The 72,089-nt window shown below is 38.6% G+C and overlaps 4 protein-coding genes across 7 annotated transcripts in view; 3 read left to right on the top strand and 1 right to left on the bottom strand.

Moving 5' to 3' along the window:
- The first annotated feature begins 15,737 nt into the window (after positions 1-15,737).
- Positions 15,738-24,388, top strand: LOC132151792 (zinc finger Ran-binding domain-containing protein 2-like). Of its 4 annotated transcripts, none has more exons than XM_059560158.1 (10): positions 15,738-15,915; positions 16,448-16,500; positions 16,635-16,743; positions 18,621-18,703; positions 18,797-18,873; positions 18,978-19,130; positions 19,325-19,455; positions 19,829-19,888; positions 20,430-20,582; positions 23,497-24,388. In XM_059560158.1, exons 1-10 carry the CDS (start codon positions 15,860-15,862, stop codon positions 23,549-23,551), a joined length of 930 nt encoding a protein of 309 aa, XP_059416141.1. In that variant the 5' UTR covers positions 15,738-15,859; the 3' UTR covers positions 23,552-24,388. The 4 variants fall into 4 exon arrangements, with proteins under 4 accessions (XP_059416141.1, XP_059416140.1, XP_059416143.1 ...); XM_059560157.1 differs by having other exon boundaries at positions 19,826-19,888; XM_059560160.1 differs by lacking the exon at positions 23,497-24,388 and adding an exon at positions 23,332-23,350 and having other exon boundaries at positions 20,430-20,623.
- On the top strand, positions 21,315-22,615 carry LOC132151287 (piggyBac transposable element-derived protein 4-like). The gene is made up of 2 exons (XM_059559392.1): positions 21,315-22,430; positions 22,478-22,615. The coding sequence occupies exons 1-2, from the start codon at positions 21,693-21,695 to the stop codon at positions 22,544-22,546; spliced, it is 807 nt and encodes a 268-aa protein (XP_059415375.1). The 5' UTR covers positions 21,315-21,692; the 3' UTR covers positions 22,547-22,615.
- A 2,198-nt stretch (positions 24,389-26,586) lies between the features above and the next one.
- Positions 26,587-31,087, top strand: LOC132151791 (prostaglandin E2 receptor EP3 subtype-like). The gene is made up of 2 exons (XM_059560155.1): positions 26,587-27,682; positions 28,719-31,087. Exons 1-2 carry the CDS (start codon positions 26,834-26,836, stop codon positions 29,073-29,075), a joined length of 1,206 nt encoding a protein of 401 aa, XP_059416138.1. The 5' UTR covers positions 26,587-26,833; the 3' UTR covers positions 29,076-31,087.
- Positions 31,088-70,782: 39,695 nt separating this feature from the next.
- The window catches only part of LOC132151790 (cystathionine gamma-lyase-like), a 7,523-nt gene continuing 6,216 nt past the window's right edge, over positions 70,783-72,089 (bottom strand). The window contains exon 12 of the mRNA XM_059560154.1: positions 70,783-71,118. Within this exon, the coding sequence (XP_059416137.1) occupies positions 71,104-71,118 (15 nt within the window). The 3' untranslated portion in view covers positions 70,783-71,103. The remainder of the gene's footprint in view (positions 71,119-72,089) is intronic.

Here is a 72,089-nt window from a genome sequence, read left to right as displayed (position 1 = left end):
TCAGACACACTCTCTCTGTTTAAATCTAGATTAAAAACGCATCTCTTTCGCCAAGCATTCGAATAATGTATCTCTTAAATTGTGAGTGTAGTTGCATTTGCATTTTTATTCTTTAGCTTGGGTTAAACTAATTTTACTTTGTTGGATCAGCAGCTATGCTAATGATGTCTCTATTTTGTTTCTATGTTTTGCCACGGGATTTACATCCCGTGGTAACTAGGATTTACACAAGCTCCAGTCTGGATCCAGAACACCTGAGAAGAGATGATGCTGACCCTCAGAGGACTTCAGATGATGCTAACCTTGAATCAACAAACAGAACTAACAATTATTGCTACATGTGTGACTGCATCCTATAAATTACTATTAATTAATAATATTGATAGTTCATCATCTAGCTGACTACGTCTTGTATTATTATTATTATTATTATTTTTATTTTTCTAAAATCCTGTCAAACGTGCACAAACTACTAGCTACTACTAAATATTGTAGAAACATAATTTTCTGTAAAGTTGCTTTGTAACGATTTGTATTGTAAAAAGCGCTATACAAATAAACTTGAATTGAATTGAATTGAAAGTATCTTTTGGTATCCCTTATCCACTTCTGGTATTGTTCAGCTGTAATGCCTTGGCATGCAGCATCCATTGTATCCTGTCATCTCCCTCAGTGAGGTTGAGGAAAAGGGAGTAAGGGCCAAGGAAAAGAGACATCATTGACTGACTGCTCTGGGAATGGTGGAATGCACATTGTTCCATGTGATCACATATATTGGCAAGTGGTCTCCCACCTGTCCTCTTTCTCTGGAAGCAGTCTACAGATCTTCTAAAATCTCACATTTACACAGGAGTGCACTTTTCCACACAAGACCAGGCCAAATAGGTCCTCTTTTACTGTATACAGAATGATTATGCGATTGAAAAAAACTCAACACCTGAGTGTGGTTCCTAGATGGGAATCAGCTGTGATTTATATATTTGCATAACTGCAATAAGCTGTTTCTCAGTAGCATTGGAATAAAATACAGGGAATATATTTGTTTCAATTCACAATATGAACAGCTGTTCACTTTGACTTTAGCCTATATAAGTTATGTTTAGATCATGATGTTATCTGTTCTGACATACAGTGTGGAAGCATTTGTAAATTTGACTGTAAAATTACATAGTTTTGGTCTTGGTTGAGCTTGTGTGTAAAAGAAGTTCAAGCATTTTAAATTGGTGTTAACTGTATGCATTTTGTATACAAGCAACAAGAAATGTGTTCATTGTATAGCCTACAAAGACGGATCTTGTGCTAACCGTGTTTAGAGTTTAGGAAACTTGTTAAAGGTATTGAAAAAACTGTCATAGCGATTGTAAAAAACGGTAAAGGACAGAAACTCTGATGGCACATCTCAGCACCAATTTAAATTTGAAGCTGGTCCTCTTAAAATGGTTTTTTTTTTTGGTGTTAACCTGTTACTGAGAATTAAAATGACGTGCATTTGCGATTATTTGCATTTGATCGCAAGCACCATGTGGATGAGCTGGCTCTGTCAGGGCTTAATTGCATTGATTGGCCTGGCCAGCTCTTCCTAATCTAGGATTATTATGATACATTAACAGCTGTGACTTGCTGTTTACAAGGCATTTATCAAGTATTGTCAGTATAATGGGACAAATTCCCACCCATCACGTTTATCACTGACTGAATTAGCCATGTTGGATCTAGATGATGATCCAATCTGTGAAAAAGGCTTAACTGGGAGCCTTCAGACGATGCTACTTCACCCTAAAATGGTCTGTTCTAAATTAGGAAAATAATCAATTGTTTTTCATTTTTGATTGAATAGAGACAAATATTCTATGCATGGTTTACATAATTGATGAAGGCGCATGCACTGAAAGGACTGTTCAATATATAATGTGTAGTACAGAATCTAATTCAGGTTAATGTGCTCTCTGAACGTTTCATGCTATAATGGACTATAGATTTGTATGTGCAGAGTTCAGGAAAGACACATTATGATGGATGTTATGCAAAATTACAGTAAATTAATTTTTTGAGATTACTACTGCTGCTAAATAACATTAGACTTTAAGTGTCAGTTTAATATTCCTCAGTGTAAATCAGTGAATCATTCAAATTAACACTCATTAAAACAGAACTAAGGATTTGACAAATATATGTTGTACCAGACAGAGAGATGGATGAAGAGAGAAGGAGGTTGCTATGCGTCAGTGTGTTCCACTAGTCTGAGTGAGGATGCTTCATATTCCACCGTATCGATTTTCATTTCTTTTTGAAGTGGTTCCCGAAAGTGAATCATTCCAATTACACAAGAACGTGTGTGACAGCTCTGACAGAAACATTTGAATTATGACTGCAGTCAATGCATCGGCCTTGTTTGGGAACGAGGGATTTAGATATTGCATTTTGCTCAGTCTAACAGGAAAGACACATTATGATGGATGTTGGGCACATGTTGTCATAGCAGATTGCCTTTCATTCTATAAAATGCTTTATCTGTGTGACACTAGATCTGATTGTAGAACAATAGCTATATACAGGTGGGAGCATTCACTTTGCATTATATTTTTCTAGCCATCAAATGGATATGGATTTTACAAGTGGGTGTCATGAAAAAAACTGACACACAATCAAAAAATATTATAACAGAAATTTGTAGTTTTGGTTTCAGACATTTTCAAATTTGTCTATGTGATGTGATTGGCTCCTTTTTTTTTTTTTTTTCTAAAAGTGAAATATGTAATATAAATTAAATATATAAATGCATATATATAGTCAAACCAAAATATATTCAGACACCTTCAACATTTCATACATTGTCACAGCTTATTCGCCATAGTTTAGAACAGTGGTTTTCAACCTGTGGGCCGCGGCCCCCTAGTGGGTCGTGATGGTATTGCAGGTGGGCCGCCAATTACTATTAAAATAAATAATAATATTGTTAATATATGTAAAAATGTCTAAGTCATAACATAATAACATAATTTCACATAATTAAATAACAAAAAATAAATATTAAACTGTAACTATGCTCCACTATTCGAGCTCGCTGATTGGTTTAAGAATAAACCGCCAATTTATCTTAGATATTTTTGCAGCATATGCTACAGAACAACAGCAGCCCGAGTGACTTTCTGTTCATTGCCAGTTCATTCAATAAAGACAGTTAACTATCTAGCTTCTGAGTACTAAGTTGCAACAATACCGGGGTCAGTTAATTTTTTTGCAGTGGGCCGTGGAAACATATGTGTTTGGTTGTGTGGGCTGGGAGTTGAAAAAGGTTGGGAACCACTGGTTTAGAACATGGTTATAAAATATGACAAGAATGTCTCGGTTACGTACGTAACCCTCGTTCCCTGATGGAGGGAACGGAGACGTTATGTCGAACGACATATGGGGTCTCACTTGGGAGGCCAATCATCTCTGAATTTAAGAGAAAATGCCAATGAAAATTGGCTAGTGGATTTAACATACCTGAGCCACTCCCAATGCCAACGGGTATAAATAGAGCGACAGGTGCATCCACTCATTAGGTTTTACGCTGAGGAGCCGAGAACGTGTCCCGGCAACAACGACCGGTTCAAGGTTGTGGCATGGGGACATAACGTCTCCGTTCCCTCCATCAGGGAACGAGGGTTACGTACGTAACCGAGACGTTCCCTATCTGTCGGTCACTACGAGTTATGTCGAACGACATATGGGGTCCTATGGAAAACGCCACAACCTGAACACCGTCACAACCCTGTGGCGCTGCAATTGTTGACAAGCCGTGGCGTGCCACAAAAGCTACGCTTAAGGTCGTAACCTTCGCAAAGCCCCAGCGCAAATTCACTGACCTTGGTACCGAGGGGCCAAAGGGAGAGTACATCGCTGCTGGAGAAGGCCATGCAGCTGTTCCGCCCACATAAAGTTAATGGAAGGGATTTCAACCTTCAGAGAAAGATTGCTTCAAATCTTCCCTATTTGTTCTTTCAGCTTGGCAAGACAATGGGGAAGCGAGCCTTAGGAAAAGGTCGCTACGGAGACCACATCCTGCCCTTAGGGAGGTGATATGTGGAGATACTGATATGGACTGACCCAGGGGGCAGTACTACATATGGAAGGGGTCTCTGAGGCAGGTCCTACCTTAGAGTAGGGATGGAACAGCTGCCAGAAGAGACTGACAGAACGGGTCTGTCAAGGGAAGACACGGGTTTGCCAAGAGGGAAACCTTACCATGGAAAAATACACATATGGGTAACCTGTAGGGAATCAAGCCATATGGACACCTAGCCCGGTACAGGGGCTGACCGGAGCTCCGGGCATGCTAACACCAGTACTGGGCCTGGCGACAGACTGCTCCGCCAAGTCTGACTGCCGAGGGTGCTGGAGGATGCTCGACCAAGGTACGTCAACCGGGGAACTCACTGGGAGAGGAAAGGCGCTCACATCCCCATGTTAGGGTGAATGGCGCAGCAAGCGTGACACCTTGCCAGCCCTTCCCACCAATTACCTGTTACCCAACACACGGGAAGAAATTGGCTCTACACGGAGGTTGTAAAACCTCGCAAAGGTGTTGGGTGTTGCCCAGCCAGCAGCTCGACAGATGTCTGCCAGAGAGGCGCCGTGCGCCAGCGCATAGGTGGAGGCCACACTCTGTGTGGAGTGGGCCCTCACCCCCAGGGGGCACGGCTCGCCTTGGGAATGGTAAGCCAAGGCGATGGCCTCCACTATCCAGTGGGCCAACCTCTGCTTAGAGACAGCCTTCCCCTTCTGCTGACCTCCAAAGCAGACCAGGAGCTGCTCAGAGCTTCTAAAGCTCTGGGTGCGGTCCACGTATATGCGAAGCGCTCTTACGGGACACAGCGACGCCAAGGCTGGGTCTGCCTCCTCCAGGGGCAGCGCTTGCAGGTTCACCACCTGGTCTCGGAAGGGAGTGGTGGGAACCTTGGGCATGTATCCAGGCCGGGGTCTCAGGACAACGTGAGAGAAGGGCGGCCCGAACACAAGGCACTCTTCACTTACCGAAAATGCTTGGAGGTCCCCGACCCTCTTGATGGAGGTGAGCGCGACAAGGAGCACTGTCTTGAGAGACAGGAACTTAAGCTCGACTGAATCCAGCAGCTCAAAGGGACCCCTCTGAAGTCCGGCCAGGACGATAGCGAGGTCCCAGGAGGGAATCAGGGGTGACCTAGGAGGATTTAACCTTCTGGCACCCCTCAGGAACCTAACAATCAGGTCATGCCTCCCCAGGGACCGGCCGTCCACTGCATCGTGATGGGCTGCAATGGCAGCCACATACACTTTCAAGGTGGAGGGTGACAGCCTACGCTCCAACCTTTCTTGCAGGAAAGAAAGCACGACTCTGACCAAGCATCTCCGGGGGTCTTCTCGGTGAGAAGAACACCAATTCGTGAACAGACTCCACTTCAGAGCATAGGCCTGCCTCGTAGAGGGGGCTCTAGCCTGAGTGATAGTGTCCACCACCGCCGGTGGCAGATCACTTAGGTCCAAATGGTGCCCAGCCCCTGAGAGAGGAGGTCCCTCCTCAGGGGGATGCGCCAGGGAGGGGCTGTCACGAGGATCATGAGTTCTGAAAACCAGGTCCGGGTGGGCCAGTAAGGCGCAACCAACAGGACCTGTTCCTCGTCCTCCCTGACCTTGCACAGTGTCTGTGCGAGCAGGCTCACTGAGGGAAACGCATACTTGAGTAAAGCCCGAGGCCAGCTGTGTGCCAGTGCATCTGTGCCCAGGGGGGCCTGGGACAGGGAATAGTACAGCTGGCAGTGGGAGGACTCGTGGGAAGCAAACAGGTCTACCTGGGCTTCCCCAAATCGACTCCAGATCAGCTGGACCGTCTGGGGATGGAGTCGCCATTCCCCGGGGAAAGTGAGATTCCCCGGGCTTTGGCAGCGAGAGCGGCCGACAGCTTACAGGCCTTGGACGGGAGACGCGGACAATTCCTCCAAGTGGCGGCGTTTTGCTGGCACAGGTGCACCGCAACCGCTCTCTCCACCTGGGGAATATCCACGTACCCCCTGGCTGCCCCGCCATCGAGGGTGGTGAGGATGGAAGAGGGAGACGAGCGGCTTCTGGCCGTGAAAGGGGCTGTCCAAGACTTCGTCACCTCTTCATGCACCTCCGGGAAGAAAGGCAACGGAGCAGAACGAGGTTGCAAGCCGCGTTTCTGCGCCAAGAAACCAATCATCCAGCCGCGACGGCTCGGGACTGGGCGGTGTAGTCACCTCCAGCCCGATACTCACGGCTGCCCGGGCAAGCATGGCCGACAACTCCAAGTCAGATTCGGCAGCAGCGACAACACCCAAGGGGGGCAGCCCCGCCGAATCCTCATCCTCAGAGGTCGATAACCCATCCCCCGATGCAGCAATCGACATCTGATCCTCGGGCGGCCCACCGAAAGACACGCTGGGGCCGCCGTGAGACGGCCCAGCAGAATCAATCGGCAGCTGCGCTGGACATGCGCTGCGGGAGGAGTGAGAGGTCCGTGGGGCGTGGCCCGGCGGAGCAGCTCTCACTGTAACCCTCAGATCTCCCAGAGCGCCAGCCGGCGGTCCTTTGCTCGAGCCAGAGAAACCGGGATGGGTGGCGACAGAGGGGTCTGCTGCACTCCCCTTGAGGAGTGAGAGACGTGATCGCAGCGATGCCATGTTAATACGCCCACAGTGGACGCATGAATCATCCACGAGCGCAGCCTCAGCGTGTGGGACGCCCAGACACTGCAGACAACGCTCGTGACCGTCAACCGAAGACAGGAAACGACCGCATCGAGAAGGACACGGACGAAACGGCATCTTGAAAAAGACGCGAATCGTCCGTGATTTGCTCTTTTAGAAACTGCTCTTTTAGCCGAAGTGCCCAGGGGAATCGCCGTCACAGGGACACCGCTGTACCGCGCCGTCACACCGACCAGGAACAGCTTCTCAAAACAAAGATGAATTGGCTTTGTAGTGACTGCTCTTATCAACTACTCGGCTCCGAAGCAAAAATCTAATGAGTGGATGCACCTGTCGCCCTATTTATATGTTTCAAGGCACTTCAGGGGACCTTTAAGGAAAACATGGTCAGGTCAAAGTGTCTGAATAATTTTTGGTCCCAAATTTGTATAAATTTTACTGGTAATCCACTGTATGAAGAATTTGAGGGTATAATATGCCACGATTTACTTTATTTTGCTATCCTCACTTATATAAATTAACTATAGTGTCCTGCACCCACTTGAAGAAAAAATGTCAAAAAATACATTTGGTGTCTGCATAATTTTTGATTTGACTGTATATTAAAGCTGCAGTAGCCTACATGACTTTTGCCTCGTCATCTCTGAGTGAAACATGAAAACGAAGTTACTTGCAGAGTTATTTTTTACATTGGCTGTGCTTTGGCACTAGGCCTATGTACGAATGAATCTGTGATCACCACATCAGAGCGAATCTGTCATTGTACATTCACACATATCCTACAGTACCAAAAAATTTCATCAGAACAAGTAACAGATCTGCCAGTGTATATATATATATATATAATAAATCATGTTACTGGCGTTTAGTTCTAACGATTGCTCAGTCAGTTCAGATCACACAGATCATAGAGCAGAAATGCTCTCTCACACACACAGCTAGCAGAAAATAAGTTTAATTTACTTCACTGGCCATAGCAAAATGAGGAGGGAAAAATAAACAACCAAGGAAGCTCAATACCCATCTGAATCAAACAAACAAGTGTGTTAATGATAGCTAGCTACCTATTGAGTCACCGATATGTCTTACCTGTTAGCTGAAAAAAAGCCATCTCTGCATCAGTCTTCAATTCAAATAAACAAACAAGTGTGTTAATGATAGCTAGCTACCTATTGAGTCACCGATATGTCTTACCTGTTAGCTGAAAAAAAGCCATCTCTGCATCAGTCTTCAATTCCTCCAGCTATCGGAGCTGTCCCCACCTTTTTAAAGGTGCCATCTGTCATATCTGGCAAAAAAATAAAGTCATATTCCACATTCCATACCAGATGGGGGCAGTATGCCTCAATAAAGTGAATTGGTCTACCCTAGAGTAACAAACGAGAAACAGCATAGTCTCTATGCTCCGCCCCTACCTTCACAACAACACTAGAGCATATCCGAAGCCTATAAGACAGCGGTTCTCAATTGCAGACCTCGCGCCCCACTGCTCTGCACATTTTGAACGTTTCTCTTAGAGCTTCAGAAATTTGTTCTATTCGAACATAAGTGCCCTGCGAAGTGGTCATCACAGGATATTCAGCCATGATTCCAGTTCGAAGTGAACGTAGCTATATGTTTCAATCAAAGTGCATTGAAGTGTGCAAGATGTGAATTTAAATTGTATTGATTTACAGAGGTATATGATGTCACAGTTGTCCATGTTTAAAGACGCTGCACAGCACAAATCAGTGAATGAATGTTTCGATGTGAGGTAAACTTCAACAGATTTCCCCTGCTCAGAGAGTAGGGAGCAATGAACATTTGAAAAACAGTTCATGCACGGAGTTCATTTCTAACGAGCTGATTATCTGAATCAGGTGTGTTAACAAAGAGAAACATGCAAAATATGCAGAGCAGTGGGGCGCGAGGACTGGAATTGAGAACCGCTGCTATAAGAGGACGTTTTGCCTCCAGAGGAACGTTGGGTGATGTCAAGTGATTTTGAAACATGACATTTTCAAGCTACTCCCCTTCAACTTTACCAGTGAATATGTTCATATTCGTTTTGTTCATATTACATTGAGTTGTATATACACATTATTGGAATTAAATTAATTTGACAGACAGCATTCTGTCAACATCATTGGTCAACATCAGACAGCTGATGTTGACCAAGCTAGTGCCAACCAACGCAACAAGAGCTGCCAATTCTCAAGTATTCACCGTGAGACACACGCAATTGACTCTTTTCACACGCTTTCACGCCACACATCAATTTTCTCACGTACAGAAAAACCACGAAGCAAAGAGGACACGGAGACCAACAGACTAGACAGAGCAGGTTACTTATGATATAAAAATATGGGTAAGTTATAGCTAGCTAATTATCAAACGCAGCTACGGTTAGCCATCGCTAACATTAGCACGTTTATAGAACAGCCTTCGATACATTTCTATGTTATAACTTCCCGAAAAAAATACACAAACATATAAAACAAACTTCTAGCGAAATACTAACAGCATCTAACTTACCAATCCAAAAGAAATGTTGCAAGTTTGGTGTCGAACCTCATTTCTTTCAGGTCCATCAGTTGTCTCCAGCGATTGAAAGCAGTGCCGATGTTTACTCTGGTTCGACTCCTTTTCTTATCGGATTTGATTTGTGTTTCCGAGCGCGGTTGTTTCCCTGTAGCGGGTGGTGTTCTCTTGCCAAGGGCTTCAACCATCCTTCCGCTTGATTGACATCAGGTTAGATTACGCCCACAAGCCGTGCGAGTTATTCGTGTATTGCAGGTTGGCTGGTGGTTATGTTGCCCGCATACCGCCTCCCATGGCCGAAACTGGTATTACGACACCTGTCGGGCCGGGGCTAGTAATGCTACTGCTAATTAAGGTTGATATCTCTGCAGCACTATAACTTGACATTTTTTTAATGACATCATCGCCCTTATTTCTTCTCATACTTTTGATGCGTGTAGGTAATTTTTTAAATATTTGTAGCTCAATTTTTGCACATGGCACCTTTAAAGTCATATCAATATTTACTCTCATTTTAGCACAGGCTTCTCTCGCTTTCACTTTATTTGACTGGCGACTCCAGTTTGAGGTTTCATACTTTTCACAACAGTTTTCCTAGATGTTAACGAGGACTATCATTGACTACCAATGACAACTAGTAACTGTTGTAAGAACAAGTTTCAAACCCCCACAAAGTAACATTGCCTTCTTCTTTCTGTTTACAGATATGATGTAACCACGCAAAAACCAATGGCATTAAAAAGATGAATGACGTCAATTCCCAGAGAAATCATACCCGACACCTCAAATTATATATAATTTTTATAAGCTTTCCATTGTGAATAGGTAAGGAGACAGTTTTGAACACTGATGCCTAATGTACAGCACTTGCTCAATAACCATTTTTGGTCATTTTTAAAAGATTAATTACCGGTCATTATTTTCACTAAAATAAATGTCAATAAGGACAGTATAATACTACCATTTTCCCACTGTTCTAAGTTTTCAGATGCCATATGATCAGTTAGTGTGATGTACAGAAAAATAAAATAAAATAAATATTGTAAGCATTGTATGGACTGCTGCAATTCATTGCAATTAGATGGAAAAAAAAAAACAGCCAGACATCTAGTTTAAAAGAAAGTCATGCGGATTTATAAACACATAAGGTAAGTAAATTATAACAACAGGTTCATTTTTGGGTAAACTATATATTTTAGTTACCTCTAGGCATGACATCCTGATATGATATCTTAATAAACGGTAGCTCACCTGTTTTTTCCACCTTCCTGTATAATGTACTGTTTTCACATAGGGCATGCAATTTTCTCACTTTACAAGCATTATGTTAAAACAGGATGGCTTATGTTATGCAATGTCACTTTACGTTACACTGCACATTACATTATTATCCGTTCAGCTTTTGAGCATGAGGTCACCTCTGAGAAGAGAAATGAAGACATGATAGCACTCATCTAGATGAGAATATTTATCCTCCTCCTGACTTATTCAGCGCACAAAAATCCATTGCAATGGAGCCCCACTGTGGATGACCTTCTGATATATATATATATATATATATATATATATATATATATATATATATATATATATATATATATATATATATATATATATATATACAGTACAGACCAAAAGTTTGGACACACCTTCTCATTCAAAGAGTTTTCTTTATTTTCATGACTATGAAAATTGTAGAGTCACACTGGAGAGGAGAGTGATGGGGTGCTGCGCCAGATGACCTGGCCTCCACAGTCACCTGACCTGAACCCAATCGAGATGGTTTAGGGGTGAGCTGGACCGCAGACAGAAGGCAAAAGGGCCAACAAGTGCTAAGCATCTCTCGGGGAACTCCTTCAAGACAGTTGGAAGTTGGAAGACCATTTCAGGTGACTACCTCTTGAAGCTCATCAAGAGAATGCCAAGAGTGTGCAAAGCAGTAATCAAAGCAAAAGGTGGCTACTTTGAAGAACCTAGAATATGACATCTTTTCAGTTGTTTCACACTTTTTTGTTATGTATATAATTCCATATATAATTCCACATGTGTTAATTCATAGTTTTGATGCCTTCAGTGTGAATCTACAATTTTCATAGTCATGAAAATAAAGAAAACTCTTTGAATGAGAAGGTGTGTCCAAACTTTTGGTCTGTACTATATATATATATATATATATATATATATATATATATATATATATATATACATATATATATATATATACATATACATATATATATATATATACATATATATATATATATATATATATATATATATATATATATATATATATATATGCATCCATTGCTATGGCGCAAAGAGCGCTCATAATCACTAAAAAGCTGTACTCATCTTTGTTCATCATGATCTCAAAAAGATACGTATTGTCAATAAAGTTCTTTACACACAACGCATCAACACTTTTGTTATAATGAGATAATTTGTGCTAAACACAATACCAGTACAAAAACACTAGCAATTTCAGCGGTGAGTGGATTCTAACTAAAAATGCCTCTGATTTAAGAAATCAGCAGATATGTCCGTGATTGGCTACATTGCTCAATGCTGCAAAAACACATTGACATCGAAATCAATCTCCAGAATGCAAACTATAACGCACTGGATAGTTTGCCATTCAATGTCATTAATACATCTTTAACTGAGGGTGCTTTTGATTTCGTTAGAGGGTGCTTAGCACCCCCTTAGAACCGGGCCTGATGAGAAGTGCTCCCCTGCATTGACAATGAATATGGATTTGAAAGATTACAATGAGGTGACAATGCAGGAGATCTCATCCAAATACCAGCACAGCTGACAGCCAGCTTTCCTGAGCTACTCCTTACCTCTTACATAAGAGCACAGCTGACAGCACTTCACTGTCCACTCATCCAAGATAATTTCTGTTGCTGCTTTCAACTGTTTCAGCTTTGATTCAACAAGAGCAGTTGCACGTAAAACTTCCTTGAAATTGCACGAGGAAAAATATTTTCTTGTATTGCTGCATATGGGAATACTAGCTTCCGGTATTAACTTATTATTATAATGTTAAACCAAAGAGTCAAAGTAACACAAACCCCTCTCCATCAGGAAAAGCTTCCACCATCTGTCAGACCCAGAAATCCCAGGTGGCTTCATATAGGGATTCAAACCTCCGTTGGTTACCCTTCGCTGTCAAAAAAGGACCAGAGTGGAACATCCCAAGGATGACAAAGCACTAGACTGGACAGTGACATTTGCAGGCCCGAAGACTCATTTGCACCCATGAGTGATTATGGCTTTTAGTACATAATCACTCATGGCTGTTGACAACATATTTTCATTGATTGTTTAAAAGTACTACGTGAGGGGAGGCATGAGGAGGCCGAAAAATGTTGTTAATACGCTCTTTCACACTCTGTATAACGTTAGTGTTGTTTTTGCCGTATGTTTAGGTTCAAACGCTTGAGTTGGTGTAATAAATATATATCAGTGCTCATAAGGAGTTCTTCCTTTCTCTGACGGATTTGTGGCGGGGGCACCTAAAGAGGACGAACATGTCGGGAAAGAGTTTTCGCGTTAGCGACGGAGACTGGGTTTGTCACGATAAAAAGTAAGACTTGCTGTATAATGGTTTATTTTAACTCGCAATATGCATAAAAGGGTATATTCGCATTACTTAGCAGTTAAACCTTCTGGGGAACTTAATGTTGGCTGATAGAAGATCACACGCTTCTGTTAGCATAGCATTTGTTAGCGTTAGCACGCGGCTGTAACGGGACATTAAACGCGGCCTTTTCATTTTTCTTAACATAATTAAACGGTATATTCATTTCTATTCACTGAAACACTGAATTTCAAATAATTTTTAATTACATTTTCATAATTTTTAGGTTAAGCTATAATCTCAGCAGCTATGTGCACGAGTCTGCTAACGTACTTCATTAGTAAGTTAGTTACAATGCCTTGGGCTATAGGACTTTTTTTTTTTTCAATTTGTGCTCCACTGGAACGTCTCACTGTTTTTTTTAAAATGTCAGGCCTGTTCTTTGTGTGCATGGATGTTGTTCATGTTGTTGTTATAATGTTCAGAGACCTAACCAGTTTTGCGTTTATAATATTTTAGGTGTGGAAATGTCAACTTTGCTAGAAGAATGAGTTGTAACAGATGTGGCAGGGGTAAGTGGATTATAAATGTTTGTATAATCATTAGGTTTTGTATATTAGGGGTGTGTTATACAAAAGAAGCATCAATACATGCTTACAGTACTTTATCATGATTAGTCTAAACTAATTAGCCAATTTTCCTTAAACAGAAAAAACAACTGAAGCAAAAATGATGAAAGCAGGGGGAACAGAGATTGGAAAGACTCTGGCTGAGAAGAGCAGAGGTCTCTTCAGTGCCAACGATTGGCAGTGCAAAACGTGGGTATTGCTAAAATGTCTTTATTACACTTTCACTATGCATTATAAACACATTCATAATTATTAATATCTCCAGTATCTGTTGAATTCAGTGGGAGAAAGTGGAATGTTTCAGCCATTCTTGCCTTTCTACACTGACAACACTTCTTTTAAATTTCTTTTAAAAATGAGGAGGCTGAAAAATGTTGCAGGACTATTTTGAGCTTTTAAATAGTAAAAATAATAATAATAATAATATTTTTTTTAAAAACTCTCTCAGAAGAGTGTGTTCTTTCTCATGATTCTACTGATAGAGAGATGTATTATTCATAATCCAAGTTCTTGTTTTCCTTTCAGTGAGCTCCTGCAGAAATGTCTATTTGTCCTTTTATGCACTCATACACAAACATGGTAGAAAGGAAAGCTAATCTTAATACATTTACATATCTTTTCTTGGCTGGTGCTGTTTTACCAAAGTCAATTTGATGTAAGGGTGCAGGCAAAAAAAACGAGTAAATACTAGATAAAGTCTGCCATTAAGGCTTTGTCATTAACATAATTTTTGCATTCAATTACTTAACATTTATGTGTAGCATTCCTCAACAAAACTGTCCATCCAAAAACGTGTTTATGTAAATGGCCATGGTAAAATGTGGGCATCAGATATTTTTAAACACATCCACTTGAAAAACAATGTGGGCATTCTGACTCATAAGCAATGCACCAGCTGTGCGAGAGACCTCTGAAACAGCGTGAGTTGGCAGAGAATGGAGGACAGGCTTAGCTTGGTGAGCACCAGCGAGGATGGGTCCTATCTAATTCCTGCAGGACTGAGAACTCGCCATGGGAGGGATGTCTCAACTCCATCTGGCCCAGCAACGTGTGTGCCTTCAAGCCTAACTGGACCAAGGTCTGCAAAATGTTGGCATGTGTGAGGCATTGCATAGCATTTGAATGGAAAGATTCAGAGATGTGTCACCATATGTCTGTGGATATCTGCATGTTCTTCACATATGGCAATGGCATGTAGGTCTGTGATATTGACTCTTTTATGTGATGCATGTGTAAATGTTAACATGGGAACAAGCCTTTAGTGAGTACAGACAGTTGATGCTGCCAAAGGTACGAATTCTCCAGACTGTTGTGTGGTGAACACGATCTGCCATCTAGTGGACACATTTAAATCCCAATTGAGAAAATGAAAACGATTAAATAATGTCTATATTTATACAGCATTTTTTGGAAAGATTTAAGCTTAACATTTCATAGCTGTGAATTTTGTGCACAGGAAATATAAACTTTTTTGTTTGTTTGTTTTATCATTATATTTACTCAAGATTATTTGGGATGAATTTTAGAAATTAACAGAACACTGTGTGCATAATAGACATTTGTGTCTTTGATGTGTTTTGTTTATTTTCAGAATGACATTTTAGACGGTATAATATTTATGCAATTATAAAATACGACATACATGAAAACTAAACAAATTTCGTACGTTATTATGCCGAAACGTAATGTTTTAAAAGCACCGAAATTTATGTAACTTTTTGGCAGCTAATAAAAATATGTAGGCTACTACTATTAGGTTAGGCTATACCTTCTTATGGCATTGAATTCAAAAAGTTATATGAACTAACTGAAAATAATATCTTACATTATTTATTTATGGTTTGTTTCATAGTAGTGTTTTTTCAAGTCTTTAGTTTTATTTAGCATGTGCATATACAGAACAATATATCATTACTACTGTGTTGATACTGCATTTGGGCAAAATATTTTGTCTTATTTGTTATTATATTGACTTATTTTATTATTATTCGACGCCACAATAATAGCTCATATTGAAATGATCAGCAGGGTCTGTTTTCGTCATCTGTTTGAACTGTCACACATGTAGGTCAGACAAACTCAATCCTTTAAGAAATAATTCTAAAAAGACTTCAATGCGCGTATGTAATTATAACGAAGCTTGTACTAGTGGCTGAGGCTCAAAAACCTAGCGAGCCGCCTGTCTAGACAGCATCACTCATGTGCGAAACTGACTAGAGAGCCAATTAGATTATGAGACGCAACCCGTTTGGCTTTCGGTGTAGCAAACGTATTCCTGCATACGCTCTTTCGCACTCTGTATAACGTTAGTGTTGTTTTTGCCGTATGTTTAGGTTCAAACGCTTGAGTTGGTGTAATAAATATATATCAGTGCTCATAAGGAGTTCTTCCTTTCTCTGACGGATTTGTGGCGGGGGCACCTAAAGAGGACGAACATGTCGGGAAAGAGTTTTCGCGTTAGCGACGGAGACTGGGTTTGTCCCGATAAAAAGTAAGACTTGCTGTATAATGGTTTATTTTAACTCGCAATAATGCATAAAAGGGTATATTCGCATTACTTAGCAGTTAAACCTTCTGGGGAAATTAATGTTGGCTGATAGAAGATCACACGCTTCTGTTAGCATAGCATTTGTTAGCGTTAGCACGCGGCTGTAACGGGACATTAAACGCGGCCTTTTCATTTTTCTTAACATAATTAAACGGTATATTCATTTCTATCCACTGAAACACTGAATTTCAAATAATTTTTAATTACATTTTCATAATTTTTAGGTTAAGCTATAATCTCAGCAGCTATGTGCACGAGTCTGCTAACTTAACGTACTTCATTAGTAAGTTAGTTACAATGCCTTGGGCTATAGGACTTTTTTTTTTTATCTTTCAAATTTGTGCTCCATTGGAACGTCTCACTTTTTTTTTTTTTTTTGAAAATGTCAGGCCTGTTCTTTGTGTGCATGGATGTTGTTCATGTTGTTGTTATAATGTTCAGAGACCTAACCAGTTTTGCGTTTATAATATTTTAGGTGTGGAAATGTCAACTTTGCTAGAAGAACGAGTTGTAACAGATGTGGCAGGGGTAAGTGGATTATAAATGTTTGTATAATCATTAGGTTTTGTATATTAGGGGTGTGTTATACAAAAGCATCAATACATGCTTGCAGTACTTTATCATGATTAGTCTAAACTAATTAGCCGATTTTCCTTAAACAGAAAAAACAACTGAAGCAAAAATGATGAAAGCAGGGGGAACAGAGATTGGAAAGACTCTGGCTGAGAAGAGCAGAGGTCTCTTCAGTGCCAACGATTGGCAGTGCAAAACGTGGGTATTGCTAAAATGTCTTTATTACACTTTCACTATGCATTATAAACACATTCATAATTATTAATATCTCCAGTATCTGTTGAATTCAGTGTGAGAAAGTGGAATGTTTCAGCCATTCTTGCCTTTCTACACTGACAACATTTCTTTTAAATTTGTTTCAATGATGTTTAAGGAAACCATTCCTTCTGACTTCTTCATATTTTACTTCTCATTTGAACTCCACGCTGCTCAGCCTGCTTAATGGTGCAGAATAAATGCACACAGCATATCCTGCCATGAACAGCAATGATTGGGGTCGGTTCACTTAAAAATGTTGATGTAAAAAATAAGACGTCACAGATCTTTCTGTGTAATGCTGCTTCTAATTCAACCACTTTTTCCTGTGTAGCATTGAATGTGTGGATGACAAGTTGTTGTTTTGACAAGCCCTGTCCTACAGAGTTTAGCTCCATCCCTAATCCACACACACACTAGAGAAATCGAACCAAATGCCCTCTTCAAGTGCATCTGGGGAACTCGTACCTCTGAAGGTTCAGTCACGTTACTTTTTGTTCCATTGACTTCGATTCGTAGACGTGAATGCTGGACTCAGGAAACAAGCTCATGCAAAATTCACTGTGTTCCAAAGTTTAAGTTTGGTGAACTCTGCCCCTTGATCTTTTATGCCCCTTTTTTTACATCTTCTGAGGTAATTTAAGTCTAAGGTGAATAAAATGAATCCACTGCATCCTCAGAGGCCGGGAGTTTATGGAGGACTCTTATGTTTATTATTACAGCCAACAAAAGAACCGTTATAATGTGTATCACTAGCTGCTCTATTGATGATATAAACATGGCTGACTGTGTGCGGCTCACTCAGATCATCACCAATCATGGGCTGGGCTCCCCCTACTCTTAGACTAGTCTAAATATGTAACCACTCGTTTATGGGGATTATAAAAAAGGATTGGGTGTGTTTTTACCATTAATAGGTTGTTTACATAATGTGGATACACATCTGTGGTCAAACCTCATAAAATTGAGATTTGGTCCCCTTTAAATATGCAGGATTGCAGTAAAGTGGAGAAGATTGTATTTTTTTTTTTTTACATTTTGGATGCAGTATATATTAAATTGTCTTTTTAAAAAGATACAGTTAAGTGTGGCATCATATTACAACCATTGCAGCATCTGTAGAAATTTTGCGTGCTCGGTCTAGTGTGACTACAGCTTGAGTCAAGTGTTCCTTGTAACAAACTCTCACATTAAATTTGTTACTTAAAGCAAACTTACACCATTCTCTACAGGCTCACTCTATGTTTGGATTACAGCTAGATTCTGTATTTTAGATGAGTGTTTTCAGCATGTTTAAAATCGACACAACCTTTCCGACTTGACAACTTGCATATCATCTAGAATTCCAAGTTTCCCACTTGTAAAAACAACTTCACTTTGCCATTCGTTTGCTTGGAACTCATAATTATGATATTTCTAGCTTTACTTGAAGGGTCTTCAGGATTACTAGAAAATTGCAACCATACGTGCAGCCAAACCCTGCAAGACAATGACCATCAAGAACTGGAATTGCATTTTACGGGCTTACATTCTCCAATCCATCCAACCCATATTGGACTATAAGCTAGTTAAGACAAGAATATATAAAGTTTTTCTCATTTTCCTGAGGTGGATCACCCCATTTTTGTTTAGTTCTGAAAGGACATCCAAACTAAAGGCCAATTTTTGTGTGATGCTCAATAATTCAACCACTATTACAAGTTGATCAGGTCTTGTAAATACCTTGAAAAGGGCCTTTTCATTCTCTTGCTTATGAGTTTGAGACCCTTGTAATATACCAATGTTATTCATATCTGAACTTGTTCTTGCTTTTAATCTAGATGTGGCAATGTAAATTGGGCCAGAAGATCAGAGTGCAACATGTGTAACACTCCTAAATATGCCAAACTGGAGGAAAGGACAGGTATATTTTTATTATTATTTCCTTTATTGCATATTGACTGCAATGTAATTAATTTTTGGTTAATGTCATATTCTGGATGAATGTCTCTAACAGGATATGGTGGAGGCTTCAATGAGAGAGAGAATTTAGTCTACAATGAGCAAGAGGAGTCCGATGGCGAGTATGATGAAGTCAGTGGGGGTTTTTATCTATTTATTTTTTTCAATTTGTATATCACTTCTCACAATACATACTAACAGAAACCTGCATTTGTACAATTTTGTTTTATGGACAGTTTGGGCGCATAAAAAAGAAGTATCGTGGGAAAAGCACGAAGGACACTGAAAAGAAGGAGGAACCAAAAAAGAATAATAATAATAATAATGATGAGGAGGAGGAGGAGGATGAAGATGATGAAGATGGAGATCTTTCAAAATACAAACTTGATGTAAGGGATTGTTTTCTTGTTTTGTGTTGCTGGTTCTACGATTTGTTGCTGTTTTAAATGGATTTTATTAGTCATAAATATCAGATATGAAAAATGAATTATAATAGGGTGCAGTGTGAACAAATCCTTCAAGCTTCTGCAGATGATTGAACTTATCTCAGTTTTTGGTGTCTTTTTGTTCTTTATGCTATTAGGATGATGATGAGGATAATGCAGATTTGTCCAAGTATGAATTGGATGATAGTGAGGAGAAGAAAGGGACTCGCTCCAGCTCCTCACGGTCATCATCTCACTCGTCCAGTTCAAGTTCCCGGTCTAGGTCCAGGTAAAAGGGTACAGGTCAAGGGTAACTCCAGGCAAATGTCAGTATCAGCTCAAATCGTTTTAATTTTGAATTTTTTTATCTTTGCCTCCTTTAGTGTTTTTAAAAATATTTGGTCTTTTTTCAAATGCCTTTTGATTGACATTATAAAACTTGATGTTCGTTTAATGAAAGTGATCATGTCAATTCGTTGTTATTCAATTCAGAATTCATGCCATCAATACAATTTGAAAGTATTTTAAAGCCTTTTAAAAGGCTACTTTTCTTGGGTTTTCATCAGCACGTCTTTAACACTATTGGAAAAATCTGTGGTGTTTTTCTTCTTCTTTTTTCTTTTTTTTTTTTTCTTTTTTTTTTTCATGTCGGTGTTTAGCAGATCCCGGTCCAGGAGCTCATCCAGTTCCAGATCTCGCTCTCGCTCCAGGTCCAACTCCAGGTGAATGAGGTGACATGCACTCTCCAGGAAAGAGTGTGTGTGAACAGCCAGTGCTTGTAGTGAACTCTTTGTCCTAAGTCTGAACACAAATCAACTTTTGATCAGCGTAGAACAAATGAGGGTGATGTGGGGAGCAGTGTGATGTCACTTTATCTCTTTGGCAATGTCTGAACAGGATTATTTTTTACTATTTGATCTCAGCATAGATGTCAAGAGCTTTCTTGTGCTTTTAGAAAATGTGTCTCCTTTTGGAGCTGTTGTTCATTATTCAGTGTCCCAGATCTCCATTTATCTGGTAACACCTAACAGGCAATTAGAGCTGTAAGTTGTACTGACAGTTTCAGCTTTGTTCTGCTGAAGGTTCAGTTGGTCAGACTTGCAGTTTTGGTCTTTTCAGAAGTTGTAATATACACTCTAGTATTTCGCAGGATGTGGGTGGATGCTTTCCTCTCATTTCAGTCCCTTTGATCATGTTATTATAGTAATCTGTGTAATGATATTTGTTTACCTTATGTAAATGCTTATTTATCCCCTTTGAAAGATCCAGCTCCAGATCAGGAAAGGGCTCTGCTTCTGCAAAGAAGAGGTCTCGCTCCCCTTCATCATCGCCAGAGGGAGGCCAGAAGAGGAGTCGCTCCAGGTCCTCCTCTGTTGGCCGCAAAAAAAGACGCACACGATCGCACTCGTCTGAAAGGTTTGGTGTAACACATGGTGGCCTGGATGCCAGGCGTCCTTCTGCATTAACCCTTGTGTTATGTTGCGGGTCAATTTGAGATTTAGATTTTCTAGTTGTTGGAAATACTGGTTAACCTATGTTTTTTCTCTTGATATTTTGTGACTTTTTCTCATTTTTCATCATGAAAATGCATGCAAAGTTTCAACATGCTGGTGTTTTTTGAAATATACAAATAAAATTACTATTACGTTCGTGATGTTCGCGGGTCAATTTGACCCTCATAGGCAGCTATTCAAAAGCAACTGTACAGACACATAATAAAAACATTTATTTTATGTATGTCAGGCCATCAACTACAGTTCTAAAGTAAGTGCATCTAAAAGTGCTCTAACCCTAACCAAACACACTTCAAAAAGCTAAATCATGGTGTTCAGAATTAATGGCAAATTACAAATGAAAATCTTTGACAAGACACAGATAGTAAAATAAGCTCTCATTTATATATTCAAGATATCTGAAATACCTAGCTTTTAACCAAACCTTTTATGTAGGATTTTCAAAGGCAGCTTCACAGAGCCAAAACATAAATAAAAAACATTTATTTGATGTATGTTTTTGTTATGTCCTGTTTCTCACTCCCTTGTGAGTGAATAATGAGCTTTCCCACACTTTTGCTCATTGTCTTACAAGACTTCGACATAGACAGCAGGAAAAATGAGCTCCCAAAGATTTACAGTAAAAGAAGTAATTTCACAGGTTTTGGAGTATGATACTGATACAGATGAAGATGTTTCAGAGTTAGAGGATGCTTCAGAGATTGATGAAAATGCTGATGAAGATACAGAAAATGAATGGTCTATGGATCACTCTGAGGAAGAGGCTGCCACATCATCCACCTCATCAGAGAGAAATGATGAATCACAGCAACCATCAAGCTTTGAGCGATGGATGTCAAAAGATGGTAAAATAGAATGGACCTCTACACCCCCACAACAGTGGGGAAGACTGCCAGCATCCATGGTTATCAAGAACATTCCAGTTGCCAACACGATTTGGATTTGAAGAGTCCACGACATACATTCAGCTTTTGATCTGTATTTACAACCAATAGAGAAGACTATTCTGGATATGACCAATCTGGAGGGAAGCCGTGTGTTTGGTGAGAAATGGAAACCACTTGATCTTATTGATTTGAATGCTTACATTGGTTTGCTAATTTTAGCTGGAGTGTACAGATCAAAGGGAGAGGCAACTGCCAGTTTATGGAGTACAGAGTGTGGAAGGCCAATATTTCGCTCCACAATGTCTCAGGAAAGATTCCACATCATTTCTCGGGTCATCCGTTTTGATGACCGTGAAACCAGACCCAGTCGACGTGAGCGGGACAAATTAGTGGCAATCAGAGATGGGTGGGATAAATGGGGAGAAATTCTGCCTCGTCTTTACAACCCTGGGCCACACATTACAGTGGATGAACGCCTTGTACCATTCAGAGGACGCTGTCCTTTTCGCCAGTACATTCCAAAAATGCCAGCCAGATATGGCATCAAAGTATGGGCAGCCTGTGATTCCAAGTCCAGCTATGCCTGGAAAATGCAGATTTACACAGGCAAGCCATCAGGTGGAGAACCTGAGAGAAACCAGGGGATGCGTGTGGTTCTACAAATGAGTGAAGGGCTGCAAGGTCACTGCATAACCTGTGACAACTTCTTTACATCGTACAACTTTGGTGTGGAGCTACTCAAGCGAAAGCTGACTTTGATTGGAACAGTGAAAAAAAAAAAACCTGAGCTACCCAGAGAGATTCTGAACATGGAGGGCAGAAACGTGCATTCGTTAAAATTTGCTCTCTCGGAAAATGCAACAGTAGTTTCTTACTGCCCCAAAAGAAACAAGAATGTCCTTGTGATGAGTACAATGCACAGAGATGCATCACTGAGTGCAAGAGAGGACCTGAAGCCAGAAATGATACTGAACTATAATTCCACGAAAGGAGGGGTTGACAATTTGGACAAAGTCACATCAGCCTACAGCTGCCAGCGCAGGACTGTCCGTTGGCCTCTGGTGGTCTTCTACAACATCTTGGACGTGTCAGCATATATTGCCTTCGTCCTGTGGCGTGATATCAACCAAACCTGGAATGAGGGCAAATTGAATAAACGTCGGTTGTTCCTGGAGGAGCTGGGAAAAGCTCTCATCACACCTGAGATCCAGAGACGCGCCTGCCCACCTCGATCACCAGCGGCTGCAGCTTTGGTTGAGTCAGTGCAAGCAGGTGGATCTGAAGTCAGACCCACAGAAAATGAAGGAGTGAACACAGATGATAGGAAAAAACGGAAGAGATGTGAGGTGTGCCCATCCAAGCGCGATGTCAGAAGTAACTTCTTGACTTTATGAAATGAGCCAATTTAGGAAAAGTAAATATTTTCATTATACAGCTACATTGTTCAGTTAGGATGTTCTAAGAAATAAGAAGAAAAAATAATAAATTAATTGTATATGCAAAGCAAGTCAGCATACTGTTTATTTTCAAATTTTGTCAAAACAAAACAGTTTTAAAAAATGGTTAAAAAACATTTTCATTAAATCATATCTTCAGATATATTTTTCTTGGAATATTTGACAAATGTTGATATTAAAAGTTTACAGTTTGTACCTTAATCTTTGTTGTTTTTCATAGTGTGATTTTTGAGGAATTGTATTGAATCCAATTAGGGTCAATTTGACCCGCTCCATAAAGGGTGTACACAGAAATCGAACAGTGCACAAGGGTTATACACAGGGCTCAGTGATGATACATTTTTGAAACAATTTGACACAATTGTTCTTTTCTCTGTACAATAGATTTTTTATGCTTTGTTTTGATTTCAAAAACCAAATCTTTTAATCTGTCATGGTCTTTTTCTTTCTCTTTGTCTTTTTCTATCTGTAGGCGCAGAGGCTCATCTGGATCATCCCACTCTGGCTCAAGCTCAAAACAGAAATGATTGACAAAAGAAAAAAAATCTTTCTAGAAGTGCATATTTTTTTGGTTTGTTTTTTTACTCCAGTTTTTGGGGCTATTGCAACTACTCAACTGTTTTGATTTCACATTGATTTCTATGAAAGAAATACTTGTGCACCTGTTCACAACCTCTTCTCGAAAGGTTTCTGCTTTTTTTGTTTCTCCTTTTTTTTCTTCTTTTTGCATCTAGTCAGATCTCTTAACAGTACAACTTGAGGTGTAAAGTCTGTAGTGTCAGTGGGTTTATAGAGAAATAACATCAGGTCTGTGACTGAATGGCACATATCTTCTGGACATCAACCATTTTGATGGGGAAATTATGCAAATTACATTGCGGAAATAGTTGTATTCTTCTATTTCAGACATTACTGCCATCAAAACAACTAGTTCATTAACAAAACATTTAATTTTAAAAAATGGATGCTGGTTTTATGGTTCTTTTATATGAAACCCCTCACAAGCAATGTTAATGGCTTAACCACGTCAGCAATGCCAGCATCTAATAGAGAGCCTCTAAGATGTAGCATTGCCTTGTCTAATTGTGCATTAAAGGTAAGTATGTTTTTCTTTGCTTGTAGAGATTTATTTTCTTCTGTAAAAACAGATGAAAAGTGAAATTTCTGTGTCCTTTTTGTCAGTATTTTTGTCTTTGTTCTTAATTTTATGATTCATCATTTGTGGAACTAAAACTATAGACACACTCAAATTACTGATAAAATAAAATACTGGTTTGGTTTTCTCTTCTGTTCAAATCAAATTTGGAACATGTAAAATAATCACATTCACCCACCACTCCCTTTCTAACATACAAAATATGAAAATGTTTGAACATGAATAAACACCTGTTAATCTGAAACATTTGTTGCACGAGTTGCTGCATTGTGTGATGCCTTGTTTGAGATTTATTCCCCCAAATATGCGCTCCTTAATTATCTCTGCATTTTTAAAAGACTTTGAAAAACAAACAAAAAAACTAGATTACTGTGTACAGTCGTGGCCAAAAGTTTTGAGAATTACATAAATATTAGTTTTCAAAAAGTTTGCTGCTAAACTGCTTTTAGATCTTTGTTTCAGTTGTTTCTGTGATGTACTGAAATATAATTACAAGCACTTCATGCGTTTCAAAGGCTTTTATCGACAATTACATGACATTTATGCAGAGAGTCAGTATTTGCAGTGTTGGCCCTTCTTTTTCAGGACCTCTGCAATTCGACTGGGCATGCTCTCAATCAACTTCTGGGCCAAATCCTGACTGATAGCAACCCATTCTTTCATAATAACTTCTTGGAGTTTGTCAGAATTTGTGGGTTTTTGTTTGTCCACCTGCCTCTTGAGGATTGACCACAAGTTCTCAATGGGATTAAGATCTGGGGAGTTTCCAGGCCATGGACCAAAAATTTCAACATTCTGGTCCCCGAGCCACTAAGTTATCACTTTTGCCTTAAGGCACGGTGCTCAATCGTGCTGGAAAATGCATTGTTCTTCACCAAACTGTTGTTGGATTGTTGGAAGAAGTTGCTGTTGGAGGGTGTTTTGGTATCATTCTTTATTCATGGCTGTTTTTGGGCAGAATTGTGAGTGAGCCCACTCCCTTGGATGAGAAGCAACCCCACACATGAATTGTGTCAGGATGCTTTACTGTTGGCATGACACAGGACTGATGGTAGTGCTCACCTTTTCTACTCCGGACAAGCCTTTTTCCAGATGCCCCAAACAATCGGAAAGTTGCTTCATCGGAGAATATGACTTTGCCCCAGTCCTCAGCAGTCCATTCACTATACTTTCTGCAGAAGATCAATCTGTCCCTGATGTTTTTTTTTTTGGAGAGAAGTTGCTTCTTTGCTGCCCTCCTTGACACCAGGCCATCTTCCAAAAGTCTTGGCCTCACTGTGCGTGCAGATGTGCTCACACCTGCCTGCTGCCATTCCTGAGCAAGCTCTGCACTGGTGGCTCTCCGATCCCGCAGCTGAATCCTCTTTAGGAGACGATCCTGGCGCTTGCTGGACTTTCTTGGACGCCCTGAAGCCTTCTTTACAAGAATTGAACCTCTTTCCTTGAAGTTCTTGATGATCCTATAAATTGTTGATTTAGGTTCAATCTTAGTAGCCACAATATCCTTGCCTGTGAAGCCATTTTTATGCAACGCAATGATGGCTGCACTCGTTTCTTTGCAGGTCACCATGGTTAACAATGGAAGAACAATGATTTCAAGCATCACCCTCCTTTTAACATGTCAAGTCTGCCATTCTAACCCAGTCAGCCTGACATAATGATCTTCAGCCTTGTGCTCGTCAACATTCTCACCTGAGTTAACAAGACGATTACTGAAATGATCTCAGCAGGTCCTTTAATGACAGCAATGAAATGCAGTGGAAAGGTTTTTTTGGGATTAAGTTAATTTTCATGGCAAAGAAGGACTATGCAATTCATCTGATCACTCTTCATAACATTCTGGAGTATGTGCAAATTGCTATTACAAAAACTTAAGCAGCAACTTTTCCAATTTCCAATATTTATGTAATTCTCAAAACTTTTGGCCACGACTGTATAGGCTGATGTTAGATCCCGCACTGCTGCTTGTGGGGAATTCTATTGATGTTTGTAAATGTATGCATTGATCTGAAGCATTTGTTCAGTTTGTTTCCTTCCATGTCTAGTTTATAGAATAACATTTTATGAGTCGTGTATGAATTTACTTACGATTGCTGATGAGCAAAAATGCACCTGCACTGCAGCCACTGATGGTCCGTCTGAAGCGATCGTTTCTCGTGCGCTAGGTGGCACTTGTTGCGTTCCAAAGCATCTGTGAGCTGGCGGTGGAGGATTATCATTGAATTAAACTTGAACCATTATTATTTGTCCATTCTTTGGAAACTTGCCTATCACAAAAATAATTCGTGTTTTGCTTTAACGTTTAGCGCTAGTTTAGTTAACCCGATCTAAAAAAAAAAGCCATACATCCGCTAAAGTTATACTAGGCTGAATTGCATGCGCTCGCACGACACGTAGGCTACAGCAAAACCGGGAACTTGAAGTCCATCTGACGGTATTTTCGCTTTGTGTTGAAGTAAAGATATTCTTTGTGTATCTTGCACTGTTTTCTGTTGTCTTTCTGAGCATGATTTACATTTCCATTCGAGTCCCGCCTCTGTGTTTATAGCGCGCTCTCGGGCAGCCGAGCGCACAAAGTGAAGCAGACTTCGCTGAGGACTCCACCTGTTTCAAAATGAACTACTGTGGCCATGAACACCCTCCCTGAAAAAGGATGACATCTCAATGTCAGTCTTCAGATGTCCTGCAACAAAACCTGACTGCTGGAACCATGATGTGGGACTCGAACCTCTCCAAATCTTCACAGGATAGCAAGAGCCCCAGCTGTGGCACCGTGTCCGTGTTTTTTCCCATCACTATGATGATCACCGGAATGGTCGGAAACACTCTCGCGATGCTGCTAGTTTATAGCGCATACAGAAAAAAGGAAAATAAAAGGAAGAAATCGTTTCTCCTTTGCATCGGCTCGTTAGCATTAACTGATCTTTTTGGCCAACTGCTAACAAGTCCGATTGTCATTTCGGTGTACAGAGCAGATCTGAAATGGAAACGCGTGGACCCTTCAGGGACTCTGTGCGCTTTCTTTGGGGTGTGCATGACTACTTTTGGCTTGTGTCCTCTCTTTTTAGCCAGTGCCATGGCCATTGAGAGGGCTTTGGCCATCACTGCTCCTCACTGGTACTCGCACTACATGAAAACCAACGTGACCAAGCAGGTTATGGTCATCATCTGGTGCCTGGTTTTGCTATTTGCTTTATTGCCCATTGCTGGGGTTGGAAAGTACACACTGCAGTGGCCAGGGACTTGGTGCTTCATAAGTACAGGTGACAAGAACGTAACGGGAAATACGTTTTTTGCCACGACATTTGCAGCATTGGGGATATTTTCCTTGCTGGTCACGTTGTCGTGTAATGTTGTGACCATCCGAGCTTTGGTTACACGTTGCAAAACGAAGGCAACCTCAACCCAGTCATCCAGGCAATGGGAGAGGTTAACAACAGAGACTGCTATTCAGTTGATGGGCATTATGTGTGTGCTGTTGACATGCTGGTCACCTCTACTGGTATGTATCATATCAGCTTTTGCCAGATACACTTACTGTAGTTATCAGATGAAAGCATGCATGGTGTCATTCCTGCTCAAATGTAGTGTGCTCAGCTACAGTGCTCAGTGTCTTTCTAAATTGGATTAAACAGAATAAATGAATTCTTATGTAAGGGTGAACTCAGACTGGCTGTTTGACAACTACTGTACATGCTAGAGGGCCACTACTTGTATTTTCAGTATGTTTTTGAGCAGTTATTTGAGATTAGTTACTGTTTACCCTGGGATTTTTCCCTAGGCTCTATCCAAAAAAGACTCTTTTGTCAATCTAGAGAGTTGCTGGTATGATTTGACCTTTTCTAAAAATGCCATTTCTTCCCAGTCATGGCATTTCACAACTAGGCCCACATGATTGTGCAAATTCATAATTTCTGAATGTGGGAGGAAAAAAACAAACAGAATGGGTTGAAACCCATGGGTTGTTTATGGTGTTATGGCCGATAACAATAAATGGCAGAAGTTTAAATTCTATTCAGTTTTGCCTAAATTAATTAGAAAAAAAATAACAGCCCAAAATTGAGTAATCAGTCATTTTAAGTGTTAATGTTATCATGTAGAGTACGAAAAATGGAAATTTATTTTGAGATGTGCTCAAGACAAAATGTAACAGTTATTAAATTACACATTTAAAAATTGGGTGTTAGATGATGACAAAAGTGATCTTAAAGTAAAAATAGGGGAAATATATTATTAGTGCACAAATAAATGTCCAATTTTAGTAAATACATATCAAATATTAACAGATATCAATATACAAAAAAAAATTGTTTCATAATTAATAATATTTATAATATAGCATTGCCTGAAACCGAGAGTATGGATCTTTTACTAACTAAAAACGTGATAGACAGAATAAAATAAAAAAAACTGCCATCTAAAATACTATGGAAATCTTATAAGCAGTCTTATAAGTTTATAAGCACATGCATTTTTTTCTTAATTTTAAAGAAAACAATATTCTTATAATATAGCCATTGTCTCCTCCCATTCTGCAGATCCTTATGTTGAAGATGATCTCTACCCACACATCCTCGCATCAGTGCAATTCTGCTGCTGTATCTCTCTCACCCCAGGACTTACAGATGGACTGTAACTTCTTTCTCACAGCCATACGTCTGGCCTCGCTTAATCAGATTCTAGATCCATGGGTTTACCTGCTTCTAAGAGAGATACTCCTGAGGAAGTTCTGCCAGGTGGCCAGCGCAGTATCCAAGTGCTCACTGAACGCACGGAAAGAAACGCAGTGTCCTCTAGACGCCCTAGATAAAAAGGTCATTCACAATGATAATGTTCACAAACAGTCCCTAACCATGGAGAACAGTAACTTGAATGGGGGAAATGAGGAACAGTGACTTGATAGTGGTATAAAAACTGAAGAATTTTCCAATGACCCACTGTTAGAATAATAAGGAACTGGCCATTCTCCAGATCTATTTGTGGATTATTGTATTGATATAGGGCGATGTCAGCATGCTACCACGCAAACACATCATTCATGTCGCTGTCACAGTCAACACATTGAAAGAGTTTTTATTCATGGTTAATCAGCAACCTTTGAAATGTAACAAAATGGCAAGACCTTGAAATAATTACAGTAGCAGGGTTCCTCACTGTCATGGAATCACTTGATAGTATGGTGCATGTTACAAATGGTTTTGTGGGAATCCTGCATATACAACAGCAATATTAGCAAATTAACAAAAGCAAAATCATAAACTGATGTTTTCCAGCTCCCATGGAGACTGATTATTTTAAACTATATAGCAAAATCCTTTTATTCACCTGCCAACTGCAAGAAGAAATTGAAGGAATATTTCTTAGACTAATTTATGGTCTGTTATTTAACATTTCAGAGCTGTTTATTGTGCAGTAAAGCACTGAATGGTCTCAAATACTTTTCTCTAAACTCATCCTCACGGCTCAATTTAAAACCTTTCATAAACTCTAAACTTCTTTAGACTTATTGTGTGCATTTCTCAATGCCTAGTCTGCAGAGCCCATTTTGATGCTGATAACTGTAACTGTGGGCCTATTTAATCGAATTCCATGCTTGAATTCTTCAGTTAGATTCCTGAGTAAATGTAAAAGTGCAAACTAATTCAGTAGTTTGGTGAGATACTTTCTGACCTTGGAACCGTCCACTCAGAGCGTTCATTTTAGTAGCCAACACACCAAGTGCCTCAAGGTGTTGTATCTTTTTATGTGCAACATTTTTGATAATATCAATTGCCATCATAAACCAAAATACCTTTTTTTTTTTCTTTTCTTTTTTTTTTTTATAAAAGGCAATTTCAACAGATGATGTTTAGTCATTCATGGAAATTGCTTTTTTATACCAGTTGTTGTCAGAAGGCCATTAAAGCTTTGTTCTGTTTTTATCTTGCATCCTTTTAGTGGTATATTATGTCAAATTTGAGGTAGTTTGACTTGAGAAATATTCAATGAGTTGTATTACTGGTGCAAGCTGTTTGTTGAATTTCAATTGAACATAAATTATTGGCTAGGATGAATGAAATAGTTCTTCTAATTGGGCCCTTGAGTTGTACATCTGTAATTATGCATCTACCGTGTGTGACTGAACATCATCTCAGCATATTATATGTTTGCACGGTGCAGTTATTGATATAGAAAAGACCCATGGATCATCAATTATGCGAAACAGCAGGTTATATTCATGGCACTCTGCAAATACATTTGTAATGCAATATACCATATTAAAAGGAAATTTTAATTATTTAAATTCTATTTAAATAATAATTATGGTCAGTCATTTGTTAAAGGAAAATACTTTCAAAATAGTGTTCTGTAAAGCACTGTCTTTATGTTTCAAACCTGCTTAAATCCCCATGACGCTGGAAATGTTTGGGCCAATGATTTTACACCCTGTAGATTAAAAGAAAATGAGCAAGGAAAATGCAAAAGCAGTGTCTGAGAAAAAAGGGAGAGGCAATGTAATGCATTTTCCTAGAGGTCAGAGTTCTGTGAAATCAGTCGACATGACAAGGTGCCATTACCAGTAAATACATTTGGAAGATTGCATTAAGAATTGAAAAATTGCTAGTTTTTCTGTTTCCACCAAAAAGAGGGTTTGAAAATCCAAAAAATATCCTGAGAGAAACATCAGAGAATACTGTGAAAATTAATTATTTTGACATGGGACTTCATTTATAGTGAAATGCTACTCCGGCTGCACCATCAGATATAGTCATGCTGAGCTTGCCATTGTCTGCTTGGGTAGCTGCTGAATAAGGCAATAGAAAATAGAATGATTGCATAATATTTCATTGTCAAATTAAAAGTTCCAGTGTATCCATGACTACAAAAGCAGGTCTCCTGTCAGCTCACATGCATTGAGCTGATAATAGATATGACTTATGGCCATTCAGTGTATGAATTATGTGACTGATTCTTATTTACTCCACGGGCTCAGAGTCTACAATAAAGCTGTTCAGAGCATTGTGTTAATGTTGCCAAAGGCATCTCATCTGAGCTTCTTTCATATAGAAAGGTTTATTCATTACAATATTCTCTCATCATTTACTTGCCCTTACAAAACCATTAGGCTTTATTTTTGAAGGAGAGCTTTCAAGATTCAAGTAAAGCCACCATAAATGTAAACTAAAAATAAATTAAAACACAGCTGTTCTCCACACAAAGCTAATTATTGTCTTCGGAGGAAATAAATATTATATTATTAATTATAGTCCCTTTTGAAGCTCCAGTCACTCTTCTATGTAGTTCAATGAAAAAGGAAGAAGAAGAAAATCATCCATTCATACATTTACTAAACTGTTGCTGCTGTGGGGAAAATGTACCCAGAAATGTACCACGGGAAAAAGAAACTTGTATGAGTTTGGAATTGATTCTTTCATGTTAATGCAAAGACTTTCATACATTTTTGTTGGTGTAATTAAGTGTCTGTACTTATTCTGACCATTCTAAGTGGAACTACAGAACACCAGTGATTTTCTGTAATCATAATTTATAATATATGTACAGGCAATAAGAGCTGCCAAGTAGTGTTTGCATGTGAAGCCACCAGCAAATCATTTTAGATCATAACCCACCAGTGAATGTCCTAATGCCAGATGAAGTGTGGCAAGTCTGCATTACAAACAACAGGGTTTCATGAATGTATCTCAAGTTTTACATTTATTTCTGATGTAACCATGTGTACAGCTCTGAGACTCCATTCACAGCCAGAGCTGTCATTAAGCTTGTATCAACAGATGGTCGTGGCTCTGCTTGTGTGTTTTTGATAAGAAATGTTTGCATATGCTTGCAACTGTTTGACGTGTCTACAAACTGCTCTGATGTGCTTTCCTTGTAATGGTGCTCATTATTTGATTCTGTGCTGCTTGTGTTTTCCATTCACCAGGATGGACTATCTTTCATGCCATTATCATAATTAAATGATGGAAATAATAATGGAAAAGAATGTTTTTAACCTTTTAAAAATGCAGCATTCATGCATGAGACGCCTTAAACACGGTCAAAAATGGCTCTTATTCCCCTTAAACTGTTGTATGACAGTTCATTTAAATAAAAGCTACACTATTTTTGAAAATAGGCTCATTTTCCAACTGCCCTAGAGTTCAAGTTTTTTTTTTAAGAGTTTTACCGTTTTCAAACCCATTCAGCCAATCCATCCATCCAGGTCTAGCGGTAGCACTTTTACCTTAGCTTAGCATAAATCATTGAATTTTGGTGAGAATGTTATCATCTCGCTTAAAGGGGTCCTATTATGCTTTTTCACTTTTGGAATTTTAGTCAGTGTGTAGTGTAGTGTGTATGTTTGGGCATTAAAAAAAGATCTTCAAACTTACAAATCTCAAAGTCCACTCCAAAGGAAGATATTAAGTTGAAAATATTTTTTTCAAGAACTACAACGAATGACTCGTTTGGACTACAGCGTCTGTTTTTCGTGTTTTGTGATATCACAAAGCGCTCCATTAGAATATTATTAAAAATTCCTGCCTACGGAGATTCGAATGGTTGGGGGGTGGGGAGAGGCCAAAGACATATACACTAGATGTCGCCTTGGCTACGGCAGTTCATTGGAACAAATGCATAAATAGAGCCGCCATCTTGGAACAGGAAATAAAATCACCATAAATCGTCATGACTGTGATTTTCTAGTTTTTTTTTTGGTTCGTTGCAACAGTCAGACATGTATTTATCATTGAGTCCAGAGAAAATTTTAGGTTTTGATATTAAGTTAATCTACTTTTTCAATGCATAGTGCTAGTAGGCTTAAGTTTATTAGTCACATTCTTCCACTTGAGTAAACTTTAAATGAACTATCGCTACTTAACTTATCCTACTGCATGCAAAATTGCTACATGTTAATTTAAACATTTTAATTGTATGAGTCTATTAAATATGATACACAAAGCAATTTGCAGGTGGAAGCAAATCACAAATTTGAGAGGAACATAATGTAAAATATTAGATATTTGAGGTGCCAAAGACTATTCAATCTTTTCTTCATTCCTGTCCCGCAATACTTTTGCTACATTAAATATGTACTAAAGTCAAATTTATACAGAACCCCTTTAAATCAGTGTAGTGTCACACAGCACCAGTGGGAGAAACTATTGAATAGAGACCAAAGCAACTGACCACATTTCCAACATCTTAATATCATATTACATTGATATAAATACATTTCAATCAGGACCACTTCCGTCAAGTATATTTATGACAATTATAAATGCATACAGTTAGTGTTGGCGGTATGGTTATGTTCTGGGCAACACTCCACACGCCTGTCCATGCAGCCATGCTTGGACAAACCGGGGAGAGCAGCAAGACAAACCCCCTGGCGTACAGAACAGAACCATTAGAAGCATATATATAATTACAATTCACAATTGCAACAGAATGACGGCGACAGAACAAAAAACACATAGGGGGAGACCGGGGATGGTTGTAACAATTTTGACCTTTCTGTCTATAGCTTGTAGTACTTTGAAGTCAGTGTGTTCAAAATGTGATCCAAACTAGTTACAAGTGTCTGCTATTAAATGACATAGCTATTATCTTTGCAACACAAACAGAAAATGCATGGTTTAGTTTCAAACACGAGGAGTGAAATGTTACAATTCACCCCATAGTCTGGGTTAGTTGTAACATACCCTGGGGTGAGATGTAACATTATGATATCCACCGGGGTGATATGTAACATAATGAAATAAGGATTTTGACAAAAAAAATATTTTGAAAGGTTTTTATTCAACACTGACTTTTCAATATAACTAGTCATAGTAATTACCATTATAAATTGAACTTGAACTCAAAAATTGTTTGTTTGTAAGTGTTAGTATTGGCCATAATAAAATTGAACACTTGAACATTGTGTGTGTGTGTGTGTGTGTGTGTGTGTGTCTGTTAAAGTAATTGACCATAGGAACTAAATTAAAGAACTAAATTAAAGAATTAAACGTTTGTGTGTTACTCTCAGTCATAACCCAGAGTCTTGTTGTTACAACTAACCCAGAGTCATGTAGCCATGAACTAGCTCACCTTACAGCTAACAGGCAAAACATTAGCACTAACAACTTGCATGGAAAATATCTACACAGACAGACAATAAACATAATAAAAGTTTGAGGAGTTTAACTACAAAGCAGAAATTTCCATAACAAAAACAAAAAAAGTAAAAAAAGTTACTTTCATACCTCAAAATTGTTTTTTCCACTCTAACATGTGCTGTGTCTCCAACAGGGCTCTACTTTTTCACATGTGGAATAAGAACTAAACTGAGCATGTGCGAAGTGAATCAGGTGATTTGTAACTAGTTCCTGATTGGACATATTGGAGTTGTTACAACTGACCCGTGTTACAACCATCCCCGGTCTCCCCCTAATAAAAGAATAAAAAATACAAATAAGTAGGCTAGGTAAGGAATGACACATAATAAAAGAATAAAAAATACAAATAAGTAGGCTAGGTAAGGAATGACACATAATAAAAGAATAAAAAATACAAATAAGTAGGTAAAGAATGACAATATACAAATTGACAATTTGTATTGACAATTGACAATTGACAGGTATATTACAAGTTACAAGTGTATGTGTATATAAATATAAATATGTTTTATGATTCAGTATCATAAAACACATTCTCACTTGTGAAATGTAATCCCTTGCTGTCTGGTTTTTAGATTTCTTTCGTCTGAACATCCATACACAGCCCAAAAGTCTGGCATCGTCCATGAATTTGAAGTAACTTACAGGCAGAGATAGCGGCGTTACCTAGCTATTTCTTATGACAAGACCCCTGTTCCAAGATGTTGGTGGTTTAAGCTTAATCTTGCATGTAATGTCTGATAAAGCAGTTTTTTAGCAAAGTGCTGCTGTGTGTACAGCGGTTACCAGGGAAACATTGATCTGTACACTCCAACAGCGCCTCCTGCCGGCAGAGAATGAGTTTGCATACACATGCTGTCTGGGAAACACTGGACTATGGTATGAATAAATTCAGCGGTATAAAAATTTCACTGCAATTCATGTTAATATTATAGAAATAAATAACAATAAAAATAATACATATGCATTTATCTGTACACAGCAAATGCAGTTATTTTTAAGCGGTTGTTGACGTCCTATATAAAAGGTGATTCAGCCAAAAAAACAACAACAACAAAAATAACTTTACCACTGTAATATGTCTTGCAATAACCATGCGTGCAATGGTTCTGCGTGACCCTCTTGTTCAATATTATCTGAGTCTTAATCCAGCTGTTTGTGCCAGGATCGGGAGAAAGGTATTGTAATAATGTATAACGCGCTTCTGTAGCTCAATTGGTAGAGCATTGTGTTGTCAAGCGCAAGGTTGGGGGTTCGATTCCCAGGAAACACATGATAGGTAAAAATTGATAGCCTCAATGCATTGTAAGTCGCTTTGGCATCTGCTAAATGCATAAATTTAATATAATGTAAAAAAAAATAATGCATTTTTGAACCTGCAAGCATGTTCTAGTACAGGGGTTTTCAAACTGGGGTCCGCGGACCCCAGGTGGGCCGCAAGAGAGCGCTAGGGGGTCCGCGAAAAACTTGGCAGAAAAAAAAAAATGACAGCCCGTTCTCATCCCAAGGCGTCAGTATATGACGCCCTAGCCTAGGATGAGAATGCATTGCAAATGATTTAGGCTACGAGATATTTTTTTTCCAATCCTAAAATTATTAATTATTAATGACCAAATCTATATATAGTTTTATGATTTATATAAGTGGATACTTAATTGTAACGTGTTTATCCCAAAATCCTTTGCGCTCTTTAACGTTTTGCATACAGTTGAATGGACGGAGCAATTAGCGGCTGTAAGTGCAGTACAGATGATGGAAAGATTTTTAAAGAATCCCGCTCCCGCAAGCAGTTCATGCAAATCTGACTTGGCGAATGCAAAGGCAAAAACCAGAAAATATGACAAATCTTACATTGCGTTTGGTTTTACCTGCATGTTAAAGCAGGGAGTCGATAGACCCCAGTGTGTTCTTTGTCAAGAGATTCTCTCAAACGAATGCATGAAACCATCCAAGCTCAAGCGCCATCTACAGCAGAAACATCCCAATGAGGCAGAAAAATCGACTGACTATTTCAAACATCAGGAGCTGTGTTTGGCCCGGCAGGCTAGTATTTTTCGGCAGCAAGCATCAGTCCCTGAGAGGTGTTTAAAAGCGTCATATTTGGCATCACTCCACATCGCGCGTGCAAAGAAGCCGCACACAGTTGGCGAAGCATTATTATTACCAGCTACCAAAGACATCGTCAAAGAGTTATTTGGAGAGGAAGCGGCACGAAAGGTAGATTGTGTGCCTTTGTCAGACAACACAGTAAGCAGACGCATAGGTGAGATGGCCGATGATATTTCATCACAACTTTTAGAACAGCTGCAAGTCAGTGAATACTTTTCACTTCAGTTGGACGAAAGTACTGATATAGCGAATCAAGCACAGCTAATGGTCTACGTACGTTTTCTCGGTAAGGACAAATTTATTGAGGAACTTCTCTTCTGTAAACCCCTTGAAGGCAGAACCACAGGTCAGGACATATTTAATATGATGGATCAGTTCATGACGGACAATTCAATAGACTGGTCTCGGTGTATTGGCGTGTGTACCGACGGTGCTGCCGCTATGACCGGTAAGCACAGCGGCGTCGTGACTCTGATAAAAGAGAAAGCCCCCAACGCCGTTGCCACACACTGCATGCTTCACCGTGAGGCTCTTGTGGCCAAGCGCATTGAAGATGACTTACATCAAGTGTTGAAGGATGTAATAAAGACTGTGAACTATGTAAAATCACGCCCATTGAAACACAGACTCTTCCGTTTACTCTGCAAAGAAATGGGTGCAGATTACGAGGGTTTGCTGCTCCACTCAGAGGTGCGCTGGCTTTCCCGCGGCGCCGTGTTAAGTCGCGTGTACGCGCTGCGCAAAGAGCTGAGAGAGTTTCTCTCTGATGAAAACCTAGAACTTGCCAAATGTTTTGAAGATGACACTTGGATACTGAAGTTGTCATACATGGCAGATTGTTTCCAGCATCTCAGTGTCCTCAATCAGAGCATGCAAGGACACAATGTTCACATACTGAATGCACAAGACAAGGTGCGTGCATTCATGCAAAAATTATCCCTGTGGGAAAGCAAACTGCAAGAAGGAGTAACAGAAATGTTTCCTCTCTACAACCAGGAGCGCATCTCCTCCACTGCAGACAATATCACACCCATAATTCAGTCTCACCTGTCACATCTTCAGGGCTATTTTAAACAGTATTTCCCTGATTTGAACAACAACCACCTTGACTTTGTAAGGGACCCATTTGCACCAGGGGTTGGCACTTATCTGGATCTGGCAGCCAAGGAGCAACTGATTGACTTGTCAAATGATGGCGGGAGAAAAACAAGGTTCCCATCTCTTCCTCTATCAGAGTTTTGGATGTCTGTGAGAGAGGACTACCCTATGTTGTCAGAGAAGGCAGTAAAATGTCTTTTACCTTTTGCCACAACTTATTTGTGTGAAGCTGGATTTTCAGCACTGAAAGTACTTCAGTCGAAGCACAGAGCCCGTCTGGAGGTTGAAAGCGACATGCGTCTGGCTCTAACTAAAATGAAGCCACGTTATGACAAACTATGTAGAAGCCACCAAGCTCATCCGTCCCATTAGGAGTTTTGAATCAGTGAATGATTCAAACTGGTTTGATTGTGTTTGTAATGCAAATGCTGTTCTTCAGGTTTAACTTCTAAAACTCTAAAACTAAAAAAGAAGGTTCCTTTTTCACTTAATAAAAATATAGCAGCAATTTAGCAGTGCCTTAATTAGAAAAGGTACCCAGTTCAATGTAAATATTTTGCAGTTTTCCATAAAGACAGGGAAAAAAAACTACAGAAACTACAAATATTACAAATGTCCAGGTTTAACTTTTCATCTACCAGTGCCTTATTTAGAAAAGCTATCTTGTTCAGTTAATGTAAAAATTTTTTTTTTTTTTTTTTTTTTTTATGAAATATAAAATAATTGTGAGAATCATTTTTGGCTATAGTGAGTAGCCAAACTAATAAAATAAATAGTTTTTAAAACAATACCATTTTGCATGCCTGTGAAATACGAATTATAATGTCTTTACGTTATACAGAATTTTAGTTTACAGATTTATACTTGAAATACATAAGTGCCTTTAAACTTTAGGCAAAGGGGTCCCCTGCAAGGAATCATCATATTTGGGGGTCCCTGAGATTAAAAAGTTTGAAAACCCCTGTTCTAGTACACCCCCAAAACAAAGACAAAGAAAGACATTGTAAAAGAGCATAATAGGGCCCCCACCCATGGTACAGCAGCAAATTACCTTGATTAATACTCTGGAATGTAAGTAGTTCCTAGCCATATCAGCCTAGAAAATAGCAACTTAAAATTTTTCGTCTGTCTTAGTACACAATGAGAAGACACAGAAGAGTCAAGTTTTAAATAGGAAAAATATCGAAACTCTTTGGGCATTTTTGAGCAAGATGCTAATGGTCTAATCAGATTCAATGATCTATGCTAAGTTAAGCTAAAAGTGCTACAGCCAGACCCGGAGATCAGCTGAATGGATTCAAAAATGGTCAAATTCAATTGTTTAACTCTAGTGGAATTGGAAAATTAACCTATTTTCAAAACAGTGGAGTGTTCCTTTAAAAGGACCAAAACTGAACATAGTCATCATTTACTTACCCTCATGTCTTTCTTGAAATCCTAAAAGATAATTCCTTTGCTGGTTCATGCAAGAAAGAAAGTCATGCAGTTTTCAAAAGATATGAGGGAGTGTAAATAATGACAGAAGTTTCATTTTTTGGTGAACTATTGCTTTAAATTAATATTCCATATAAAACAAGCACTCTTTTATAAAGAATTACATGCAAATTGTATTTAGATTCAAATCTGGTTTTTGAAGTCTTCCTTGAAACTGGGTTGTAGTCTATTGGTCGGGCTTTCAAGGGGTCAAACAAATAAAACAGACGAGACTTGTTGATCATGTCATGACCACTATTTACGGTATGTAACAACATATTGCATGTGCTAACGATTTTTCGTTTTGTGTCTCAAAAGTTCCCACATCTCTGCAGGCACAGATCTTTATGCTTTGTTCTTTCTGGGGTTTTTCTCTTCTTAATTGTTTACATTTGATGTGCTGAAAGGTGCATTTTCCATTAATTACAGAATTGTAACCAGAATTGTTGTCTATTGTCACAGTGTTAATGAGATTGCCATTTCTTCTGTAATTGAAAAAAAAAACACATGACAACATGCCCTCTGGTCTTTTACCAATCAATTAGCAATTGTTTAATTTGTTCACTGCTATCTAAAATTTAATGAGATTAAAGGGGTCTCATTGGTGGTTTTCATTAAAATTACATAGCATGGATAATCATAATTAATCTTGTCTCAAAAAAGCAGTTTAGCTGAAATAATGGATGTAGTATAACATTTCTCAATGTTGACTGCTTTTAAAAAATTGTTAACATTATTTCATGATTATTATTTGGTTATTTTTACAATGAGATAGGGATGTCATATGTTGCTTTAGAAAAGGGAACAAAAAAAGTGAATGCATCACAAGATAATAGAGCAAGAAGCTGTTCAATCCATTAGTGGCTATACTGAAGATCCAACATACTGCAAAATCGGCTAATGTAGATAATGGCTATCTGTCAGTCTGGCTCTCTGCAGTTGTTCGTGTGCCAAGATGCCTGCCAAGCATTAATATCAAGAAAAGACTAGATTCCTCAGTTTGCATATTATAGAATTGAGAGTTGCGTTAAGATTTTCAAATAAAACGTACACTTTTTTATTATGAGTCAGTCAGCATACATCCATATTTCTTGTTAATGACATCAATATATTTTTCCAAAAATAAACATACATAATGATGATCCTGACTGATTTCAAAAATGTATAGGATGCAGAGATGTAGCATTGTGTGTAGCATTATTTTTTGACTGGTGACTCTAAAAATGTTCTCTTAAATGCTAATCTTGATTACTATTTTTTTATGTTGCGTCATCTGAGTAATACTGTTTTCCAACACTCTCTGAAAGTTACCATTTCCATTATTCCAGAGTTTGCCTGTATCTGAGTCTTTAACTATGCTGTCCACAGTAGCTTGTTTTTGTCCATTAAAGGGTTAGTTAACCCAAAAATAAAAATTAGCTTGTGTTATACTCACCCTCGAAGCATACTAAATGTATATGACTTTCTTCTTTCAGACGAATCCAGTAGGAGTTATATTAAAAATGGCTATTCCAAGCTCTATCATTGCAGTCAATGGGTGTTGCAGTTGAATAGTCCACAAGTCGTCAAATAAAGCACGCGCATCCACAATAAAACATACCTCACATGGCTCCGGGAGTTGAATAAAGGCCTTCTGTAGTGAATCAATGTGTTTTTGTAAGAAAAATATCCATATTTCCAATGTAACAAACACCTTTCTCTTACTTCCGGCATCTGTGATACGCGGAAGCCATTACGGCAGATGATGTAAGATGATGGCACTGTGCATAAATGCTGCGGCATCAACCAGAACAGCTTCCATGTATGACAGATAACTGAGTGAGAGAAAGGTGTTTATTACGTTTGAAAAATGGATATTTTTCTTAGAAAAATGCATCGATTCACTATAGGAGGCATTAATTCATAGCTCCCCACATTCCCCTACAACTATGGTCAGTTTTATAATTGTATAAGTTGATTATTTTTCATTTTATATATATATATATATATATATATATATATATATATATATATATATATATATATATATATATATATATATATATATATATATATATATATATATATATATATATATATATATATTTCCAGTTAAAAAAATCTGCTATTGTGGCCTCAGTCAGCTTCTCTATCTCTCTCTCTATTTCTCTCTCACTCTCTCTCTACCTGGTGTTTGTTAATTGTTTATTAACATATCATGACAAAACCTAAGCAACAAAAACATAAAATGATTAAATGATTTTATTAGTGGTGGACATCATCATGCATCATGATAGTGAGGGGAAAGACTGATTCAGTTTACAAAAAGTCAATACTTTTCTTCTTCGGCAGCGTAAGAAAACAGCAGCCATCAGTTGCACTCACTGCAGTGTCATTGATTCTATTGGTAACATCACTGGTCACTGATTAAAAACCACCTCTTTAGCTTCAGGAAACAACCCACTGGACCTCCTGAAAGTACTGTAAAGACAGTTACATAGTTGTAGAATGCAGAATACAATTATTCTGATAATAATTAATTAAATTAACTGTACAGTAATATTCAACCCATATTCTTTTTCTTTTTGCAGTATGAATGTTGAAAGATTGGAGACATGAAGACCACAGGCAACTGATTTAAGATTTTAACACTGGTGGACTTCTTTTTCAGAGCATTGCCAGACGCTCCAAAAAAATCTGTTATATAACAGCAGATCATGTGAAGCTCTCTGTGGTTACTGAGCAACTTTTCCACAGCAAAGCTTATTTTTCAAGCAGTTTCCCATGACTGCACAGGATTTGACACTAAGTAGACTAAACAGTGCTAGCATGATGGCTAAACAGGTTTTTTTTTTTTTTTCACTTTTTCCTCTTCATTAAAAAGACAGGACAGTTATTAATGAAACTCAAATGTATTTAATATAATAATCTGACAAATGTAACTGATTGATGATAATTGATAATTGATGCTTGCTGCTTGTTGCTTCAATGCCAATTTCACTGTAGATTATAACATTTTCTACATGTTTCTAGCATGTTTTGCTTAAGCAGTTATGTCTATATGCAAATGCATTATATACATTATTTGTCTGGAATAAACATGCACAAAATGCCATTGATGTATAGCTGCTATTCTCCTCACATTCAGAACATCCATTTGACTGATATAACCACAAACTAATCACATTACCATTTGTCTAACTTCAGAGCCATGGCTTGGAATATCATTATTTCTCTCTCGCCTGCTCAAATTCTGATCTGGCTTGGCATTCCAGTCTCCATGCAATGCAATAATTACCATTTGAAAATAGATAAATAAATAAATAAAATCACATGTTTTATCATGCATTCAAGTATCGTGTGTCTGATTACAACCTGAAAGATGTGTGCCCGATGTTTGAGCACGAGTAATGAAAGTAATATAAAGCTATTAGACTCATGTTCCATGAATAGTCCATGCATCACTATAATTTAATTGCTCACTGGTGGTTCCCATATCAAAATGCCAGTTAACTTGCAGAGTGTAAAAGTATAGCATTTAGCTACTACTGATTATTAAACTCTCTGGAATACACACTTGGTCGTGGCCTATAGATTTTGCAAAGTTATAAAAAAAGCAGTTTAGCAATAAAATTCATTAATTTCTTTAGCACACTCTCTGTTGTCCATGTCAATGCAACTGATCATCCAGACAACTGAAAGTGGCACTACTCATGTCTATCATATCACACCATGGTCTCGCTCTCTCTTCCATTCAAACAGACGCCATCTTCCATCTCACATACCAATTACAGTGAAAAGTCACCATGAAAAAAAAAAATCCAACAGCAACAATGATCTAATCGGATTGTAATGGGAAAATCAAGAGCTTCCTTACATATATATTCTCATTTGAGAAGACGTTTCAATCAGATATAGTGAAGAGAATAAGATTGCAATTTCCACTGGTCAACATTAATAATAAGGTAATTTGTTTTTTGACTGCTTATTTTGTACATTATCTAATGGACTTTTGTCCTCAGCAAAAGTTTTAATATTGCATAATAATGTTTCCAATCAATATTTAATGTCCATGTCATGTCATGTTTCAATAAGGTTTTAAAGGGTTTATAAAGGTGTTGTTCATTGTTCAGAAATGACTAATAACTCATTAACAAATGAATTCAAAATAACTGATGAGCAGTTATAAATGCATGGATAAAAAGAGTGATTTTAACACAATCCCTGCCGAATAGTGAGCCATTTTTAACTCACATGTACATAAGAAAAACTGAATTTCTATATTAGTTACCTCGAGCATAGGTACTGCAAATGTGAATGAACAAATACTCAAATTACAGATCAAATAAAATTTGATCATTTCAACTTGATAAACAAAATATGTTTTTATACATTGCTCTGGAGAGGCATCATGAAATTTTGGAGAATATCATGGGTAAGATACAGAGAAGCTTCTGGTAAGAAATATCGTAAAAAAAGTGACTCATGAGATTATTCATGAGATATAAATGAGATAACTGTAAATACAATACCCTTCAGTCTCACTAATAGTCTATTTTTACGGTGTAATGAACACGTAATGAACAAATAAATCAAGAATCTAGTTTTGAGTGAAATAAGTATAAATAAATATATTTATTAAGCATTTATAACATGAGAGTTAATAATAGGTCACTATTTGGCTGGCATTGCATTAAAATCACTCTTTTTATTTATGCATTTATAACTGTTTATCATTTATGAACACCTTTCCAAGAACTCAGGAAAGGGCTTCAATTTGTTGCTTACATATAGAGCGCTACCAACATGTATGTCCACCGCTTTCCTCTGGTCGATTTCTTCCAGGAGACTGTGGAACCTCTGGTGAATTTCTTCAGTACTGAAGACCAAGCTGTTACGGCTGGCTGAGAAGCTGCTTTTTGGTTTCACCACCAGCTCAGAAGGGGCCATGGACACACTGAAGGGAGATAAGAAGATATTCTGGGACTTATGTATTTATACAAGCCTCTTGTACAGGTAAAGAGCAAAACCATTGTTCAACTTCATTAGTGATGGGATTTTATCGCTGATGGGCGGTTGTGGTAAAGTCTCATTATTCCCATGAACTACTGCAAATGCACAAATCTACAAATATACGATGTTCCTTTCCATGTTCACATTAGAAAGCCCTGGGGAAAATGAACATAGACAGTTCTGCAACACTTTACTGATAGCAATGCAGCAAATTGTGAAAACAATATCACATGTTTACAAATAAAAAATCCTTCATCCTATTTTCCACTCTTTATATTCAAATAGATAAACTTTACAAATGCATCAAACAATTTTCTATAGAATTTGAAAAATAAATAATTTATTAATAATTCTAAGATTCATCTACCAACTCTCCAGACTGCAGCTGTTTCTCTTTCCCCAAAATGGACTGAATTCTGATTCTAAAACAATCTTTGCTTCTTGTTACTTTATTTAATTCTGCAAAGAAAATTCATTATTAACTACTAAGAACGAACTCAAATCTGTGCATTCAATAAACATTTACCACAATGATGAGATGATATTTGATATGTACTTGAAATATTTACATTCACCATCATTTTCATTTTCAAACTGATTCCATATTCATTATATATTTCCTTATAGAGTACAGTAGATTTTGATATATATTTTAACATATATTCTAGTGACCTCCTGCATGATTTGCATTTTTATTATGTATTCAGAGTAAAACCTGGGTGCGTGTCAACAAATGAGGAGATAATGAGGAGCCAATTACTGTTCAAATTCACACAGATAACTGTGTAGGCTGGGTAAAAATAAGGGAAGCAGTTATCCAGTGTCAGCAAAATCCTTTTGTTGAAAAGATGTGACACATATGTGACATTTCAATAAGAAGACAGCCCATACTGTCATACATTCAGTCCATAGCTTTTTTTCAAACAGCAAATCATCTTGCTTTTATGCACATTATTACAAATTGAGACCAGCTGATTTTATTCAGGTAAGACCTTTAGAATTAAGGATTTTGTTTAAAAAAAAAATCTTGTTCCACACTGCTGAGGTCATTTTTGAGTGCTGCTGTGAGGTCGATCCGCATTTGCACTTTGCGCACATGTGTACAATTTTCGCCAAGACTCCATAATTCAGCATTGTGTGTTACAATGCTTCCCCAGACATCCTGAGAGCTCATTTGCTAAACCCATATTTTGTCGGTGGGTTCTCTGGAGGGTCTAAAAGCCCTTCAGTTGCCAGTAAGTCTTACATAATTAGAAACTAACACTGATGAGAAAGAGGAGGACGAATGGAGGGGAATCAATGGCTCATGGGGTCAGAAAGAATTAATGCCAGGCTTCTGAGAGGTCTGCAAGCAATTAGATGTGACTACTGAGACACAAACGCAGCTTCTTCAGATCGGTCAGGTGGCAAGGAACGCTGAAAGGTGTGATTTGGACTGCAATAGTGTAGCAAATCGCTGCTCTGACACCAGGCTCCTTGGTCTTTCTGGTACTTCAGTCCACAAACAAAATGAATCAAAAAACACAAGTTAAAGCAACTACTAAGTAGGTTTTCATTGCAATATCAGCTTCTGAATCATTCTGATGGTACACTGACTTCCCTCGCTCCATCAAAGTGTCTGTATTGAAAGTTTAATGATGAAGTATGAAATTCCAAGAAAAGGACGGATAGCTTTACGGCAGCAAGTTTTTTTTTATTATTATTATTATTATTATTATTATTTGGAATTGCAAATAAAAAGATTATTGGAGTACAGTTTAGAAGAAAATACTATTTGAAGTCTTTCTATTTTCAGTTCAATGCTATTACTTAGTGTTTCTTTGTAAATGTTTATGAAATTTACTAGCAATTTCTGAGTGAAAACTGCTTTTGTAAGTTTTTCAGTGTACTCGCAAACAGGGAAATTGACTATTTCAAGGATGAGCACTGTCCTGTAGCAGCCATGATTAATAATTTAAAATCACTGTTGTGAATTCATATACTGCCCACTTGAACTTTCCCTTGCTTGGCAAGAACAAAAAAAAAAATCTCTACCTTTAATAATAAAATACCTTTTTGCCGTTGCTGGCAACATGTACAAACAGACGTCTTAAATATCAATGTCCTGCCTAATGGTCTGCATCTGTTTAATGATGCAATGAAGATCCATAAAAGGGATGCCATATAAGATTACTCAATATTATTAATAGATTACACAGCCTTCCATAGTTTCTTCAATTCAAAGTATTGAGATCATGAAAAACAAATTCACAAAACTTTCTGATGAAGCTTGTGAGCATTAAAACTAAATTGTGACTTGTGTGTGGGTGTGTATGAGAATGATGACCTTCTCTATGCCAAAAACTGATCTGTTTCCTGATCACTGATAGGGTGAGATGTCTAAAATAGGTACAACTGGAGAAACTTGATAACAATTTTAACTCTATGTGAATTCCAGGGGACGCTTTTGAGGTTGTTGTCTGTAATTAGTCAGAATGTTCTGCCAGTCTTTCAATGTACTCACAAAGATATTTCAAGGATGAACATTACTGTAGCAGCCATGATTAATAATTTAAAATCACTGTTGTGTATTCAAGTGTTCCTTTCCACTTGTACTTTCCCTCACTTGGCAAGAACAAAAAAAATAAAAAAAGCTTTAAATAACAATTGCAATTGGGAATCGAAGAAGCAATGCAAGGCTGCTGGTTTGCTTAATTATATTATGTAATCTATGGCATCGTTTTTTTATAGATCTTTGATGCATCATTAAACAGATGCAGGCCACTAGGAAGGACATTGTTATTTAAGGTGTCTGTTTGTACATGTTGCCAGCCACTGCAAAAAGGCATTTCATTATTAAACATGCAGTACTGAGATCATGAAAACAAATTCACAAAACTTTCTGAGGAAGCTTGTGAGCATTAAAACCCAATGTCTAAATTGTGACTTTTGAGTGGGTGTGTATGAGAATGAGGATCTTGCCAAATACTGATCTGTTTCCTGACCACTGATAGGGTGAGATGTCTAAAATGAGTACAACTGGAGAAACTTGATAACAATTTTAACTCTATGTGAATTCCAGGGGAAGCATTTGAGGTTGTTGTCTGAAATTAGTTAGAATGTTCTGCCAGTCTTTCAGTGGTTTGGGGACTATTCTTCCCTTTGCATTACATTCTTGTCCAGTTATAACCTTGCTTGAAGACGTTGCTGCATTCTTCTCAGTAAGTTAGTAAAGATGTTGTTAATACTTTCAGAAAATGTCAGGTGTAAATATTTCTAGTGCATTTCAACCTTCAAGGACGTAACAGCCCAGCAGGCAATTGATGTCAAATAGACATCAAATATAGTCATCAAAGAATTTGTCAAAAATGCAAATCAAATCAATGTCAAAACTTGACATTAAATTGGCGTCAAGTTTTGACATTCATTTGATTTGTTTTTTTTTTTTACATTTGATGTCCTATTCTAGACCACAAAAATAATGACAAAACAGTATTAAATACAAGACGTGTTTTATTAAATCCACTGGTTTATATCAGAATTTTGTACATTTTCCATAAATGAACATGTAGTTGTAATACTGTATATACTTGGTATTACAATTTCATTTATTTACATTTATACATTTAGCTGACGCTTTTATACAAAGCGACTTACAATTGCTGTATATGTCAGAGGTCGCACGCCCTGGAGCAACTAGGGGTTAAGTGTCTTGCTCAGGGACACATTGGTGTCTCACAGTGGATTCGAACCAGGGTCTCTCACACCAAAAGTGTCACAGTGTCTGGGTTGTGTCCCTGGGTGTCCACTAGATGTCCTCCTTCTCACGGTGTCTATCACCTTATCACTTTCTGTCTCCTTATTTGGTCACCTTCCTCCTTGTTTAGGTAATTGATTGTGTTCCCCACCTGTCTCCTGTTTCCCCATCATCCTTGTGTGTATTTATACCTGGTCTGTCTGAGTCTCAGTCACGGAGTCCTTGTTGAATGTTGAACGTTAATTCTTGTCCGTCATCTTGCCTTGCCTTGCCGTCGTGTTTGTTTATGTTTGGATTGCTCTTCTGGTTTTCGACTCACGCCTGGACTGTTTATTCTCTGTGGATTAACCCCTAATAAAAGACATACTCGCTATTGGTTCTCTCTCCTGTGTGTTCAGTAACACCAAACGTGACAGAAGGACTCCGTCCCTTTGAGATCCAGCGGTATGTCGAGTTACGCTTCTTCCCCAGCCACCGAGCGGGAGAGAGGCACTCAGTTTGAGGGAACCCGCCTGGTCGTGTTTCGCGGGACCAGGGGAGGGCACCGAGGGGGAGGTGGGCGAGAGGAAGCCCAGCATCGCTCGCCACCATGGCTCCCCTTTGACTCTGGGCTCACGTGGGAGGGACCAGAGCCGCCGTCTCACCAGGGCAGAAGGAGAAAGCCAGCGACACTGCCCATGATGAACGCGGGTCCAGCACCACAGCACAAGATGGCCACCAGCCCAGCGCCACGGTGCAAGATGGCTGCCAGCTCAGCGCCAACGCCCAAGAGGGCCGCTGACTCCTTCTTGGATTATTTCGCTACGCTGTCCAAGATCCTAGAGATTCCCAAGACGGTTAATGTCATGGCTGCTGAGCCAGCGCCACAGCACAAAATGGCCGCCAGCCCAGAGCCACAGCACGAGATGGCCGCCAGCCCAGAGCCACAGCACAAGATGGCCACCAGCCCAGCGCCACAGCACAAGATGGCCGCCAGCCCAGCGCCACAGCACGAGATGGCCGCCAGCCCAGCGCCACAGCACAGGATGGCCGACTCAACGCCTGAGTCTCCAGACAAGGTGTCACCGACTCGCCAACATAGAGGACGGAGGAGGAGGAGACAGGCGTCTACCGTTCCTCAAAGCCCAGAGGACGTTCCCGAGGCGGTGCCCGATGCTGTTCCGGAGGCTGAGGCGGTGCCCGATGCTGTTCCGGAGGCCGATGCCGAGGCGGTGCTCGATGCCGTTCCGGAGGCCGAGGCGGTGCCCGATGCTGTTCCCGAGACCGAGGCGGTGCCCGATGCTGTTCCGGAGGCTGAGGCGGTGCCCGATGCTGTTCCGGAGGCCGATGCCGAGGCGGTGCTCGATGCCGTTCCGGAGGCCGAGGCGGTGCCCGATGCTGTTCCCGAGGCCGAGGCGGTGCCCGATGCTGTTCCCGAGACCGAGGCGGTGCCCGAGGCTGTTCCCGAGGCCGAGGCGGTGCCCGAGGCTGTTCCCGAGGCCGAGGCGGTGCCCGATGCCGAGGCGGGGCCCGATGCTGTTCCGGAGGCCGAGGCGGTGCCCGATGCTGTTCCCGAGGCCGAGGCGGTGCCCGAGGCTGTTCCCGAGGCCGATGCGGTGCCCGAGGCCGAGGCGGTGCCCGATGCCGAGGCGGTGCCCGATGCTGTTCCGGAGGCCGATGCCGAGGCGGTGCCCGAGGCTGTTCCCGAGGCCGAGGCGGTGCCCGAGGCTGTTCCCGAGGCCGATGCGGTGCCCGAGGCCGAGGCGGTGCCCGATGCCGAGGCGGTGCCCGATGCTGTTCCGGAGGGCGAGGCGGTGCCCGATGCTGTTCCGGAGGCCGAGGCGGTGTCCGAGGCTGTTCCCGAGGCCGAGGCGGTGCCTGATGCTGTTCCCGAGGCCGAGGCGGTGCCCGAGGCTGTTCCCGAGGCCGAGGCGGTGCCCGAGGCTGTTCCCGAGGCCGAGGCGGTGCCCGAGGCTGTTCCCGAGGCCGAGGCGGTGCCCGAGGCTGTTCCCGAGGCCGAGGCGGTGCCCGATGCCGAGGCGGGGCCCGATGCTGTTCCGGAGGCCGAGGCGGTGCCCGAGGCTGTTCCCGAGGCCGAGGCGGTGCCCGATGCCGAGGCGGTGCCCGATGCTGTTCCGGAGGCCGAGGCGGTGCCCGATGCTGTTCCGGAGGCCGAGGCGGTGCCCGATGCTGTTCCGGAGGCCGATGCCGAGGCGGTGCCCGATGCTGTTCCGGAGGCCGATGCCGAGGCGGTGCCCGAGGCGGTGTCCGATGCGGAGGCGGTGCCCGATGCTGTTCCGGAGGCCGAGGCGGTGCCTGATGCTGGTCCCGAGGCCGAGGCGGTGCCCGAGGCTGTTCCCGAGGCCGATGCGGTGCCCGAGGCCGAGGCGGTGCCCGATGCCGAGGCGGTGCCCGATGCTGTTCCGGAGGGCGAGGCGGTGCCCGATGCTGTTCCGGAGGCCGAGGCGGTGTCCGATGCGGAGGCGGTGCCCGACGCTGTTCCGGAGGCCGAGGCGGTGCCTGATGCTGTTCCCGAGGCCGAGGCGGTGCCCGAGGCTGTTCCCGAGGCCGAGGCGGTGCCCGAGGCTGTTCCCGAGGCCGAGGCGGTGCCCGATGCCGAGGCGGGGCCCGATGCTGTTCCGGAGGCCGAGGCGGTGCCCGATGCCGTTCCCGAGGCCGAGGCGGTGCCCGATGCCGTTCCCGATTCGGTGCCCGTGCCTGAGGCCGTTCCCGATTCGGTGCCCAAGACCGGTCTAGAGTCAGGACCAGCCACTGATGACCTTCCAGAGTCAGGGCGGGTCACCGTGGGACGTTCGGAGTCAAGTCAAGTCACTGGGTGGGCTGCTGCTCGGGCCGGTTGGACTCCGGCATCGGCCACAGGGGGGTGGTGGTCATCCGCTCCGCCCTGGGGGTCTCTGGCGTCGACCACGAGGACGTGGTGGTCCTCCGCTCCACCCTGGGGGCTTCCGCTCTGACCACGAGGACGTGGTGGTCTTCGGCTCCACCCTGGGGGGCTTTTGCTTTGACCACACGGACATGGTGGTCTCCTGCCCCGCCCTGGGGGGGCTTCATGTTGTTTTTTGTCGGTTGTTTTTGTATTTACTCCTGTCCCTGTTCCTCTCTGTAGTCTGGCCCTCCATCCCTCCCCCTGAACCTCCTCCAGTCCTCCTCCCTCCTGGCCTTCCTGTTTTGTGTTTACTGTCTGGTGCCTGTTTCCAATGTCTTTCTTTTCTGGCCCTCCGTCCCTCCCCCTGAGCCTCCACCTGTCCGCCTCCCTCCTGGTCTGTCTTGTGTCTGTCGTGGAGCGTCTGGGAGCCGCTCCGTAGAGGGGGGGTTCTGTCACAGTGTCTGGGTTGTGTCCCTGGGTGTCCACTAGATGTCCTCCTTCTCACGGTGTCTATCACCTTATCACTTTCTGTCTCCTTATTTGGTCACCTTCCTCCTTGTTTAGGTAATTGATTGTGTTCCCCACCTGTCTCCTGTTTCCCCATCATCCTTGTGTGTATTTATACCTGGTCTGTCTGAGTCTCAGTCACGGAGTCCTTGTTGAATGTTGAACGTTAATTCTTGTCCGTCATCTTGCCTTGCCTTGCCGTCGTGTTTGTTTATGTTTGGATTGCTCTTCTGGTTTTCGACTCACGCCTGGACTGTTTATTCTCTGTGGATTAACCCCTAATAAAAGACATACTCGCTATTGGTTCTCTCTCCTGTGTGTTCAGTAACACCAAACGTGACAAAAAGTATGTGTCTTATCCACTGCGCCAACTCCACCCCAATTTCATTATCAATTATGGCAAATGTATTTTAATTTTAGAGTAGGGCCTATATAAAAAAAAATAAGGATATACACATATTTAATGTGGAGTTACAGCAAAAATGCTGCATATTTTTTTTTTTTTTTGTAATTAAGCAAATCAGTATATTTTTGGTAAAATATAATATATTCACCTCTTTTATTATCAGTAATTTATGCCTACATGTTTATTTTATAAATATTTTTTTTGTTGTTGTTGTTGTTGTTTATATGTTTTTAACCACAGAAGTTACAGAAGTCCACTTTCATGCAGAAATCAAACAACATATGATTCAACACATATGTCGAATGGATGCATTTTGAAGAAAAAAAATTGCTATTTACATTGATATCAATGTGATGTCAATATGACATCAACTGAACGCCTATATCACAACGTTGATTTGTCGTCAACTCAATGTCAAACATGTTGGCCCATATACTTACATAATCAATTTCAGTATGGGATGAACCTAATTTTTTCACCAATTAACCACTGGAAGGACTTGATGTATAATCTGACTTTGAAATTTTGTTTTGCAGCATCTTGATCAAATCTTGTCTAATATTTGACGTCAAATTTACATCAAGGTGCCTGCTGGGAGAGTTACATGTTGATGGACAGATGGTGTGTTTATTATCCAATCTAATTCACCATCGATTTTGTTTATGACATTTCTAGATAATACACTTGACAATTTCATCTAATCTATGCTATAAAAGCATTGCAGTTCATTTCAGTGACAAGCTGAGGGAGTATTTTAATGAAGCACTTCAGTCTCCTGATCTCAGTAAGAGAGTCAGTGTCACTCAGTTTGAAATGAATGTTTAAAATACAAATGAGTCCAGTAGAATTTCAGTCCTATCAGTCTTGAGTGAATGAGCATATAGTAGCGGTCTTTCATTAAATAGTAAAAAACACCAGACATTGTGTTGCCACATAAGTAATACAAAAAATGTTTTGTGTTTTTACCTTTTCCTTTCTTTCTTTCTTTCTTTCTTTTTTTAATACCACTCTGTTTCAGGAAATTGATATTACTCTCAAAACCAATCACGTTAAGATTTTTTTGGACAATTGTGTGTCTGCTCCAAGCAATTAAGCTAATGTTGATTTGATCAATCTCAATTTCAATGTCAGCCAAATGCTTGACCTAACATCCTGAGGTAATAATCTTACTGTCAATTTGAGTCCCAGCTGGCAACATTTTCACAAGAATAGGAACATTAGTCATTAGCAAATTTTTTAATTAGTAAATTAAATTAAAACAAATTGTCATAAAAAATGTACATCAAGACAGAAAAACAGACTAGATCTTTCAGTTTTACCAAAAACAGATATGCTTTGCCAGAAAAGAAAGAGAGCATTTACAGGAAACCCCACTCTTGGCCTCTAAATACAAACATCCCAGAATTCATTCTTAACAACAACTGGCTGTTCAGTTAAAGCTTTGTTAAGCTGCAATCTCTCTGTTATTACTACACTGATGGTTTCTTATTATTTGCGGTTCTTGAGCACAGTTATTAAAGCCTGCAGGGGGCAGCACTAATCAGTCAATTAAAACTCATTAAAGCTGAAGTAGGTTACTTTTGTAAAAATGTATTTGTGAAACCTGTCATTATGTCCTGACAGTAGAATATGAGACAGATAATCTGTGAAAAAAATCAAGCTCCTCTGGCTCCTCCCAGTGGTCCTATTGCCATTTGCAGAAATTCATCCGCTCCCGGTAAGAAACAACCAATCAGAGCTGCGGTCCGTAACTTTTTTTGTGTTCAAGATTTACAAATTGTATATAATAAGCGAGTACACCATGAATCCATTTTCCAAACCATGTTTTTAGCCTGTCCTGAATCACTAGGGTACATCTATAATAATTGTTTATATTCGGACTATTTTAGATTGCTTCGGGGGTACCGCGGCGGAGTAACCCGGTACCTTTGTGATTCTTCATAGACATAAACAGAGAGAAGTAACTCCGGCTACAATGTTCTTCCGCAAGACGCAAGCAGTTCTGTTTATTAACCACTAGAGCGTCAAAAGTTACGGACTGCAGCTTTAAGCTTTATTAAAGGGTCAAGTCAGAAAGAAAGAGGCATTCATGCTCATGTTGTTAGACTGAATAACTTTAGCTCATTACTCTGCTACTTCCAATAACTTGTTTACTATTAAATGTATGATTTACACTTCCATTAGTCTATAAGTATCCTAGGCATGGCACAACTCCAGAATAGTCATTAACAAGCATCTGAGGACGATCATTATTCATGTTACTGATATTTAACCATGTTCAACTATTATAAAGGAGCATACTAGGATTTCACACAGGAAGCAGTGTGATGTTTATGCCTCGAGTCAGTAAACAACTCAGTTTTATTTTTTTGAATAAACAGCAACACTATATTTGTTTTATTAGTTCATCTGAAAGTTCCCAGAATCACTTGCATAATAGACTCGATGGAAGGCAGAGGAGGCTCTGTATCTTGTCATCTTAAAGTAAATCAAGTTCATCGTGAACATTTAGGACCAAAGGTGTTATTTAAATGTGCTTGCAGTGTACTATATATATTTTCATAAACCTTGGAGCTTTGACGTCATTCAAATTCATGCGGAGCTTTAAAAATTCCATTCCTACTTTATATTTGCACCCACTTTAAGTGAACATTGGGTTAAATTTAAAAACTTTGGACTGAAATTATTTTTGTCAGTTAAAATGCATTAAATGTTTTCATATGTGTACACTGTTGACATCATCTATTTTTTAGTTTTCAGCAGTAAATGAATCATTGTGTAATTGGCATCTACATTACATTATACATTAAAAGACAATTTTGGTATTAGTCAAACTGGTTGGGGGGTGGGGGGGTCCTATCTCTTTAATGTTTTCAGAACAAAAAATGATCATCTTTTTCCAAGGTTTCAGGGGATGTGCACCTTTTCATATGCAAATAATGTTTTTTTTTTTTTCTAACAGGGCAATCTTCTGAAATGGCTTTGCACTTGATTTACGGCCCATATCATCCAGTTTCCAAAAATGCATTTTAAAGGAAGAGCTTACCCAATTTGCCGAAATTTAAATCTGCCTTGGGCTATCCAAGATGTAGATGTATGTTTCTTAATAAGAACAGATTTGGAGAAATTTAGCATAATATAATTTGCTCACCAATGGAGTGAATAGGTGCCGTCAGAATTAGAGTTCAAATTCACAGGTAATCCACAAGACTATGGTAGCCTGGGCACGAATACATTCTCTGCAAATTATCATTTTTGGGTGGACAATTTTTTAAAGCCCAGCATTACATTGTGAGAACCTCAATTTATATAATATATGGTTTTGTTTCTCTTTCTCACTTTCATTTTAAATGCCCCATTTGCATAATGTTATATATTGTGCAACATTTCCTACCCCGTCTTCCAAAATTATGCCTCTCTGTCTCTTGGGTTCATAAAGTCTCTTGCACAGAAAAAGAAAACTCAAGGCTCCAATATAGCCAATCTGTACATGTAAAACAATCACTCACCAGTTAAATCAAGCAGATGCTCCAACCTGGTGAGCAATTTACAGAGTAATGAACTGAAAAAGCCATTTTGTCTGAGACGCTTTCCGGACATGTGACCATAGTGAGCTACACACTGGTCCCCGGGTGTCACATTTCTCTTGGATTTATCCACAAAGACAATTCATGCATTCATGCAGGACTGGGACCAAAACACCATCCATAGACATTAACTTCATACCCTCACAGACCTTGACTGGAAATTGTATGACTTCATCTGAAAAGTAACATTCACATGTCTGTTTTCTGGAAGCCTTGCGACGACTGTTTAAATTCACGCCTGTCTGCTATTCTGAATGTTGATAGTTTTATCAAAACCATCTTTCCTAACAAATCATAGAGAATTTAAAAGCAAGTAAATAATGTTATTGTATAAATATATATCAAGTGTACTGTAATAAGCAACCTGGTTTTATAAAATAGGTAATAACTATGATTTAATTAACATGAGTTTGAGTTTGTTATTTTTGTTTTCCTGTGACTCAATGGGTAGAGCATTGCATTACCAAGGTTGTGGGTTCGATTCCCAAGGAACACGTTAGGTAAAAAATGTAGGCCTGAATACACTGTAAGTCACTTTCCATAAAAGAGTCTGCTAAATGCATAAATTAAATTTTTTTTATATTTGATGTGTCACTTTCAGTCATCTCTATCTGTTTATGTAACACAGAATAACTATTGTTTGCTGAGATGAGGAGGTGTTTCCTGGACAACTCCAGTGCACCTCCAGAGGCCAGTTTATCAACACCAGTTACTGTCATTCAGGTTATATTATTTATTTAGCAGATACACAGCAGGTCTCCATAGATACACATTCAAAACAAACAACTGCTGAAAAGTAAATGAAATAAGTAGGAAGAAATAACCTCTGCATAAAATGAACAGCAGGGCTTTTATAGCTTTTGAGAAGAAACAATATCATGTGATTGGGTTGCAATCTATGAAATACAAATGCAATCTTCTGGCCCAAAGAAATTGTTTGGTTAAAACCATTCATTTATTTGTTTGTTCACGTGTTTGTTCGTTCATTTGTTTCCTGTGGCTACAGAATTGCTACAGAAATAACGTTTCTGTAAATAATGTTCTCCTGTTGCTATGGTTACTTTGCTGAGAAAATTTCTTGCTCTGGAGGCCAGTTGTGAGCTTTGAAAGAGGAAATTGAAAAATAAGAAAAAAAACTAGATCATTGCCTGTATACTGCTGATATATGGTATGTACAGATGTAATCTATACATTATATAATACCTATGACATTATATAATAACTATGAAAACACAAAGGCACAAAATAAACTGTGTGTAGAAATCATGAATAAATTATTAATAGTTCATTTAACCTGTGGACTGTTCATCAATGTGTAATAGTGATTCATGTCAGTCTGTCTGAATGATAAATGGAAGTGCATTACTAGGAAGTGCCCTGCAATTCGGAGTTTCAGTAGAGCTCAAACAAAGATGTGGAATACACCTTGAAATTTAAAATAAAGAAAGAATGACGTTATTTATACAAGCACATTTTTAATTAATTCAATTAGTTGTAATATACACAGCTCAAAATATGAATTGTCTTTACTGTTTGGGTTTGATTTTGCAGATTTGCCATCTTGTTTAAGAATAACAGCTAACAAATTATAGTTCCCTCTAAAATAAATCAAGATTTAACTCAAGATACCAACTGTCTGCTATAATATTGTGTTTCAAGTTGCAACAGAAAATTAAGAAAGTCAATCATTCTACCATTGGGAAGTGCATTGATTTTTTTTTTCTTAAATAAAAATTATGTCCACTGCATCATGCATCCATGTATCATGTGGCAACCAGAGTGACCAGCAGCAAGGTTTCTTTATGTCACTGCAGAAGCAGAACAATGAACCAGCCGCAGCCATTTAATTATGCTGTCAGATCTGTTCAAATTCAATTTAGGGTCCATATGTGAATTTCTACTCCAACGAAAAAAGATCCATGAATCATATATAGGCTGGTTTCTGGATCCAAGCAGATCTGTTCACATCTTTATAGAATGCAAACACTAGCACCTGTTCAATTCAATCAGATCACCTTCGTGTACTACCTCTTTAAATCATGCAGCTTTACAAAAGCTGAATGCCAACGATAACTCTCGATACCATTGAATTTTTTATTCTAAAGAATTGTAGACCTGAAACGATCAATAATTGCTGACATTTTTTAAAATGTAATAGAACAACATGTCACAAGTTTGAACTCTACAAATCACAGAGATCAAAAGTTAATCAAAAAATCATTTCTCGGTCATGCCTCCAGTTATTGCTTAGAGAATGATGCATGATGCAATACAGGGAAGAAAAAACCAATATACATCTCTTCAGATGTCAGCCGTCTTCAAAAAATTCTGTTGTGTAGACCCTTGGAAGTGAACTGAATTCAAATGAGTCCTTAGATGTCTTTACTCATCATATGCAACTGAATGTCCAGAGAATTACAAAAGACTCATTGGACTGATGGCTGAGGTCCTCCAGGGTCTGAATGAAAGACTTCTTGCCAATCTAACTTGCATTAAATCCTGGCAGGTTATCCGAATTACTATAACAGAGGTGGAACTCTGTCATTTGCATCTAAGAGTCAAGAATCAACTGCATACTAATTCAGAAGGCAAGCTGGGTGAACTGGCATTGGTTTTGTCTCATTATAGCCTGCTTTATATCAACACTGTCACAATAACTATCACTTAAGACATTTCAAAAGACCATATGGTTTGTTAATTGCTGATTATTCAGACCATTTGTTAGTTGTCAGGCACATATCTGCATTTTACAAAATCCAGCAGTGATGATGCTTCCTTTCCAGCTCTAGAGACAGATGGAGCTGATGTTACCAGTAGCTCAGGGCTCAGCATAAATAAATGAGTGCTTGAGGAGACTTTCAGGATCTACCATCCATGGCCTCCACTGCAACAGAAACAATCACTGAATAGTTTATATAAATGTTCTAGCAGCAGGGGCCACAAATACACCAGCTGGCTGGAGAATTGTTGAACTTAAGTGTGACGGGTGTTATTTATCAGCCTAATAGGATAAATAGTCATATTTCTAACAATATGTAAGGGTCCAGTAGCTACACTATCGGTATGAATATTCATACTGCCATTTTAAATATATTTTTTATTTTTTGTACATATTTTTACTAAACGGTTTACAAAACATCATAAAAGCATCTTGTCAGAAAACATCGATGTGAAATGTGCAGAAAATATGACGCTGGCCTTAAATAAATCAAACATAATCACAATGAAACAAACAGTAGTCTGATATGATTTCAGTGAGCTGCTCATACTGTATGCTATCGAGCTGTTTAGATTCAGTCCTCCGACTTCATAAAAAAAAATCATTAGGACATTCAGCACAAATGAATCTACAGAAATTTGATTACAGAGACTTAAGCTCGATTCATTAGACAACCACAGTTCAAGGGTCCCTTTCATAATTTTTCACATATAGAGTAAAGGTTATGCATATTTTGCCTTTGTTTATAAAACATTGTTAGTAGTGGATTATGTAGAGAAATATCTAGAAATAACTTTATGACAGCTTGATTGTCTATTTATTCTTTTGCTCAAACATTGAATTTCAGTGTTTATAAAACTTATATATGACATTTTATTTGTGTATATTGTATAATGTTTTGGGCTGTGTTTGAAAATGTGAAAATGTGCTGTTATTTAACACATTCGCTCTTACCATATTTGGATGACAAAAACATTGTGACAGAATACTCTGGCTCTGCTAACGCACAGTCATCAACAGTGTGTGTAGAAAAAAATCACCTCCATTTAAAATAATTACATTTTGTTGCTTTGCAGCCTGGAATTAAGATGGATACAGTTTTTGTTTTATCCGGCTGTATGTACTCAGTGCAACTTAGACATAAGAGCTTTGACAGGCTAGAGAATCTAGATGAGGCAGAAGACAAAAACAACTAACAAAGTACCCCCCCCCCCCCCCCCACTCAAAAAAAAGCCTGAAAAGAACTTTTTTGTTTTATCCAGGTGTATCCTGGCTCTTGGATGATATAAGTGAGATTATTATTCACAGTCAGTTTTATTAAAAGGTAAGAGTGGTCAGACAAATCCCATTCAGGTCTTGCAGTCTGTAGTTTAAAAAAGGTAACTATATATAAGTAACTATTGCGACTTTTGGTCTTGTAATTGCAATTTTATATCTCATAATGTAACTTTATGTCACAATTATCTTTTTATTTTTAATCTGAAGATAATACAGACTTAAACCAATCTGAAAGTCAACCTTGGCTCAAACAAGGGAGTGAGTTTTGGGAGGGACTCTCTGTTTGTTTGACCGCTTGCAGATTTTTCATGATAACTGTTTAGCAGTTTAGCAATTCCATTTGGGAGCACTAGCAGTGCAGAAATCACACAGTAATTCTATATATTTTCTCCCCACTGTCCTCTAAGATAAGAAACCCGTATTATGATGTTTTGTAAACGCCTCACATTTTCAGCAGGTTGTTCTGACCTCTGCAGAGCTGAAATATAGACTGAACAGAGCTAAGCATTCCTGCAGCTGTGGTTGTAAAGTATAGTACATAAATATGTGCTTTATAAGGACTTTAAATAACTGGCTGTGTTGGCCAGAATACTGCTCTAAAAGCGTATTCAGAATTAATTAGGTTCTATGTTTAGTGCTTTGCATAAAGTGGTCCGTATTCTAAAGTGGCAGCTAATACTATTAAATCAGATTCCACATAAAACACAAAATGAGAATACATCAAATAGAGCAAAAGCAGTATAAGATCTTAATGTTCAGTCATTTATAAGGACTTTAGGTACGTTCCAATTCATTTATAAGGGTGCATCTGTAAATCTGTCAAGATCTGGGAATCATTTCTCATCACTTCTGTTTCTCATTGATCCATGCAAATGAACATACCTCACCGTAATCAATGCTACATCTGTTTACTAAACATCTGGGCCCGGTTCCCCGATAACGTTCACTCTTAGCGCGCTAAGAAGACATCGAAAGATATATCTTACCAAAGTTGTTGATGTTTCTAAGTGTGTTCCCCGAAGTGTCCCTTAGGAAGCTTCTTAGCACGCTGCCTCTTACGTCCGACGTTAAAAGAGCGCTGTCCAAAGTCAGGGTGCTGAATTAGTTGGCATCGATTGCTCATGAATCGATTTTCCACTTTACGCGAAGGTGCAATACAGTGTTAAGAAAGACAACACGTTCTATGCAAATGACACATTCCTCAAATTATTACAGTAACATTTATTTTAACATAGTTTAAGTTATCAGTAAAATATAGACTATAAATTAAATTATCAAAGGGTCAGTAATGTTCACACGATATGTTGTGACGGTAAGACAAACCGGGTATCCCACGCTAAACATCCATCCCGTTGTGCCACTTGTGCCGCTTCTTGACATGGGTTTAACGACTTATAAAAATTATATAATACACTTTTATATTAATGGCAAGGTACTTTACAATTAGAATTGATTGGCAAGCAGCTGCAGTTACTTCTGTTTAATGCGGTATTTATTGCAATTGGTTTATGTTTTTAATAAAAAGCAACCTATCTACAATGAACAGAGAGAGAGAGAGAGAGAGTTAGATACAGAATATGCTGGGGAAGCAACGTAAAAAAGGGCACCAAGCCTCTCGTCAGAGGAACTTGAAGTTTTGCTGGACCTTGCCACCAGGTCAGAGATCACACCCCTATGGTCCACTATAACCTGCACATTTATGGCCGCGTCTTCCTTTCGCGATAAGTAGCCTACGCCTGATCATTCACTGATGGATTGGCGATAGGGATGAGTGCCATCCACCAGGATGCAATCCCCGGCATGGCGCAGAAGGGCGTTGGTGACAGTGTGGACGCACTTCCACACAGAGGTCTTGATTAGGCTGTAGCCCTCTCCCACGACCTCGATGAATCTCTCTGTAGAAAAAAAAAAAAAAAAAAAAAAAAAGAAGAAAAAAAAAAAACTTAGCGCTGGGCTTCAGGGCTTAAAGCAGAATTCCGCCACGTTAGCCTGGCCAGCGCAGGTCTGGGAAGGTCCAGCTGCTCCACAATGAGTTGTCTGGGATTTTTTTTAATATAGCCACGTCAGGCAAAATGTCAAAAGGGCTTAAGTTTTGCCGAATAAAAAAACTGACATGGACTAAACGGCTCCGAGTCCGGCTCCGTCTTTGATTCAATAAAAGAACACGTTGGATCTCTGCCATAGTTGGTCGCTTACTGGACACCACCATAATTACCCATTTAAAGATCTTAGCCATTTAGAGCCAAATTGTTTGCCAGATTTTAATTATCAAAAAAATGATTGCCAATTCGCTTTAATTACATTACGAAAAAGCCTAGGCTAATTACCACCTTATTAGTTCTGTAACCACACAAAGTCAACTTTATAAATAGGCCTGTATCCATTACGAACATAATTTATTATGAGTCTTAAAATATAACAGAAAATCATTGTTGAGCCACAAAATTGTCAACATACCATAGTTTGACTTGTACTTCGCTGCGCTGGTTTCTAAAGACTGCTGTACAGTACACTGAAAACCCTAATAAGTTGACTGAACTAAATTGATTGAGTAAACTCGTTGCCTCAATTTAATTGAGTAATGGAGTCTCCCAAAACTTACATATTTAAGTTTATTTAACTTGACGCTTTTGTAGACTCTACCTAAATCACTCAGAGGTTTTAAATGTTGATACTTGATTCATTTGAAGTCACCATTGTGGTGGAAAGTGTTTGGTTTAGTTGGGATCTTGGTCCAGTTGTTGCTGGGTTGGTGTATTTTAAAACGCTGTTTTTGTGGTGAAAAAAGACAAATTTAAATGAGCTCAGGTGTTATCAGATGTTTTTTGTTGATGAGAAAGTCATCACATAATACGTATTTGAGATCATAAAATAAGTTTTGTTTGATATTTTTAACAGGCACCAAGAGCAAAATACTTATTTTGAAGATGGACAAAATGAATGCATTTGAAATATTTTGAGTAAAAGAATCAAGTACTCACACACACAGACTTCTAGATTTAGCATATGCATCACAACAACGGTGACAAACAAAAGAGCTCCATAGCACAAACTCATCCTTATTTTACAGCCATTTTTGTTCTGATTGTCACCATTGATGTGATGCATATCCAAAATCTTGATGTCTGTTTGTGACGATGTGATCTGTTTTCAAAAAGTAAGTACATTATTTTATCTACTAGGTTTCTATCCATAAAAGTGAATCCACAGTTGCAGCAATACATTTTATTTTAACTTGTCACCATTACAAGCAAGATGTGCATGTCTGATCTCAACTCTCATTGCCACAATAACAGTGTTTTACAACACACAAGTTACAGCAGCAAGAGACAAGCTAACACCAACAAAGAGCTGATGACACCTGAGCTCATTTAAGTTTGTTTTTCTTCGCCACAAAAACAGTGTTTTAAAATACACTGTTACAGCAGCAAAAGACAAGCTTACACAAGAAGTAACTGGACCAAGATCCCAACTAAACCAAACACTTTCCACCACAATGGTGACTTCAAATGTATAAAGTATCAACATTTAAACCTCTGTTAATTCTCAATAAGAGCTTCTCTAGATGTCTGACAGAAATAAAGTCACAGAAAACCTTGTAAGGAGGATCTGTGAACGTCAGAAGACATAAAAAACATTTTAAAAAAGACATCATAAAACATTCTGCCTCCTCAGTGGACATCTTTTCAACGTCTGCAAAGACATAAAAAGATGTCCACTGGACGTAACTTTGCCCAATGGATTAGGTTGATGTTAAAATACGCAAACATAGTAATTTTTTGTTAAGTTTACTCAAAAAAGTGCTAGCGATAAGTTGCCTTATTTTTTTAAGTTGACACAACTTTTTTTTTTTACAGTGCAGTATAGGGTTTACTGTATTTTCATAAATATTGTGACATTTTGTCAAAAGGTCAAAGTTTAAATATGCTGTTATTTGTTTTACTTCCGTGTGCAAAAAGTGTGCGGTCAAAAATAAGAACATAATTTTCTGTTAAATTTACATGTTGAGTTAACTTAAATATATAAGTACACTTGAAATTAATACCAAGTTAAGTGAACATAATCGTTTAAGTACATTAAATAAGCACCAAGTTTGGTGAACTGAGTGATTTAAGTACAATCTACAAAACCGTCAAGTTAAATAAACTTAAATATGTAAGTTTTGGAAAACTCCATTACTCAATTAAATTGAGGCAACGAGTTTACTCAATCAATTTAGTTCAGTCAACTTATTAGGGTTTTCTACAAAAGCATCAAGTTAAATAAACTTAAATATGTAAGTTTTGGGAGACTCCATTACTCAATTAAATTGAGGCAACGAGTTTACTCAATCAATTTAGTTCCGTCAACTTATTAGGGTTTCCAGTGTATTGGTTTAACGAGTTAAGCAGTAACGTTAGCTGCCATGTTCTTTCTCTCAAAGGAAAACGATTGGGCCACTTCATCAAATACTATAAGTTGTCGTTTCAATAATCATACCATATCAAAATCACGTACCACAAGGATAACATATTTCACTAGTAGAAATCATGCAAAACAACTTTATATCTACATAACTTTACTCACCTAACATATTACACTAAAAAAAAAAGTCATCTTGAAATGTAGTTCAGCAAACCAAACAGACCAAAAGGACGAATTTTGTAATCCACCAATCAGTGCTTTTGTTCTCTTGTTGCTAGGCAGAATTCCTCCCATGGCCAATCACATTAAAGGAAGAACAGAGTGACAAAGGATTACTCATGATTTTGAGCTCACAACACTTGAAATCTTAAGTTTATGCATTTTGAAGGTAAATTAGTTAAATTAACTCATATTTTTAAGTGGCAGGGCCAAAACGCAAAATTTTAATTAATGTTTAGTCAACATTACTTGATTTTTTAAGTCAAGACAACATTAGGGTTTACAGTGTAGCGTCATGAGCTCAAATAACGCTAAGAGAGAGCTACGAATGGTCCAGACCAACCTTACGAAAGTGTGACTTACAGAAGATATACTTAGCGTACGAACGTGTCGGAACCGTGCCATAAGGTTAAGAGAGAGGTTAAGGAATAGGTTAAGAACTACTTAGCGATAAGAACGTTTTGGGGAACCGGGCCCTGGATCGGCTGACAACAATCTCTTGCTAAATCAAACAAATATAATTTCACATACATTTTTTTTTTCTAGACTTTAATTTGGCTACAGTTTTTCAAACACATACAAGCATAACTAACAATGAACGATTTTCACTGAGGGCGATATAAATGCAGTTTGTCCATCCATCATGTGCCGTCATGTTTCTTCAGTCACAATCGAGGTAAAGTAATAAAATTTATTAATTACATAGCCTACTCAATAAACATCTGTCAGAGAAAATCTGAAAGCCTGAAAAATTATTTGGAGGACTAAAAGTGTTTTTTTTTCTTTATTTTGAGAAAGGATTAAATAAATGTAGGCTACACGTAAAAGGAAGATTGTTTATGTCTATGATTGTTTAAGTGCATTTCTGCCTGAACTGTGGTGATGCTGTCTAAGTGAGTGAAGACCCTATAACTCAGACCGGACAGCCCTTTGCTCTGAAAAATTTGCAGCATGTTGCTGAGTCAAAATCTATGAAGCTGTCATCGTTTGGTGCTGTTGTGCAGCTTTTTGATTTATGACCATGCACTGAAAGTGCAGCTTATGGCTTTCCCAGGATACTGAGAAACCTATGAACTTGTTTTAGAGCTATCTACAGTAATCGTATCACTGAATCTTGTACATATAGAAAGAGACTCAGAAACTGTACCCTCTGTTCCACATGTATTATACACAAATAATTATACTGTGCACACTTACTCACAGAGGTCATATCATAAACACTGGATTTCCCTTAAATTATCTTTTCAAAAGAGTTTAATAATTAATGTACTATGAAATCTTACTGTACCCAAGTAAGAATTCCCAGGGAACACACTGAGATAATACTACTACTACTATATATATATATATATATATATATATATATATATATATATATATATATATATATATATATATATATATATATATACAATACAGACCAAAAGTTTGGAAACATTACTATTTTTTATGTTTTTGAAAGAAGTTTCTTCTGCTCATCAAGCCTGCATTTATTTGATCAAAAATACAGAAAAAAACAGTAATATTGTGAAATATTATTATAACTTAAAATAAATAAGCTTCTTTCCTTTTTTTATTTTTTTAACTTTTTTACTCTTTTTTTATTAATCAAAGTATCCTAAAAAAGAATCACGTTCTGAAAAAATATTAAGCAGCAGAACTGTTTCCAACTTTGATAATGAATCATCATATTAGAATGATTTCTAAAGGATCATGTGATAATGATCCTAAAAATTCAGCTTTGCATCACAGAAATAAATGATAATTTAAAGTATAATACATTTAAAAACAATTATTTTAAATTGTAATAATATATCACAATATTACATTTTTTTCTGTATTTTTGATCAAATAAATGCAGGCTTGATGAGCAGAAGAAACTTCTTTCAAAAACATTAAAAATAGTAATGTTTCCAAACTTTTGGTCTGTACTGTATATATATATATATATATATATATATATATATATATATATATAATGTTTTTAAAATTAGTATTTTATGCTCACCAAAGCAAAATGTATTTAATTTTTTTTACCAAACAAATTCAGCCTTGGTTAACATAAATAACTTTCAAAAACATAAATAATTTAATTATTCGAAACTTTTGTCATTCAGTGTCATCTTATTCATTAAACACTGTGAGTTTGTGACAGAAATCCTCAGACACAGTTAAGATAATAAGTAAAGTGGGTTTGCAATCACATCTCAGCGGGAACATAGGACAATATCCTATTAGGGTTTTTTTTCAAAGAACGCCCACTATCACCAAATGGAGGTCAAAGTTCATTCCAAATTGAGCGGGCTCGTCCTCTGCTTTGTGCTGCGCTGTGTGTTTTGGTCATGATGTTTTTAGGAAATGTTGATGTTTTTCAAGCTTTTGCATATATCAACATTTTACCAGTTGATTATAAAAACCTAATTTTTGCATTACATTCCTATCTGTTTCATGTTAGTTCAAATCAAAAATAATAATATTATAATAATAATACAATTATTATTATTAATTATATGTGGGTTTTTATTATTATTATTTGCCTTGTATCACATTCTGTAGCACACCTCCTTCCATTTGCATTTGTGCTCCATTTAAATTCTGGTCTTGCAAAAATGTCTACTGATTTATGATTCCTAACCTGTGAACTCCATGTTCCTTGGAACCCTATCTTGACGTCTGTAATGTTCTCTGACTGATTCATCTGAAAGTCAGTGTCACCTTGTACATGGGCATACAATAGACCAATACCTATCTAAGCATCTGAAAGAGGCTCCATAAATTCCCAAGTAAACAGATTTCAATAGAAGGAATCAACAACCTAAAAAAATGAAAGAAATAAATGATTTTGCAATGAGGGTAATTAATAGGAGCTACACAAACTAGAATTTAAAGTTATACTTAAGTTTACAGCTAGCGTGCAGTGGAGAATTTAAATATTTAAGTGTGTGTGTATAAATAATTATTTTGTGTCATGCAGAAATGTGATGCTATATATTGTTACATATAACAAACAAATTCTATAACAAAGTACTGTAACCCAGAAGAAAATGTGTTGTTATACTTCTTATAAAAGTGTAATGCATCCCAGAAAGAAAGAAATGATAAAAATGCAAAAATGATAAAATGCATACTCTCCAGCCTGAGTGCTATTACACAATGATAAAGTTCAGCTTTTAGTCTACAGGTAAGTGGACCATCTCCGTGCAGCAATGCATTAGATACTGTCCCTCACAAAGAAAAACAAAGTAATTTAACATTGTGTTCCACTGAGTAGCCAGTAATCTTCATTCTAATGTGCGTCTCTGTAGAAGTGTACACTGTAGCTAAAACCTTGTCTTTGATTCAAAAGAAGCTTCTGTGTCCTGTTTGATGCAGGTGACTGATCACACTGCTGAACAGCAAGACATGTTCCTTCAAGAATGAGGAATTACAGAGCTGAATCTGGAGTGCTATTGTATTATTTTATTAATAAATAACAGATATAATTGAGGGAATAAAATGATAATATAGCATTTAAGCAGAGATGAAGGTTATACTTCCTGTCTCTTGGTTGCAAGGATAAAGCAGGACTGCCACGGTTACTCTGTAAGGTTTCATAAGACATCAGCTATAATTAAATTGAAATTATGCAGTTTATGCCTCCCTTGTATTTCAAAGTACGCAAAGAAGTGTCAGAGGAAACAATTTGCAAAGATAACATCACAAGAGTTACCTTGATTATGTTTCACTAATGAAAGAATGAAAGAAAAACTGATGAGATGTTCCATGTACACACCAGGACCTTATTGATTGAGAAGCTCTGAGCTGTATTTGTTTTTGTCTATTGGAAATATAGTTTAGTCTGATTTGGCAGACATGCTCTTGAACACTTTTATGATTGGAGAGCTTAAAGTTTAATAAGAGGAGGAAAGATTAGCATTGATGCTGACAAGGACAAAATAAGCTGATCATTTGTAACCTTTTTCCAAAAATGTACGCAAAGTGCCCTAGTTTGGATGGTTACTTTTATGTTACCAGTTGCTTTGAGCGAAGTCCAAGATAAATAAAAAAAAAAATGTAAATAAAAAAATAGCATCTTTAAGAGGTGTTCAGAATGAACCAAGCTCATTCATAGCTACTTTGTTTATTTGAGCACCATAATGGATCATGAAGAGAAGGTTAAGGGAAAGAGAAAAATTACTCATACAGTGCGTTTAAATAAACAGATGAACTTAGCAGTGAAACCACATACTTAAACCTGCTAGAAAAAACATTCACAAATCATACCTTTTTCCTTAGATGATCATAATTAAAATTGACCATTTAGACATTTTGAACATTTCTCATCTCTAAATCCAACTGCTTTCTTAAACCAAATGGATGGTTCAAAGTTTAAGAAAGTAATTTTCCACTCGATCTATCTGAATGACCCTACAGGGCCAGAGCTGCATATGAACTGGCACATCTTCACAAAGACACTCTGAGGAACTAAATGTGTCTTCATCCAGTATTACGCACATCAATTTTCCAATATGACGCATAATACCAGCCAAAGTAACTTTTTTTTGTACATGTACCTACTAATGGAAAGAAACTGTTATCATCAATTTAAGTTTAGAAAAAAAAACTTAATATATCAAAGAATGTATTGGCAGCAGTAAGTCAGACTTGTTCCCGGTGCGTGTTGGACTCCGGCAGGGCTGCCCTTTGTCGCCGGTTCTGTTCATGATTTTTATGGACAGAATTTCTAGACGCAGCCAGGGGCCGGAGGTGGTCAGGTTTGGTGACAACACGATTTCGTCTCTGCTCTTTGCGGATGATGTTGTCGTGTTGGCCTCATCAAGCCAGGACCTTCAGCATGCACTGGGACGGTTTGCAGCCGAGTGTGAAGCGGCTGGGATGAGAATCAGCACCTCCAAATCCGAGGCCATGGTCCTCAGTCGGAAAAGGGTGGCTTGCCCACTTCAGGTTGGTGGAGAGTTCCTGCCTCAAGTGGAGGAGTTTAAGTATCTTGGGGTCTTGTTCACGAGTGAGGGAAGGACGGAACGGGAGATTGACAGACTGATCGGTGCAGCTTCTGCAGTAATGCGGTCGATGTACCGGTCTGTCGTGGTGAAGAAAGAGCTGAGCCGCAAGGCGAAGCTCTCGATTTACCGGTCAATCTACGTTCCTACTCTCACCTATGGTCATGAGCTTTGGGTCATGACCGAAAGAACAAGATCCCGGATACAGGCGGCCGAAATGAGCTTTCTCCGCAGGGTGGCTGGGCGATCCCTTAGAGATTCTATCCATTGATTGGATGGAGGCAGACCTGAATGTTTTAAGTATTATGAATCAAACGTATGTAAACTTTCAAACTTCATGCATGTAAAAAAAAAAAGTCATGCTTCTGTTCAAGGCAACACTAAACTAAATATTATAATTATATTTAAATCATTACTCATGACAAATGTTTGACTGTTGCTAGCATAGTGGCTAAGAGTGGCAGCTAACATTGGTGTGTAATTATTTTAGACCAAATTATGCCGTTATCCACTTCAATATTTAGTTCACTTACAAGTAAAAGTTCTGAAATGAGAGATATTCAAGAAGCTGTGAGCTGGAAAGGAAATATGAGCTAAATGTATCATCTCTAGTCAGGAGAAGCCTTAGAAGGATTTAATTCTGCCAGCAACCTTACCTTCAAACTGTTGCAAAGTAAAAACGTCAGTTGACCAACTAATAACTGACTAAAAATATTTAGATAAATGAACCATCTTTCTAAACAGCATTTTATATTAATAGAAAATTCATGCTAAGATCATGGCATTGTTAATAATCACTCATCATCTTTGCGACAGGCTTGTGGGCACGAACCATGCAACATGTTTTATTTAAGAAACGTGAAAATTGGAAAACACAGCATGAAAGGACCCTGGCACACATAAGAGGTGCAACTTCAGCTTTGCTCATGTTCCATTTCATTCTATTACTAGCCCGTAATACTTGCACAATCTGCTCCCAAACTGTATGAACATAAACAAGGTTTCAACCCAGTATATACTTACAAACATTACAGAATGAACTTTTCATCCCTGACATTTTGCATACAGTACATCTGGCTTAAATGAAAATGTCAGTGGCTTCTATACTGGAGATTTATGGACAGTGATATGTAGAGTTAATGGTTCTGGGCATACCTGGGTTAATGGTACTGTGCTTCCTGTGTGTACAGTTTGCTAAATGGACATCCTTTGAGTTAGTAAATAATGATGGTTGCTAACAAAAGTGCTTTTCACTTGATACAGAATGTCTTGTGGAAAGATGACAATAAATAGGTACTGTAATATAGTGACATACAAAAAGACATTGATATGCTTTCTGACAGTATACACCCTTACAAGCTTGAACTGACTTCCACGGAAATGTAATTTATCAGTAAACATCTGCATATAAAAAGGCTAAATGGGCTGTCAGGAATTGAAAAATATTTGACAACCTGATTAAACAAAATTGTATTCATTATTTCGTTTCTTGCAGCATGTCCTAAATATCTTACATTGCTCAGGAAATTAAAGAACAAAAAATAAGCTATGTCAGGACTAGAGAAGTGATTATCATGTCATGCCCGTCATAGAAATCAATTCAAGCCTGATAAATGCTGTGGAGAAATAATTACTTCTCTGTTCAAGCTGCCCTCGTAGCATTATTGGTGATGTTGTTAGATCAGCTCATTAGATGTGTCTTTTACTATTCATCTTCCCATTACATGTGTGATGCTTGTTGACTTCAAAGTGACTGGTTATGGTATACCACCATCAAAGACGCTCAGGAAGAAGACAAAACAGAGGCAGAGATTCCAAATGGCTTTTAATGGGTCTGGTAGCGCAGACAAAGATCAGATGCGATCCCTTAAGAATTGAAAATGCGCAAGCCTCTAACCAATATCTGGTATTTAAAATACAAACCGATCAATGAAGAGTGATTCAGAGCACTATGAGGTGACTAAGCATTTTCTTTGATGCAGAAAATAAAGACTGATTGTGTAAACTTGTGCTGTTTGTCTTTCTTGCCGAATTATCTTGAATCACAGTGCTTACAAACAAGTCTCAAGTCAAAAAATCTTGATTTGCTTGATATCGGATTTCCCTTGCAGTCCTGGCTTTTCCCTGTATTAAACGTTTTAATAGTGAAGCCCGTTTAGAACCCAGATACCTCATCAAACTGTAATTACAAAAAGTAGAAACAAAGCAGCAAATGTCCTGTTTTTAGAATATGGCAAATTAGTTTTTTGAGGATGTTTGTTCCCTGACAAATGCAATTCAAGTTTTCCAACATAACTGTCATATACTAGGTAAATCACAAATGTGCCTCAAAAGAGTGTCTTTGTCTCATCCAGATGTGGCACCACTGTTCTTGATTGAGCTTGATCAGCCTCTTACTTTTTTGGATGCTGTTAAAAAAAAAAACAACAACAACAGGTTGTTCAGCATTAGATCAATCAAATATTGAACAGAAAAAAAAACTTCTTGGGTTTTAATATAGTAAATTAATATTTGGTTGAATAAGATGTATATAGGTATACAATATAAATATGAAAAACACTATACACACATACTACCGTTTAAAAATTTGTGCTCAGTAAGTTTTGTTTTTGTTTTGGAAAGTTGTCTCACTGAGGATGCATTGGCCCAAAAAGTACAGTAAATTAATAATAGTGATATTTCATTCCATTAAAATCAACCTTTTTTCTATTTTAATGTTTTAAAATGTAATTTGTTCCTGTGGTGGCAAAAAAAAATAAAAGAATCAGCAGCCATTACTCCAGTTTTTAGTGTCACATGATCCTTCAGAAATCATTCTAATATGCTGATTTGGTGCTCAAGAACCCTTTATTATAATCAATGCTGAAAACAGTTATGCAGCTTAATATTTTAGTGGAATACATGATACATATTTTTAAGGATTCTTTGAAATAGAAAGTTCAAAAATCTTATGTAAAAATGGAAAAGCCCTTTCTGTCAGTTTTTATCAATTCAATGAATGCTGAATAAAAGTATTGGTTTGCGTGTTTTATACACTCTTACATATCATATCATATCAACCACCATAAGGTTTGTCCTCTAGTTCACTAGCTAGCGCTCCACAGTCTCTGGAACCACAGAGGAAGTAGCTTGAGGCTCACCACAGAGTGGTTCAATAAATGCGGTTAACATTAGCATATTCAGCCATTTTTTTTAAATGACAGCTCTTAACCTCACAAAAGTGCAGATAATTAACCTACAGTTTTCAGAAAGTATAAGGGAGACTGAAGATGTATAACTCTCAAAGGAAAACTGCGTGTCAGGACCTAATGGAATTTACCCCCTCAGAACGTATGTCATTAAATTAAAGCATGACGCAAATCACAAAAGCTCATATTGT

This window comes from Carassius carassius, chromosome 10, assembly GCF_963082965.1.
Source record: "Carassius carassius chromosome 10, fCarCar2.1, whole genome shotgun sequence".
Lineage (NCBI taxonomy): Eukaryota > Metazoa > Chordata > Actinopteri > Cypriniformes > Cyprinidae > Carassius > Carassius carassius.
This window is presented reverse-complemented; position numbering and strand designations above follow the sequence as displayed.

Coding starts and splice junctions, on each gene's coding strand:
- LOC132151287 (XM_059559392.1), top strand. CDS start 21,693: ATGACCAATCTGGAGGGAAGCCGTGTGTTTGGTGAGAAATGGAAACCA. Junction 22,431..22,477: donor CTCTCTCGGAAAATGCAACA/GTAGTTTCTTAC, acceptor CCTTGTGATGAG/TACAATGCACAGAGATGCAT.
- LOC132151791 (XM_059560155.1), top strand. CDS start 26,834: ATGACATCTCAATGTCAGTCTTCAGATGTCCTGCAACAAAACCTGACT. Junction 27,683..28,718: donor CATGCTGGTCACCTCTACTG/GTATGTATCATA, acceptor CCCATTCTGCAG/ATCCTTATGTTGAAGATGAT.
- LOC132151792 (XM_059560157.1), top strand. CDS start 15,860: ATGTCGGGAAAGAGTTTTCGCGTTAGCGACGGAGACTGGGTTTGTCCC. Junction 19,456..19,825: donor AGTTCCCGGTCTAGGTCCAG/GTAAAAGGGTAC, acceptor GTCGGTGTTTAG/CAGATCCCGGTCCAGGAGCT. Junction 20,583..23,496: donor CGATCGCACTCGTCTGAAAG/GTTTGGTGTAAC, acceptor TTCTATCTGTAG/GCGCAGAGGCTCATCTGGAT.